Raw genomic sequence first — 70,709 nt, forward strand, 5'->3', positions numbered from 1 at the left:
GGGTGAAGCTTCTGAGGACCAAGACTCACCCATGACAACCAGTTATTAGATTAGAACTTCACCACACAGCGGGCATGCGTACTGGTGATGCCATTACCCACCCTTAACAAATGGGGAAACTAAGGCTTCCCTGACTGCCCAAGGCTACGTGGTTGGAGCTGCCTCTCACACGCGGAGAGTCTGACTCTATTGCCTGTACCTCTGGTTGTATGTAAGGGAGCAGAGCTTGGTCTGTGTGGGGACGTTTGGAGTTGGGGGTATCCTGGAGGTGCTGCAGAGCAGGGTCACGAGGGGGTCGGTTTGGATGAGATACCTGCCTCTTATAGTCCACGCTGTAGACCGTGTCCAGGGTGCTGTTGGGTCCACCCTCCCATATCAAGATGTTTTCAAAGTTGCTGGACTGGAATTTCACATTTTGAAGGAGACCAGACGTGTCCTCAGCAGTGTGAGCTGCAGGAGGCAGGAGCCGGGTGAGCCAGTGGGTTTGCAGACTGAGGACCCCTCCCCCCACCTTCATTCTCCAACGCTGCTCCCTGCTCCCATCCATTGCTCCCTGCTTTGTGAGCCATGGTTCGCCCTCCTCAACATCCGCCATTTAAGTGTTCAGGTCACTGTCTTCTAAGATCATTCTGCCCCGCGCAGCTGTCACGACTACCTAATTCTAGAACGTTTTTATTATCCACAAAAGAAACTACATCTTTGGTGGTCGCAGCCCATCCCCCCCCCCCCCCCAGTTCCTGGTAATCACAAATCTGCTTTATTTTTCTTAGGGCTTTCCAGTTCTGGATTTTCAAGTCCTTTATGCCCTGGCTTTTCCCCGTGTCTGACTTCTTTCCCTTAGCAGGGTTGTCAAGTTTCATCCACAGCATGCATTAGTATTTGTCTATTTTTTATGATTGAATAATATTCTGCTGTATGGAGATATCATATTTTGTTTATCTACCGCCGGTTGATGGACATTTGCATTTACAGTTTTTACATTTTTCCACTATTTTGAACAATGCTGATGTGACCATTTGTGAAAAAAAAATTAAGTGGACATGGGTTTCTAATTCCCTTGGGTGTGCATGTGGAGTGGATACAATTTCATATATAATTCTCTTGGGTACATGTCTTGGTAGCTCTATCTTTAACTCTATTGATCGATCGATTGATCGATCGACCTACCTACCTATTCATTTCTCTTCTGCAGTGCTGAGGATGGAACCCACACTCTCAGACGTTGATAGGAGAGCCCTCTGCCGCTGAGGCTCAGCCTTTATTCTTAGCCCTTGAGGGAATTACCACGAGGTTTCCTAAAGCAGCTACAGTGCATTGAATTCTACCCCCACTCCCAGCAGCAGCCGAGCAGTCAGACTTCCTTACACCTTGTGAATACTTCTTACTATCTCATTCACTATTCAACACCGAGGGTGGCATCCTTAACCTGACTTTAGAGTCCTCCAGGTAAAAGCCCCAAGACAACACGTGTCCCAAGTCAACCACTTCACACAGTGATGGAGAAGGTACTGTGAATTCTTTTCATGTCAGCCCCCGCCTACTAGCCAATGTTGCCTCCGTGGACAACAAAGATACCGTCTACACCGACACCTTACAGGGAGCAGGATGCTGACATACGGGCAGGTCACCATGGGGAAATTGTTTAAGCAATTTGATCTCGTTTCCTTAAGTCTAGAGCGGGGACAATTTGACTTACTTAGCAACAGACAAGGATGACAACAGCTGCAGCTGACGCTTGGGAAGGGCGTGCCAGCTGCTAGCCGCCGGCCCAAGCCTCTCCATGCACCGAACCCTACGAGACGGTGACTACTACTGTTCCCATTTCATGAATGAGAACAACCGAGGCTCATCTGGGGCTATAGACCGGTGTCTCAGCTACCATCTGACAGGGTCCCAGGGCTACGTGGTCTGTGAAGGTGACCAGCACTGCACAGGACTCTGCCTGGCCTGAGAGGAAGGGAGGGGCTGGGAAAGCAGGAATCTGTGTGGGGAGCAGTGTCCTCCTCCACCTCTGCGAAGTGGGGGCGTCAGAGTCCTGGGAGGAAACCAGTTCAAGGAAGATGGGAGGAGAGAGAAGGACAGAAGACAGTGTGAGGAATTTGCGACAGGTGCTAGGGGTGTAGCTCAGAGACAGAACAGGGCTGAACAGGCTTGAGGCCCTGGCTTCAACCCCTAGTCCCCTAAACCCCAATCCCAAACCCAAACAGAATCTGTCTGTCCATTATTGTTTCCAGCTCAGGCTTTTTGCTCAGCTTTAGGCAAGGAAAAGACCAGGCAGGCCTGGGTCCTCAGGGAGACCAGGGAGGGACTTGCTGCGTCAGAAGCGATGTTCCTGTCAGTAAAGAGCCTGGGGCTTACAGACCCTTCCCCTCAGTCCTGACCCCGCCTGTGGTGAGAAGAAGGGGCAGATGGTGGTAGCAGAGTCACTTTAGCTCTGACACATCAGAACAGCCTGGTTGGCGAGGGTGGGAAAGGGACAGGTGCGGAGTTTGAGTGGAGGCCTTGAGGACATATATCTTTGACGTGTCTAGGCCTTCCTCCCCCACACCTGACTACAGGCAGAGGGCTTGAAGGGAGGATTCCTGTAGCCCAAGTTTACAGAGTTCTTTCGAGAGACATCTATGCACTGCAGGGGTGAGGGTGGGCAGACCCACAGGAACAGCCCGTCCCTGTTACTGCAGGTCCCCTGGTTACACCTCCCTGCATCTGGGTCAGCCTGGGTCAGCAGCTGTGGCAATCTTTGTTTTCCAGGCTTCTCGAAAGCCCAGACAGTGGGACCTTGGGGACAGTGTTCAAGTGTTCCCAGTGTGGTGGCTGTGCTGCTGAGCCCCAAGATATGACTAACAGTCTGATTGCCTCCTGGGCTGGGTACATTCGAGGCCAGTTCTAGAGTTCTCTGTTAGAGCTGGGTTGGAGGCTGGGACGAGAGACCAGCAGAAGTATTACAGACTTAAGCAGTGGCTTCTGGGGGGACATGGGGTGAGCCCCATCATGGAGAGAGGGTAGATATGAGAGAAGGCTGGGGTTTGTGGAGCAGGCAGCTACTGGGGACAGTCCTGGATGTCTGGGCTGGGAGAGGCTGGGAGCACCTCAATAAAAGAATTAAAGGGAAGCAGGGGTGGCAAGGACCTGAAGTGGGCTTTCTGACATGGGCAGAGCCCCCCCCAACTTAGGGGTCCAATGAGGCTTCTCTCTCTCCTCTTCTTTCCCCTTTAAATCCATCTGCTTCCCCCTCCCCCACCAGTGCCATTCCTAGACTTCCTGGTTGAAAGTCTACAATTGTGAAACCCGGGGAAAGGAGATGTATAGTGGGGAGTCTGGCTGTCTGGCCACTTTATAAAAGACAGGTTTCACATTTGTGTGGAAAAACAATGTATCAGTTGGCGCTTGGCAGGGGAGCTAAAGAAAAACGCACAGTGGACGTCCACAGTGACCTGGAGCCAGCCTGAGAGCTGGGGTAGGAGCCTGTGTCTGCGGCTAATGTTAGGCACCGGTCACCTCAGGCTTCTATTCGTTCCCCCACCGCCCCTTAAAGTGTCGGGAGAGCCACAGCTCCACACAATTTGTTGGATGTACGAGAACATGCTTTGGGGACTAGGGGGATGCTGCTTTGAATCTCCATAGCCCATCACAGGCAGGACTGTGGGGAAGTCCTGCTGCTGCTAAGGGACCATCTGTACTGTTTGGAGAGAGGAGCCAGAGCGTTTGTCTCTTTAGGGACCGAATTCTGCACTATGCTGGACCACTTCTTCCATCATGCCTGAGCTCCGACTTCTGAGAGAGAATTCTTGGGTTCCATTTCAGGAGAACAGACCAAGCCCACATCTCATGTGAAATTCTCACAGGTATGAACCCCAACACTCACTTTATCGGACTCCACAGTCATAGTCCACCCTGGCACATTAGTGCAGCCCACCTGAGCACTCTTGGGAGGAAAGTGCTTTTTCTGGTCCATCCAGAGTGGCCTGAGGGGACAAGGACAGAGACAGCGACCTAACTCCAGCTTTGTCTAGCCTGTTGTCCCCTCCTTGGTCAGAAACTGAACATGAAGTGTTAGCCACCCCCAGGCCAAGACTCTACCTACTGGGGGATGGGGGCTCAGCACCCCCGGTTCAGACAGCTGGCCAATGCCTGCATACTTGAAGGTCAATTGAGTCCCTTCGGGAAGCCAGGGTCTAGGGTACTCTACTGTCCTCTCCGGCTACCTGGAGTAGGCCATCTCTGTCTCCAGGAAATCCCAACCCCCAGCGAGGAAGAAAATGAAACTTGGGGCACGAGGAGGCCAGTGTGCGCCCTGGCTGTTGCCGTAGGGGGGTTTGAGGACAGGTTAGGAAGCACTCACCGGCTAGGGATCCCACAGCTAGGACGGTCATGGTCAGTAGTGTCTTCATTGGCTCCCGCCAATGGCCCCTTTGGGCCTCGGCTCTGGACCCTGCAAGGAGGCTGGGCTCTGTGTGTGTGTGTGTGTGTGTGAAGTCTTGCCGCTTTGGCAGCTGACTCCGCCTGGCAAAGGGCGGGGAGAGGAGAGCAGAGTGAGCTCTAGGCAGGGGTACAAAGGTGCCTAGCCTCGTGCTGAGGAATTCCAGGACCTGGGTGAGATCCAAGGGAGGTTCCCTTCTTGAGTGCAGAGGAGGCTCCGGCAGCAGAAGGGCTTGTTTATCTGGTCTGGTGACTGATTCATCCCAGGGCCCCTGGTGGTGTATGAGTGCGCTCAGAGGTGGGAAAGGCAAAGATGAAGTACGTTCTTATCAGACAGCAATCAAAGCCTGCCCCTGGTGCATATCACGGCCCTAATAATTCCATTACAAGAGGATTTATCCTGAGGAAAAGACCGGGACAAATGAGGGGCCAAACCAGGGCATTCTCCGGCAATGGCTCCTGGGCTGCGCTCTGACCAAAGAGGAAATGCAGGGAGCTTGATGCTCCTTTTCCTGCACCTATCCTGTCCCCTCAGGCTGAGCAGTGCACTTGGAACAGCCTCCTCCTGGCAGGGCTGCTGAGGTGGGAAGCCCAGGCAATCTTGAACTTGAATCTTGGATGAAGACTCTCTAAAAAGTAGGGGGAAATTGGAGTGGAGATGACTCAGTGGGCTGCGTGTTTTCAAGCAAGCAGAAAGACCTGCGTTCAGATCCCGCAACCTCAGTGACGCAGGATGGACATGGGTGGACATGAAGGTCCAGTGTCTGTGGTCCCTGCACTCCTCTGGGTGGATGGGAGGCAGAGACAGGAGGATGTCTGGACACTGGTGGCCCAGATAGCCTGCGAATGCAGCAGTGGGCAACAAGAGATGCTGTCTCAAAGAAAACTGAGTGCAGATGCCGAGGCTGTTCCCCAGCCGCCACACGTATGTGCGGGCTCCCACTTGCACAGACATGCACGTGGACGCTCAGAGAAAAAGCAATACTAGCACAGGGGATTCTTTCGGCTGCCTTGGAGAGGCCACGATATGGCAGGATATAGGCCTTTAGGTTGGGGCAGTGAACACTGCAACGCCTCCCCCAGCTCTGCCACCACGAGGAGCAGTCCTGGACAGCAGTGTCCGTGGAAATGAAGATGGATGTCGTGGTAACGAAGGTTTGCTCGAGTGGTTAGGAATGTTTGTCTCCTCTGGCTGGGCTCCAGTGATGACAGGAGATGTCTATTTGGACTACATTTAGGGTGCACACATGATAAAGGACCCTGCCCTGTAGCACATTTGCCTGGTCCCGTTATCAACTGCCGACCGAGCGGGTCAAACCCATCCACCTCACATGAAAATGCGGAAAATTACGTTGAACTGTGCCCTCAGCCCTGGAATTGGGGTTTTAGAGGGAATGGGCTCTCTTATATAGATTTGTGTTTCATTTTCTTTTCTTCTTTTCTTTTCCAAGACAGGGTTTCTCTGTGTATCTTTGAAGCCTGTCCTGGTACTTGCTCTGTAGACCAGACTGATTTTGGTCTCACAGAGATTCACCTGCCTCTGCCTCATGAGTACTGGGATTAAAGGTGTGTGCCACCACTGCCAGGCTAATTTTCTTTTCAGTGTTATAATTTAGCATTGAACCTCTGCTAAAGTTGTCTAACCCAAGAGCCAGATATCCATCATTTGTAGAAATTACGTTCCTCAGATTTGGCAGCTTCCTCCTGATAGGCGGAGTTCATGGGGGGAGCACAGGAGGAATCAGGAATGTCCCGCTCACTGGGACCCCATTTGGGTGGCACCTCATCAGTGATGGAGTCTCTTCTGGGGGCTTCCAACCTGGTTTTCCCAACTCTGTCATGTGACTAGCCCTGGTATTGTCTTAATTTATTTTTTATGCTGTGATAATGCCATGGCTAAAAGCACCTCTGGAAGGAAAGGATTTATTTAGCTTACAGATTACAATCCATCATTGAGGAAAGCTAAGGCAGGGATTCACACAGGCCAGGATTCTGGAGGCAGGAGCTGACAGAGGCCATGGAGGAGGGCTGCTTATTGGCTTGCCCTTCATGCCTGGCTCAGCCTGCTTTGCTATAGAACCCAGCACCACCCTGCTGTCCAGGAGTGGCACTGCCCACAGTGAGCGGGGCACTCTCCTACCAACTATTAATGAAGAATCTGTTCTTCAGGACAGTCTGATGGAGTTATTTCTCGCTTGAGGGTCCCTCTTCTCAAACGACCCTACTTTATGTCGAGTTGACAAAAACAAGTAATAGATACAAACCCAAAACCCCAAAACCAAAAAGCAGCTGAGCAGCCCAGGCACCACAGTCCCTGCCATCTTCCCTGTCCATGGAAGGCTAGAATAGCAGCACCCTTCTGTGGGGACGCTGGCTGCTTCCCAGTTATGACTGGGCCCACAGCCCCCTGCCCTTGAGTACCAAACCTTTTGTAGTAAAGTCCCTTGGAAATGGGCCCTGGTGGAGAAGGGGGCTCTAATGACTTTAGGGACAAGCTGGAGCAGGAAGACTGCATCCAGAGAGCTGGGTTACAAAGAACCAAGAAGAGGCACATGGTGAGAGGAGACAGTGGTGGAACAAGGTGACTGACCAAGAGGAGAAGCTGCAGCCACACCAGTTCTGTGGATAGGAAGACTTTCCTTGGGGTTCCTGGGCACAGGAAAGGAAGGAGCCTTGTGGTGGGCTATTTGTCCACTGTGTACAGATCTATTGCTGTGATTGGTGTAATAACCAGATGAATGGTCAATAGCTAGGCAGGAGGTATAAGCGGGACTTCCAGACAGAGAGAACTCTGGGAGAAGAAAGGCAGAGTTGCCAGTCAGATGCGAAGAAAGCTGAATGAACTATATGGTGATCAGGTAACAAGCCTCATGAAAGAACATAGATTTAACAACATGGGTTAACGTAAGTGGTAAGAACTAGTTAGGAACCAACGTAAGCTAAGGCCGAACTTCCATAATTAATAATAAGTCTCCATGTCATTATTTGTGGGCTGTCAGTTCTGACGAGAAAGTTCTACTGCAGAACCTGACCAGGTCCTCTAGCTGTGACTGTCTAGGTCCTCACAGGAATGGAGGGGACGCGTCCTAGTTAGCATCAGCTGTGGGCTTGTCACAGCCTAGAATCATCTGAGGGTGTTGACGTTGAAGGATGGCTCAGATCAGATTGGCCTGCAGCCATGTCTATGAGAGATTGTTTTGGTTGATGATTGATAGAGGAGAGCCCAGCCCACTGTGGGTGGTGCCTTCCTAGGCAGGTGGGCCTGGACTGCTCAAGAAGGCTCGCTGAGCAAGGTAGCACTTAGCACTCGGTAGGGACTTCAGTGATGGACTGGGACCTGGAAGTAAGCCGAAATAAGTGCTTTCTTTCCCAGGCTGTTTTTGGTCATCGTGTTCATCACAGCAGCAGAAGGCAAACTAGAACAGAAAATAAGATGCTTCGGAATCTGGGGGCTGCCACAATGACTCCGCAGGGAAAGGCACTTGCTGCCCAATTAAACACCCTGAATAGGATCCCTGGGACTTACAGGGTGGAAGGAAAGAACCAACCCTCAGAAGTTGTCTACTGAACTCCACACTCAGGTGCCACGCCACATACAGCCCCACAAACAAACAAACAAATAATGTAATTTAAAAATAAATTGGATACATTACTTTGTGTGTGTGTGTCAGAGAAAGAGATATAGGAAAAGACAGGGACAGAAACACACAGAGACGGGGAGAGAGAGAGAGAGAGAGAGAGAGAGAGAGAGAGAGAGAGAGAGAGAGAGAGAGAGAGAGAGAGAATCCCACAAGAGCAAGAGGATGCTCCTCCGGCTTTGGTTAAATGAATAACAATGTTTCCATCTAAAGTAAAACATGGTGATTAATCCTGAGCATCAGCTTCATTGGATTTAGACGCACTGTAATGGCTGAATAGGAATGGCCTCCACAGTCTCGTCTATTTGAATGCTTAGTCACTAGGGAGTGGAACTCTCTGATAGGATTAGAAGGTTAAGGAGGCGTGGCATTGTTGGAGGAAGTGTGCCACTGGAGGTGGTGGGTTTTGAGCTTTCAAAAACTCATGCCAGGCCCAGACCCCCTCCACATATTCATTCTTTCTCTTTCTCTCTCCCTCTCTCTCTTCCCTCTTTCCCTCTCTTTCTCCCCCTCTCTCCCCTCTCTCCCTCCTCTCTTTCCCTCTCTTTCCCTCTCTCCTCCTTCTCTCTCTCTCTCTCTCTCTCTCTCTCTCTCTCTCTCTCTCTCTCTCTCCCTCCCTCTCTCTCTCCCTTTCTCCCTCTCTTCCTCCCTCTCTCCCTCCCTCCCTTCCTCCCTCTCTCTCCCCTCCTCTCTTTCTCTCTCCCTTTCTTTCCCTCTCTCCTCCTTCTCTCTCTCTCTCTCTCTCTCTCTCTCTCTCTCTCCCTTTCTCCCTCTCTCTCTCCCTCCCTCCCTCTCTCTTTCCCTTCCCCCCCTCCCTTCCCCCACCAGCCTGGGCTGTAGCTCTCAGCTACTCTTCCATTGCCATACTTATCTCCATGCTCGCTGCCATGATGATCATGGACTAACCCTCTGAATTAGTCCAAGCTCCCAATTAAATGCTTTTATTTATAAAAGTTGCCTTGGTCTATAGAAAAAGCTTACCCTAGCTGGATGGCATTTGCTTATTATTTCAACCCTTGGGGGGCCAAGGCAACAGAGGATCTTGAATTTGAGACCAGTTTGGACTATCTAGCAAGTTCTAAGACAGAAGTGGCTATACAACAAAACCCTGTCTCAAAAACAAAACAACAAAGAGAAAATGTTTTAAAAATACTCTCTAAAAGTATAAATACTCAGAAATATGAGTTGTTTCTATTCGTTCCCTCAGCTCCCAGAGATATCAGAACTTCCTCATCTAAACCAAGACACCAGATGGAGTGGGGTGTTTGTGGTTGCCTTTGTGGGTAGATCTTGGGGTACTCCTTGAGAGGAGGGGCAGGCACGGAGCTTTGGTACTCTTCCCTGCTCTTCCTGGGGTATCCAGATGCTGTCGATTCTGACCCATGGCCATTTGAGCACAAGCCTGGACTGCACACACCAAAAGCATCCAAATTGACATCCCAGCTTAGAAGCCTGGGGCCAGTTCCTGCACCCACCTCGAGGTGTCTACATTTGGAGGGAAAGGCTTGGTCTAGAAGGCCTCAAAGGGCCCGGAGGGCTTGAATATCATCACTTCAGTGTTGCTCTGGGGTCAGAAACTATTTGAGGACCTGGAATTCTCTTCTTGACCGCTATCACTCATACACACTCACACGCATGTGTGTGCACACACACACTCAAACAAGATTTTTTCAAAGTTAAAACATACAAAAACATTAGACCACCTGTGTCTCATGCTCCATTCGGAAGGAAGAGCTCTATGGATGGGTAATGTGCCCCTGAGTGCAGGCGCCCATGCAGGTATACTGGGTTCAAGCCCTGGCTCTCCCATTTCTCCCTCCCACTCTGCTTTCTCAGCCGCAACACGAAAATGAGGCTCTCCCATCCTCTGCGGCTGCTCTCCCATCTTCTGCGGCTGCGTTGTTGCCTTGGGACAGTTTGCGAGGAGCAGGCTCATGTCCTGGCTAGTCTTACATCACCTTGACACACACTAGAGTCAGCTGAAAGGAGGGAACCTCAGTTGAGAAAGGCCTCCGTTAAGATACAACTGTAGGGCATTTTCTTAATTAGTGATTGATGGGGGAGGGCCCAGCCCACTGTGAGTGGTGTCTTCCCTGGGCTGGTGGGCCTGGGTTCTATAAGAGGGCAGGCTGAGTAAGCCATGGGGACCAAGCCAGGAAGCAGCCCCCCTCCGTGGCCTCTGTATCAGCTTCTGCATCCAGGTCCTGTCCTGTCTGAGTTTGTGCCCTGTCTTCCCTCAGTGATGGGCTATGACCTGGAAGTGTAAATGAAATAGACTCTTTCCTCCCCGAGTTGCTTTGGTCATGGTATTTCATCACAGCAATAGTAATGCTAGCTAGGTTACCCCTGTTACAAAACAAGGAAGCAAGGACTCAGTGGGGGTTGATTTTGTAAAAGCCCAGGTGAAGAGAGCATAGTGCCACATTTCACCCAGGAGGTCAGGTTGGTAGGTTTCTGAGGCCAAGTTCAGGGGGACACTCATACCAAGTCCTGCTGATCAGGACTCCAGGGGTTTCATTACTTCTTCAGTTTTTCCCACTTATGATACTTTGTGGTCAGACATTTCTCCCTTGCCAGCCAGTTTCTAAATAACCACTCAGAGGTTACTTACAAACGCTCCATGGATAGCTCAGGCTTATTACTTGCTAACTCTTAAACTTAAACTAACCCATATTTCTTACCTATGCTTTGCCATGTGGCTCATGGCTTGTTACCTCATTTTCTATACATCCTGCTTCCTTGGCAGCTGGCTGGCATCTCTTCTGACTCTGCCCTTCCTCATCCCATCATTCTCAGTTTGACTTTCCTGCCTAACTTCATCCTGTTCAGCTATTGGCCAATCAGCTTTTTATTAAACCAATCACAGTGACGATCATCATAGTGTACAAAACGATTATTTCACAGTAACCCTTCTCTCCTGAGAAATTTTTACATAACCCTGAGAATATGCATATAGAAAGTAACAAATTGAATGCTTACTGATAGAACATTTTTTGGCATTCGGACCTTTGCCATTCGTTAGTGTACAAAGGCAAATGTGTGCACTAGTGAGATGAATGTGCTTGCTTATTTTTATAGAAAGGATTAAATCTTGGCTGTTTGCTGCTGCAGGGACCAGAGCACCTTCAGTGTTTGTCAGGGTTGACTGCAATTTTATAATCATCAGTGCTGAGAATGTCGCCTTTCATAGTGAATAGGACAAAATGCCAGACCATTTTTAAGGGCCATTTTAGGAAGTTTTGGAAAGTGTGTCCTAATTCCAAGACAAAAGCTCTTTAACAATTTTTTAAAAAATGAATATCAGGTCATCTTATGCCTCTTCTGATCTCCCTGGACTTCTGCACACACACAGTGCACAGATACACATTCGGATACACACACGTAAAATAAATAACTTTATGTATTTATTTATTGGTAGTTTTGAGACAGAATTTCTCTGTGTAACAGCCCTGGCTGCCCTGGAATTCGCTTTGTAGACCAGGTTGGCCTCAAACTCACAGAGATCCTCCTGCCTCTGCCTCCAGGGTGCTGGGATTAGAGACGTGGGTCATCACATCCGGTTTTTTTAGTTATTTAAATTGTAAAATGACTAAGAAGATTAAAAAACATGGGGGAGGGAGGAGAAACTAAGGGGGAAATATTGTCAAATAAAAAATGTACATAAATAAAATTTGACGCAGTTACGAGGAGGAATAACAGTAAAAACATAACATTTCATTTTTATATATGCTAAGTCAAAGTCCTCCTAAACTGCCAGGGGAGAAAAAAGAATTACAAGAGGGAAATAAAGAATTAAAAAGATTTCGTGCTGGACCAGGATCATTGCTCGCATAACTATTGCTGTGATGAAACTCCATGACCAAGAGCAACTTGGGGAGAAGAGGGTTTATTTGATTTACATATCTGAAGTTATAGTCTATTGAGGGAAACCAAGGCAAGAACTCAAACAGGGCAGGATCCTGGAGGCAGGAGCTGATGTAGAGGCCATGGAGGGGTGCTGCTTACTGGCTTGCTCCTTCTGGTTTGCTCAGCCTGCTTTCTTATAGAACCCAGGACCACCAGCCCAGGGATGGCATCATCCATAATAGGCTGGGCCCTCCTCAATCAATCACTAAGGAAGAAAATGCCCCATAGCCAGACCTTATGGCCACATTTTCCCAGCTGAGGTTCCCTTCTTCCAGATGAATCTAATGTGTGTCAAGCTGACATAAAACCAGCCAGCTCAGTCAGTTTCTCTCTGAGTCTTCAAAGATCAGAAATGCCAGGGAGGGTCAGCTGAATTTTTGTACTTTCTCTTTTTGTTATTTGAAATCCCCCCCCTCTCATGCACACACACATGCACACACACACACACAGAGAATACTTTTTATTTATTCTTTGGCAATTTCACACATGTAAACAATGTGCTTTGATAATGTGCATCTCCCCACGTGTCCCTCAGACCCTCCCAGCCTTCCCTCTACCCCTTCATGCCCCTTCATGTCATCTCGTTTTTCTTCCTTTTTAAAGTAATTTATTTATTTTATGTGCACTGGCATGGGAGTGTCAGATCCCCTGGAACTGATTACAGACAGGTCTGAGCTGCCGCGCGAGTGCTGGGAATTGAACCCAGGTCCTCTGGAAGAGCAGCCAGAGCTCTTGATCACTGAGCCATCTCTCCAGCCTGGCATCTCCCTTTTCTATTAACAACTCAGTAGTAACTCACTGCCCGCTGGAGTGTCTCGCTGCCTTCATCTCGTGCAGGTCACCATAAATGCAGCGAGTTCGTGAGCACAATGGCCAGGCCATGTCCTAAAGACAGCATTCTGCAGCTCTCCTCTCCATCCTCCGGCTCTCGCGTTCTTCCCACCTCTTTGTAGATGGTCCCTGAGCCTTGGGCCCGGGCTTTCACGCAGGTGTCTCATTTAGGGCTGGGTGCTCCAGACACGTATTCTCAGCACTGTGACCAGTTAAGTGGACTTTTTCCTTATGGTTTATATTGTTGCCGAAGCTGACCCAGACTGAGGTTTATATGGTTGCCGAGGCTGACCCAGACTGAAGTTTATATGGTTACCGAGGCTGACCCAGACTGGGGTTTATATGGTTGCCGAGGCTGACCCAGATTAGGGTTTATATGGTTTCTGAGGCTGACCCAGACTGGGGTCCACTGGCGCTGTCCCCCTATCCCTGTGCCTCCTCCTCTGCACCCATGGGTTCGTGTTTTTTGCTGGAGCGTCTTCAAAGTGTGTCGGGAGCGTGAGAAGCTGAGGTTGGCCTGGGCAAAGGACCTGTCCTTGTATGTTCAAAGTTCTCCTTTGAACCACCCCATAGAAGAATGCTGCCTTGGACATCATGCACACCTCCGGGATTTCAGAGTGCTTGCGTTAGAGGAGGGAGAGACACATTAACACACCCGGGGCCCAGAATTCAATGCATCCACTGGTGTCAGTATCAGAGCTATCAAACTCTGGGTAATTCTCAGTTGATAAGATTTGTTCCAAGCTGCAGGGTGAGGCTCTCTCTCAGTATGTTTTTCCCAGTGTGAGCCCAGCTTCCTGCCATTCAGCCCAGTTAGCATTCGGGCCTTCTGCCTTCCACAGCTGTCTCTCCCCCAGGAACTACGGCAGGCCAAGTTGATGCTCTTGGACCTGTGGGTTATCTTAAATAGTAAAGATTCTTTCCAGGGTCAGCAGAGAGAAGAGCTAAGATGGGTTGCAAGTGGAATACCTTTCAGCAATGCCTCTGGGTAATCTGGGATAGGAGATTCAGCAGCAGCCCACAGAGCATGGGGCATCCCATAATTTTATAGGCTTGAGAGGGGAAGGGGTCTCTGAGTTTAGGTTTGGTGAAGGTACCAGATAGATAGGATAGAAGGCAGAAACTCAGGAGTTATGAACTGAGTAGCTTAGGGAAGGTACCAGATAGGATAGAAGGCAGAAACTCAGGAGTTATGAACTGAGTAGCTTAGGGAAGGTACCAGATAGGATAGAAGGCAGAAACTCAGGAGTTATGAACTGAGTAGCTTAGGGAAGGTACCAGATAGGATAGAAGGCAGAAACTCAGGAGTTATGAACTGAGTAGCTTAGGGAAGGTACCAGATAGGATAGAAGGCAGAAACTCAGGAGTTATGAACTGAGTAGCTTAGGGAAGGTACCAGATAGGATAGAAGGCAGAAACGCAGGAGTTATGAACTGAGTAGCTTAGGGAAGGTACCAGATAGGATAGAAGGCAGAAACTCAGGAGTTTATCCTATCGCTCTACCCCACCTTGGGCAGCTTAGGTTAGGAACTGAGCAGCTTAGGGAAGGACACAGGCTGATTCCTCTCCCAGGGTGGGGGTGGAGGCGGGAGTGGGGGTTGCTCTGTTCTCACAATAGATTCTCTCTGAGGATGGTGAGGCCAGTTGAGATTTCTTTCTACCATTGGTTCATAGGTGACATGAATCACTGTCTGCACTGGACATCGCTAAGCCAGTAGCTGGATCTGAGGCTAGTGACGGCTGTGGGCATGCCCACTTCTCCGGCAGCTTGCTTTCAGAAGTGGCTTGTCGCCCTCCTTTCCGTCCCCGCTGAGGACGGCATGGCCGAGGCTGTGTTCCACTCACTGCTACTCTTTTTTTTTTTTTGCCAGCTCTTTCCTGGTATCACTTCCTGTGACTTTCGGAAGCTCGTCCTCTATTTCTGTTTGGGATAAAGTCTCTTCTCTCTTATTCTGGCTCTCGTTCTCCCTCTAGTCAGCCATCTTACCTAGAGGTCTTATCATTTCTTTCATTTATTTATTCAGGGTCAAGTGTCCACCCTGGGCCTCAGTGTAATGTCCATTTCATCCCTTTGTCACAGCGGGGATGACAGTCCTGCCATCCCACCACTGTCCAGTAGGTGGCAGCACACAGGCCCAGGTGCTTCGAATGGATTCTGGCAGAGTTAGGGTGGGAAGCGGCTGAGGGTCATCAGAAAAGAACGATCTGCCCTGCTTTCTGGAAAGATCTCATTGCACATCAGTCAAGCGGGCCACAGGCGCCCGAGCCTGCCCACAAGCTGTGCTGTTCACTGCCTGCGCCGGCGAACTGGAAATCCATTGGTTAAAAGTGATGGTTGGCACTGGCTTAAAACTAGGATGTCGGGAGGTGGCTCAGGTTAAGAGCATCAGCTACTCTTCCAGAGGACCCCGGTTCAACTCCCAGCGCCCTCACAGCAGCTCCAGCTACAGGGGACTCTGACGCCCTCTCCTGGCCTCTGTGGCACCAGGCACCACTTCTCACCCCAGTGACCCTAGTCTTGCTGTGGACTGAGCTGCCCCACCCCTCAGAGCAGGACGCACATTCTCATTATAGAGGTGGGAGGGGTCGTAGCACCTGCTCCTGGCCTTGCTGGTCAGGACTGCAGGAGAGAGACTTGGATCAGCTCCTGCTGTGACTGAGGTCTGATCTGCAGCAGTCTATGGTGACACCTGCAGGCACAATGCTACATAATCACTGTGTGTCGCCGGAGTGTCCCTGGACGCTGGGCGCCCTCCCTGGGGGAGACCTGCTGCAGTGGGGTGAAGGTGGCAAGGCTGGCCTCCCCAAGACAAGCTCTAGCCCCTTGGTAGTAGGTGGCACCGGAGACCTGGTCCCACGACACTCAGCCGTCTCATGCCACATATGTGGAGCCCTATTGTGTGATGCTTTGTTCTTTTGACTTTTTCTGAGGGCCCATCACCCAGTTCCCAAAGAAATCACACACGGAGGCTGATTCTCAGGAATGCCTAGCCTTAGCTTGGCTTGTTTCTGGCCAGCTTGTCTTAAGTTAACCCGTCTACCTTTTCTGTGTGGGCTTTTATCTTTCTTAATTCCTTATATCTTTCTTTCCTTCTTACCCCGTGGCTGGCTGGGTGGCTGGCTCCTGATGTCCTTCTCTCCTTGTTTTCTCCCCAGTCTCAGCCTCCTTCCATTTACACTCTCTGCCTGCCAGCCCCGCCTATCCTTGTTTCTGCCTCGCTATTGGCTGTTCATTGTTATTAGGACCATCAGGTGTTTTAGACAGGCCCAGTAACACAGCTTCATAGGGTTAAACAAATGCAGCGTAAACAAAAGTCACACACCTGAAAATAATATTCCCCGACAGAGCCTGTGTGCGTGACAGGCTGGGCCTGATGGTACAGGCTTGTCACTCCAGCTACTGGGGAAGCCGAGGCAGAAAGCTACAAGTTCAAGAGCAGCCTGGGCAGTAGGGTGAGCTCAAGGTGAGCACGGGCCACTTAGAGAGACCCTGTCTCAAAAATAAGCAGGAGCCTGAAACATTCACTATGTAAACCCGCAGACCTGAGTTCAATCTCGGAGACCCTCATAGAGGAGCCCTTGTACCACACAGCTGGGGACACAGCTCAGTGGTATGGCACCTGCCTAGCATCTGGAAGACTCTAGGTTCCAAACCAAACAACACATAACCTCCACAACCTCCATGTAGCAAGAGCGCCACTTAGTGGCTGAGTCCTCCAGCGCCCATCCTTGGCGAGGATCAAATCTGGCGGGCCAGGCACTGACATCAGAAGCTCCCCAGGGGTGTGGAGGCCTCATCCCCAGGGACCTGTTTGATTCATTTTGTACCTCAACTGGCTGCCCTTCTCCCTGCCTCAATTTCCCCTTCCTTATGGAGTTATCTAGAATCTGTACGCCCCAGACTCCTTTCTCTGGGTCTCCTTTCGGGGACTCGCCCTGCATCCCGAACAGCATCCCAAAGTGTGTGTTAGTGTGCACCAATGACAGCTTTTCCTCTAAAAATAGATGTCTTTATTCAAGGGTCTTGGTATTATTCCAACAGATATTAAAGCATTCTTTAAATAGGATATAAAACAGTGCAAAATTCGACAGAAATACAAATATGTGTGCTGATGCCACACACCATTGTGACCCAAGGCAATCACTTTGACCTCGACGACCTTGCCGTCCCCAGATGCCATGCATAGACAAGGCTATTATGCAAGTCAAACGCTGAGCACACATTCTGAACATCTATGTGAATCCTCATGCCCTTTCTGTGGGCTTCCCACAGGCTTTTTGTCAATGACCTAATGGCTGAAAGGAACTGGAATTTAGGATGACTAAAAGGCTCAGGCTAGGCCAGAGAGTAAGCTTAGGGAAATTGTTCTTTGAAACAATGAGGTGGAAGATCAGAGAGCGAGCACGTAAGATGAGGACAGCACTGGACCGACAGTCACTTTGAAGGATTTCCGCCAGCACCTCCACGGAGCAGCTCAGCTGGGTCTCAGAAGGGACAGTGGCCTTGGTTGGGACATTTCCCGAGGCTGCTCCTGTGCTGTGCCCTCCTAGAGCATGCTCATTTGTTCTTCTTCTGGCCTCAGTGATGTGGCCAAGCTTCATTGCAGGGAAACCCCAGGGAGGTAGGTGTGGTGTGTGTGCATGTCCCTGTCCCAGAGGTGGTGGCAAAGGCCTCCTGTCAGTGCGACTGGAAACTCTTGGGACTACATGTATTACATTGTATTACATCGTTAGGACAGTTTTGCCAGGTAACTTCAAAAAGAGGATTGCCACGTTGTACCCCAGGCCCTCTGTTAGAAACAAGACAGTTACAAAGACAGAGCGTAGAGAACTTTTTGTGAACCCCCCAGCACACCTTCTATGCAAGGCCACTGTGTTTATATCGACTCAGTGAGGCATCGGAGGGAAAGAGCCTGGGCTCCTAGAGGTGTTGGGAATGAGTTGGAGAAACCCTGGCCCAGATGCCCTTAAGGGTTGACTTCACATGTGTTCTGTAAAGCTATGGCTTTATGCCAGCCTCAAAGCCACACAGCATCACGGGTAACGTGGTCGTGGGGTCTTTTTGGCATCATGCAGTAAGGTACTAGTTAAAGGGCACCCCAAAAAGGACAGTCACCTGTTCCCAAAAGACAATGATTTCTCAGACACTAAGACCTCATTATGACCACAAACAGTTAAAAAAAAATGTCACAAGGCCACCCAAAAGGGACATGAGGTCAGGAATGCAGTTTCTGCCCTGCCCCAACAAATCTGGCCCCTGGAAGGTGGCCTATGTCCAAGAAGGAAGTAAAGTTGGCTGGGCTCTGGTTTCAGGGAGCCCATGACTAGAAGGTATGAAGGTGACAAGGAAGGATGGGGTGACCTAGAGGGTAGCTATTCTTGTCACTTTTGGCTTAGGGGCCTCTGGTGAGAGATGCCTATGGTCTCCGGGGAGTCTGAACAGAGGGAGGCCTCTGGTGCTCAGACGGTACAAGTGACACAGGTGGCCCCAGCTACACATACCTGAAAACTCCTGAATCCTCACCATACCCACATGACAGCTGCAGAAGAGGAAACCGAGGCACAGAGATTGAGGAGGCTTGCTCAGGTTACTACTGGTAAATGGCAGAGCTGGGATTTGAACCGAGGTCTGTTGTGTGCAATGCTATACATGACTTATGATCTAGGGTCTATCCTTGGGGTCCACAGCCACCTGGCTTTACCTGTTTCACTTCATCCAAGGAAGATGTTCCACAAGGTCTGCCTTCCCCAGGACAATGGGGAGACTGGACATCAGCGAGTCTCTGCCCACAGCTGCATCCCTCTCATGGGCCACCTACAGCCAGTGGGTCACAGGAAATGGTGATATCTTACAGCTCAATCCAAATGACAGAGCCTGTGGGTGATCCACAAATAAGTGGCCAGGACCTTGAATATCCCAGGAAGGGACATGACTTGAGACCTGGAGGTGTCTCTGGGAAGTACAGTAGAGGTAGCAATACCAGGCTGGATGGGCCACCAGGGCCAGGTCACCTGGCCATATAATCTCCCAGCATCTCATCCCTGACCTCTGTCCTCTGCAGGCTTGAAGTGTTCCAGCAGCTGGTGATGCTGCCCTTGGGTTCTGATTCCCAGCCATCTTCCTCTTCCTCCTCCTCCGCTTCCTCCTCTTCTTCCTCCCCCTCCTCTTCCTCAGGGTGACTGCCCAAGGAGAAAGTCAGTGTCTGAAGAGAAACTGGGGGCTCCCCAAGAACCAGATCTCTCTTTGGGGATAAGGAATCCCAAATATTCCACCTGAAGAGTTCATCTTTTAGAAGCTCTTCTGCAGTGCCCAAGTCCTCAGAAAATGCCAGGCATGGAAGTGTCTCCTGGTGCCCATCCCCACCAGGCTCTTGGTCTGGCTCCTTCTTGTCCAAACAGCTGGAAGATCCAGCATCGTCCTTAAGTGAGGAGTTCACCGTGCTGGACCAGCTCCTGTCTGAAGAGTCCCAGGTTGACGTGTCTTCGCTCCTTCCTGAGTCTACCCCAGACTCATCTGCCTCCGAGTGCCCCATCATCTGGAGCTTCTCCCTCATGAAGAGGGGCTGTTCCAGATAGGGTTGGAGGCTGTCACTGTCATCTGTGTCCTCATCTTCATCCTCGGTGCTGTCATCTTCTGGTCCTTCCTGTAGTGTGCCTGGGTCTCTGACTGGAGGGATTGGTCTGGTCTTTATGGTCAGTTCTTTCTGGGGACAGAGGACCAGGTCATCCAGGAACTCAGGTTCACTGGGAAGAAAAGCTGCCGTTGGGTATCTGTATTCAGTAAAGTCCTGATGTAGGAAGAGAAGGGGGAGAGAAGGTGATTTGGGCTTCTTGAAAACAGGACTGGCTGAATCTGGGGCCCCCTGGTGATAGTCCAGATGGGTTAAAGTGGAAGTCATTCCTTTAGGAGGCATTCCCAGAAAACACCAGGGCCAAGCGCAGTGAGGGAGGGACCATTCTCTAGCAAAAGCTTTCATGGTTCTGAGGAGCCTTGCACACACGCCCCTCAGAGCTACCCCACTGATGCGGGGGGCACCTGGGCTATTATGGGAGCTACAGGCAGTGTGGGAAACTATCAGCAGAAGTGTGATGGTGTGGGAGATCCTGTTGATTGCCATGAATAGGGAGCCTCGAGGTCAAAGCACTGAGCAGCAGAAGTCACTGCAGGTGACCTCTCCAGGTCTTTGAAACTACTCTCTGCTATGACACAGGGGCACAGTGACACGGGGACATAGGGAGTTCTGCCCTCAAAGTTTGTCACTCCCTGAGGACTTCGCTCCACCTGGTCCAGCTCTCCTCTGACCTCTCCAGGGCTCTCCCTTCCCCCAGCTAGCTCCTGGATCCCGATAGAGGATCTAGCACCCCAATCTTGGCCCGGTGATGCTCAGCCTTGGTCAAGTTGTAAACTAAGCATTTAGAACCTTAAAAGATGCCTCCATCCATGCTTTCTCCCACCCCACATACTCCTGGCCCTCTCTCCTGGGTCTCAGGGCTGGGTGTTTCTCTTTGCACCCGACAAAGCCCTGGCAGAGGTGACGTGATTCCACGGGAAGGGACTTAGGCACGGCTCCCTGATGGGCAGATTTGCTGTTGGATTACACCTCCAGAGGTGGGAATTTAGACACCGAGACAAGCCAGTCAATGTTTCGGTCTGGGCCAGTTTGCTATTCTGTGTGAAGCATTGGAAACTCGGCCCCCCTGTTCAGATTCTCAACACCCCACTTCCACACACCCCTCCATGCCCTCTATATGCCCCAGACACGCCATACCAGTGCTTGAGGCCTCTTCACCCACTGAAACCAGGGGTCCCCTTCCAGTTTCTTCCAGATCACACCTGCTGCAGCAGCTGCTACCAGTAGAGGGAAGCCTAAGAGCAGTGTCAGGAGAGCCCAGATGGCCCCTAGGGGGAGAGGACACAGAAACTGCAGATGGAACCATGGTCCCAGTCCCCGGTGTGCCAGGTGCTTCCAGTGACCGTCCTACTAACTCCTCAGGAGAATAAGCTCATTCTGGCGGAAGCCGAGGCTCAGAGAGGTCATGTAAACTACCCAGAGATACACAGTCAGTGTGGTATAGCTATAATGGCCATAAGTGAGCACCTCTCAGTTTATACTTCAATAACTCTGTGATGAGACTTCCGAAGTCCCAGAGGGAAGTACAGTGTATTGGTATTTTGTCTGTGTTTTAACAAATAAAGCTTGCCTGAAGATCAGAATGCAGAGATACGGCACTAGAAGCCGGGCAGTGGTGGCACACACCTTTAATCTCAGGACTTGGGAGGCAGACAGATCTCTGTGAGTTCAAGGCCACCCTGAGTAAATGAGATTGAATCTGCCTAAAAGAGAAACAGAGCCCACACAAAGGAGACCCCAGCACTTGGGATCTCATGCCTTTAATCCCAGCACTAGGGAGGTGGAGGCAGGAGCGATATGGCTGGGTGGAGAGAGGAATATAACGTGGGAGGAGACAGGATCTCAGTGTAGTCTGAGGAGCAGTACAGTCTGAGACAGTCAGTCTGAGGACAGGATCACCCTTTTGGTCTGAGCACTGGTAGAGGTAAGAACTCTAATGGCTGACACTCTGCTTCTCTGATCCTTCAGCTTTCACGCCCTGGTAGCTGACTCTGAGTTTTTATTATTAATACCAATTAGAATCCGTGCTATGGTCCCCACGCCAGTGCCATTTTGCACTCACCTGGGTCTTCTAGAAAGGTGCAGCTGGGTTCAGAGAAAGGGCTGTACTTGACCTCAGTGTGGGGATAGTAGGTCCTGGCGCTGAGGCAGTGACGTCCGTTAGCACCTTTCGGGAGAGGGATCTTCACAGGTTGGTCATATGAATTGGCAGGATACAGGGTCTGTTTGGAGAAGCAAGCAACGGTGAGCATGCACTAGCCGATGGGGCCATGTGGTGGGGTGGCCGGGTGAGACAGAGTGGGACCCAGGAACTTTCCTACATTACAGTGCAAGCATCTGGGCTGGGGAGATGGCTCAGTGGTTAGAGTACTGGTTGCTCTTCGAGAGATCTCGAGTTCGATTCCCAACACCTACGTAGTGGCTCTCTACTGTCTATAACTGTAGTTCCACAGGATCAGGACCCCTCTTCTGGCATGCAAATGAGTATGTGGACAGAACACCCGTACACATAAATAAATATTTTTCTTTTGCGAACAGTGTGGATCAGGTAAAGGGATGCTGTTGCTCTAAACCCATCTTTATTAACACATAGGCAGAAGGTTCCTACAGAGACATTAATGAAGTCTCAGTTTCTCCGGTCTCTCATCAGCCTGGACATCTCTCTCTCTCTAAGGCTACAAAGGGTCGCAACAATGTATTCATGTGGTCCAATATTTTTGTAAATTTTCCAAACAATGTTTACGCTCCTGACATTAGGAAAGTGCTCCGCTCTCATTTCAAACCCCTGTCCATTCTGTGTCTCCTAACAGCAAAGGTATAGGATTTCTGGTAACCGAGTAAGGAGACGCCAAATGGGCAGGTATGTGGTTTCTATGCCTTTGCAGTTGCTTCTCGGTGTGAGTGAGTGCTGGAACTCCCTCTGGAAATGTCATTTCCAGGGATACATCTTCAGCAATGGCACCCACTTCCCACCACAGGTGACAGACAGGCCACACTGCCCAGGGGGTCCTTCAGTGGAGCAGAAGCAAAGTGTCCAGGAGATGCTGGAAGCTGGTCTGGGGTGTCTTCCTAACTGCTGAGAGCTCTCAGGTGTGAGCAGAGGATTTTGGTGCCCAATGAAACAAACGTTCATGTGTCAGAAAAAAGCACTCAATTAAATAGGATTGCACTTCTGAGAATATCTTTTTTGCAGGAAATCACACAAGGTAAAATTTGTCAAATTCTCTGGGTTTGTAGGACACAAACCCAGAGAATAACTCCAAACAGATCAGTCTGCGGTGGCGGTTTGATGATTTGTGCACACCATGTCCGAGGCATCTGATCCTCACAAAGGCTGAAGGTTCCAGACAAAAGCATGCAGAATTGCTACCAGTACCGCAAAGCAGCCTGGGAAAGACTGCTGGGGCAGACTCCTCCACAGCCCCCACTGACGGCGCAGCCCTCAGATTCAAAGGCCGGCTGGATTACAGACCTGCAGGGCTCTGCAGAAGCAGCAGCATGTCTATGAGCGCCGCACAGGCATTGCTCTGGAAAAGGCTTCACTGCAGATGAAGGGTCTGTATTTTTCTACAGCTACTGATCACTTTAATGACTGCCTTCGTTAGGGTTCTATTGCTGTGAAGATACCATGACCGCAGCAACTCTTACAAGGAAAACATTTAATTGGGGTGGCTCGCTTACAGTTTCAGAGGTTCAGTCTGTTATCACGGTGGGAAGCATGGCAGCATGCGGGCAGACGCGGTGCTGACTTTCTCTTGATATGCAGGCCTCGGGAAGGCAACTGAAACACTGGGCGGTGTCCTGAGCATAGGAAACTTCAGAGCCCACCCCCACAGTGACACACTTTCTCCAACAAGGCCATACCCACTCCAATAAAGCCACACCTCCTAACAGTGCCATGCCCTATGAAATTATGGGGGCCAATTACATTCAAACCACCACACTCCACTCCCTGGCCCCCATGAGCTTGTAACAATATCATAATGAAAATACATTTAGTCCAACTTCAAAAGTCCCCATAGTCTATCACAGTCTCAACAATGTTTTAAAATCCAAAGTTCAAAGTCCCTTCTAGATTCATGCAATCTCTTAACTGTAATCACATACAAAAATCAAAATAAAAAAGCAGATTACATACTTCCAACATATAATGGCATGTTACCATTCCAAACACAGGGAGGGGAGCATAGTGAGGAAATACTGGGCTAAAGCATGACCAAAAACCAGCTGGGCAAACTCCTAATTCTGCATCTCCATGTCTGATGTCAAATGCTCTGCAGATCTCCAACGCCTTTCAGCTTTGTTGACTACAGCACATCATCTCTCTCTTTGCCTGGTTCCACTCCCTGTTAGCAGCTCTCCTCGGCAGGTATCCTCACAGCTCCGGCATCTCTAATATCTTGGGTTCTCCAAGGCAACTCAGGCTTCAACTTCACAGCTTCACAAAATGACCTCTCTGGGCCTCCCTCTATTCAGAGACACCCCTGACATGTGCCTGGCCTCAGCAGCTTTCTTTAAGCACAAAGGGAAATTCCATAAACCATTTTTTTCCATCCTTAAATCTAAAGCCAGGACCATGTGGCCAAAGCTGCCAGATTCTGCAGCTTGCTGGAGCTGGAACATGGCCACCTCATTCAATTACATCTTCACGACTTTTTGTCCTTCATTTTTTGTGCTTGGCTGTCCTGGAACTGGATCTCTAGACCAGGCAGGTCTCTAACTCAGATATCCTCCCTAAATAAATAAATCTTAAAAAAGAAAGTCCAAGCACTGTGGACATTTTCTACGTCCTTGTTTCTTCTCAGCTGAATTTCCTTGTACAGACCATTGGGGTTCAAAAGCAGTCTGCTACTTGGGGTCACTCCCATGTAGCTCACCACGGCCTGGAGGGACCCCCATCTCCACTTGGGATAAGGGACATTCATCACTGTAGGTTTAGACGCTGCCCTAGCTGCCCAGTGCAGTTCAAGGCAGGGGCGGGTGACTAGTGAGAATGGAGATATGACCTGAATACAAAATGCTTATCAGTTTCCAAAGACAGAGGAGAAAAAGAAGGCAAAACAGCGATTGTATTAATTCTGTGTTGGCAAGGCAATATGCTATGGGATAAAAGGCAGGCAGATCTCTGTGAGTCTGAGGCCAGCCTGGTCTTCATCGTGCTCTCTTGGTTCCGGCTCTTGCTCTAGCGATTAGACTCCTTTCCTGGCTGTCGGTGTTCTGTAAGTTTCCCCTAAAATAAATACCCCTTTTGAATCCAAACTGGTGTGGGATTGTTTTGCACATTAATTTCTTATTCCTTTTGGAAGCTCCTTGATTGCACTTTCTGTTTACTCAAGTAATATTATTTCCCTTCTCAGGTCTTTGATGGGGTTGAAGACTAGATAGTCATAGTTACTTTCCTCTCATGACTTAGCCAAGCCATTTCTAACACAAGACTTAAGACACCTTAGGATAGGATTAACTACTGAAACATTTAGCATACATTTCTTGCTTGATGTTGTTCATATTGGTTGTAATTCTAATTTTTATACTTGATATTTGTTCTTATTGTATATAGATTTGTATTAGGTTTAGAACTCTTATTTAGACAAAAGGGGGAGGTGCTGTGGGAACTCCTTCAGCCAATAGCCTTTAAGATACTGGCCCACTTTGGGCATGATCACATACACTATATATGCATATGTAAAAGCACGGGGGGGGGGGCTTTTTTGGCTGCTGGATTTGGTTCCAGTTTCCCGCTCATACAGATGATTGCTGATCACTGCTTTTTCTGTGAGTTTACCCCTAAATAAAGAAATCTTTATTATACTCCATCCAGGGCAAGTGTGGGACTACTTTATTATGGTGTAATGGAGGAATGTTGGACCCCGCTTGGGACAGCACAGGGTTTCCTACCTTGTGTCCCTCGCCCTCCTTCCAGAATTCCACGTCATACTTCAGGTCCAGAGAAGGCACACAAGGTGGCAGCTGGTAGGTGGCATTGACCCATAGGATCTTCTCCATCCGGGTGAGCACAAGGGTGGGCGGGGCCAGCCCCACTGTCAGAAACAGAATAGATAGGACCTGTCAGTAACCTCTGGGGGCCCAGGTTCTATTCTCCTGTCTACCTGCCCAGAGAGCAGTCTCATTAGCATTTTTTCAAATATCTGCTAAGCTGCAAGCTCCTCACAGCCCTTTTACTTGCTCCTCACTGACCCTGGGAGGGAAGCGCCACAGCCCCACTGCGTGTGTGTTTGTGTGAGCACACCTGTGAGTGTGGAGGCCAGAGGCTCACGTGTGTCTTCCTCTGTTGAACTCCACCTTACCATTTGAGTCAGGGTCTCTCACTGAACCTGGGTCTCACTGAAGCATTTGACTGAGCTTTCTCCCCAGCCTTCACCAACTCAATTTTTTTTTTTTAAAAGAGCAAGACCCTAGAAGCTATAACTTGCCAGAATACACTACTAGTAGTGGGTAGGTACTGGATAGGCATCTGGATCCTTCTGACTTTAGACAAATCTGGGCGAGGAAGGGTGGTCATGGGGGTGGGGGGTGATGGCGATGAACACCAAATGGTAACTTCACAAATCTTAGCTGTCTCTTGCTGTCCCAAAGAGATGGATTAGTCCAGGGAAAGCAACCCAGCACACTGTGCCTAGGCATAACATTAGATGTCCCGTAGGGGTGACTCATCAAGCAGCTGCAGATCCAAGATTCTCGAGATTCTTATATCTACAGCAACACAGTCATCTGGTCTTTTATGTATGAAATCAAAGAAAACTGTTGATGTCATTTCTGCTGAAATATGGAGGCTGGCAAAACTCCTTGGTTGCACGTGCGCGTACTTGGGACCCATGTGAAGAAAGAAGCCTGCCTTGGAAGCCAGAGCTCAAAGGTCTCTGGGAGTCAAGGAGAATTTTCTCAGACTGTCAACCTGAATGACATTTGTTTGCCTGGCTGGATTTTAAAACTGCTTTGGACCAATGCCCCCATTTCCCTTGTTTCCTCTGTGTTTATTAGTGCTACCTTCTCCTCCCACGTCTTTTATAGGGAACAGAGATCACAGACTTCACCCTTTCCAGGTGGAGAGGACCTGTGCCCATAAGTTGTACTGAGTAGATGGCATCGGAGCCATCCTCGGACACTCTGGTTCAGACACTACCTGGGAGATCTTGGAATCTGAGTTGATGTTGTAATAATAGGCAACTTTGGGGGACCTTGTAATGGGATGAATGAATTCTGCATTTGCAAAATATGTGAATTTGGGGGTCAAGAGGAAAGCAGGCCCCTCCAAAGATGTTCCACTCTGATCCCTGGGTGCAGCCAAGCTGCTGTATTGTTGTTGAGTGGCAAAAGGAATTCCAGTTAAGGTTCAGAGCCATAAAGTGGTGAGTTCATTATTGGGCCATGCAGATAGGTCCAGAGCCTTTCTGCTGTTGGCAACAGAAAAGCCAGGGAAGAGGGAAAGGTGCTGAGATGCCAGCTATGACTGGGACACAGCTGTGCCATTTCCAGTTAGAAGAAGGGGCTGATGGGAGTGTGAGGAGAAACGCAAGCATCTTAGCAGTTTGGCGAGGCTCCTAGCTGGTAAACAGTGAGGGGTCAGGGACCTCAGCCTGGCAACTGGAATCAGCTCAGAAGTTCATTTTGCCCTGGGCTTCTAAGGTGAGGCCTAAACAGGAGGACAGTGAGAAGCAGAGGGGCCGTTGAGCTCCCTGGATCTCCGGCCCAGAGAAGCCAGTCTGGCTTATTTGGCTTATTCCAGTCACTATCTGGAAAACAAAGGAAGGATTGTGCCTGATGAATTGTGACATAAGAGGTTGCCCTATGCCCTACATGCACATATGCATACATGTACACACATGAATACATATTCACACATATTAACATACACACACATTTCTGCTCTTGATTAAGGTATTATGTTTGTGCAGTCCATTTAAAAATGTAATGTATAATTAAGAAATATAGATTAATAGAGACTCATCTGTGATAGTCAAGCTTTTAGTTATGTTAGTTAGGTTTTCTAGATTTTTGAGATATAGTTCAGTTAGACAGATAATTTTCAAACCTTTCAGAGACCTATGGAATATGACTTTTATAATGTTTTAAGAACTTAGGACTTTCATGACAATGAGACATATCTGCTCCTGCTTCAAGAGGATGATGGGCTTTGAAGAGGCTCCTTACAAAGTTTGTTAGCCACTTGGGCAAGAAACTGCTCTTGCCTAAACTGCTTGACTGAACTTTAAGACCCATAGAAGATAGTCCTTTGGGGTTCCTGCTTCATGAAAGAGTCTGTCAGACATTCTGCAGGACACAGAGGAAAGCAACTGATGGACATGGCCATCACAAGGCAGAACAGACCTTCAGATTTCCTGCTTCATGGAAAAGTCTGCTGGATACTATGGGCCTGTGGGCTGAAGATGGATGCCCCAACAGTACAGAAGAACTTTGGGTGACTGTCCAGGCAGCGAAATGTCTCTATCAATTCTATAGTTTTGGAAGTTGCTTACAATGCACTTCCTGTTAACTTAGGTAAGATTATATCCTTCTGGAGTCTTTGATAGAGTTGAAGAATAGATAGTTATAATTATAGTTTTCCTTAGTTATGACAAAAGATAAAGTAGATATAAATATTGTAACTGTAATTCTTGTTTGATACATGTTTTGTTATATGTAATTTTACTATGTTAAAGTTAAAACCTTCCTTTTTATTTCAACAGAAAAGGGGAAATGATGTGGGAAGTTCTTCTGTATATGTGTTGCATTTATTGATTAATGAATAAAGCTTTTTTGGCCAGTGGCTTAGCAGAAATAGAGCTAGGTGGGAAAACTAAACTGAATGTTGGCAGAAGGAAGGCGGAGTAAAAAAAAAAAAAAACCACAAAAATTCCATGGAGCTGCCAGAGGGGAAAGAGGCAAGCTGCCAGCTGGAACCTTGCTGGTAGGCCACGAGCCTCATGGTAAAATATAAAATAATAGAAATGGATTAACCAAAGATATAAGACATAGCTAGCAATATGCTTAAGCTATTGACTAAACAGTGTTGCAAATAATACAGTTTCTGAGTGACAATTTTGGGTCTAAGCAGCCGGGAATGAACAAGCAGCCTCCCCCAACACGTGTGTGTGCATGTGGCAGAGGCCAGAAGATGGCGTCAAATCCCCTAGAACTGGAGTTATAGTCTCTTGTGAGCTGCCTGTTGTGGGTACTGGGAACCAAACTGTTCTCTGCAAGAGCAGCGAGTGTTTCTTCAGCCTTGGGACTCACCTTGAAAAAAGTACTCCAGGTACGGGGACACCGCCCGTGGGGACCTGCCACGCGCAGACACCGCCCGCACTTGTCCCCTGAACTTTCTGTACAGATCCTGGTTCTTCAGGCACATCAGGGGACACACCAGAGCCGTGGTGCCTGCGCACTGCTCCACTTTTCGCCAAGGCTCGGAGCTGGGGTATCTGAGGGGAGACAGAAGAGGGTGGGCCGTGGACTCACCTCTGGGTTAGAGGACCTACCCAATATAGATCCCACCCTTCAGCCCGATGCCACTGGTGCATCTGCCTGTCCATCTGCTCAGCCGGGCAGCCACCGGCAGGCAAGTGTGCCTGGGAATCCCGTCCCTGCCTTGGCTATCTCTGGGTCCTTCCACAGGGCGCTACCCCTCAGTCCCAGTTTCCCGTTTGCAGGGCCACCTCACCAGGCAATGGTGGAACTGCTATCGCGAATCAGTGGATACTCTCCGTGTGCTATTTGCCCGGGGCAGGGCATCTGTAGGTCACCGGCTGAAGGTCAGGGACCATGTTGGGTGCTGAGTGAATGTCAGAGGGCTTCATATGACTGCCACATACTCAGAACATGGAGATCAAAAGGTGATTTATGCCCAGGCGTTATCCCAGGTACCAGTGACTCAGCAAAGCATGGCAGATGAGGTTCTGCCCCAGGAAGGTTCTCAGAGCTGATGGGAGGAGCAGGGAACAATCATCACACCCACAAGGCAAATCCAGGAGCTAGAAATTGCAGTGATAAAATGAGAAAAACAGAGTGACTGCTTTCAAAGCGCAGCTGAGAAGAGGTCAGGGAGATGGTGCTCCCCAGTGAGGAGGATGAAGAAACCAGGTGACGGGGTGAGAGAGCAAGAGGCAGAACAAAGGCCTGAGATGCTGTGCTGGGTAGCCCTTGCCAGCTCTACAAGGTAGGATCATCCAGGAAGAGGGAACTTGAATTGAGAGAAATGCCTCCATCAGACTGGCCTGTAGGCAAGTCCGTGGGGCATTTTCTTGACCAATGATTGATGTAGGAGTTCAAAGCCTACTGTGGGCAGTGCTGCTTTTGAGCGGGTGGTCCTGGGCTGTATAAGAAAGCAGACAGAGCAAACGTGAGGAGCAAGCCAGTCAGCAGCACTCCTCCATGGTCTCTGCTTCGGTTCTTGCCTCCAGGTTCTGTCCTGCTTTGAGTTCCTGCCCCAACTTCCCTCAGCGATCAACTGTGATCCGGACATGGAAGCCAAATAAATCCTTTCCTTCTCAAGTTGCTTTTGATCATGGTGTTCATTGCAGCAATGGCAAGCACACAGGGACATGTGGGAAGGAGTTTGGCATACCCAGAGAAACGCAAGGGAGGCAGGGAGGTGGCAGGTCAGGTGCCTTGCAGGTTTTGGTTAGGAGTGTGAATATATCTATATCTATCTATCTATCTATCTATCTATCTATCTATCTATCTATCTATCTATGCGACGGGAAGTCACTGACTGCTTACATGAGGTCTGCTGTGGTTTGAAGGCCTGTGTTCCTCCAAATGAATGCTGGAGTTCACATCCCGAAGTGATGCCTTCTGGGTATTAAATCATGAGGACAATATGGCTAGTAAGGATGACCTTCTACAGTGGCTTCAGACAGCTTTCTAGGCACCCTGTCTCTTTTCACATGAGGACACAGAGTTGGCATCTCTGCCATATAAGGATGCAGGAGAAGGCATGATCTCAGGAGTATCCCTCTCCTGATGCCTCTAGGTCCACTAGTGACTTGATCTTAGACTTCTCAGCCTCCAGAAACATGAGAAATAGTTACTGTCTTGAACGCACACAGACTAAGGTATTTTGGTAGAGCACAGTGAACAGCTGAAGTGATCTAACTTATATTTTTAAAAGGTCACTGTTGGAGCTGGCAAGACAGTCCCACAGGTAAAAGTGCTTGCCATGCCGCAGTGGCCACCCGAGTTTGATTCCTAGAACTCAAGTAAAGATGGAAGTAGAGGCCAGGTGTGGTGGTGCATGCCCTTGATCCCAACACACAGACACACAGGCCGTGAGTTCGAGGCTAACCTGGTCTACATAGAGAGTTTCAAGCCAGCAAAAGTCAAATAACAAATAAACAAATTAATATGTGAAACAAAACCCAGTGCACATATGTAGCAGCATGTGTATGAGTACGCACCCGTACCCACACGATTCCAGAGTTGTCCTCTGACCCCTACACATGCACTGTGACATGCACACATGTGCATAAGCACATAACAGCCATACATTAAAACGCCTTCTCAAAGACGCCTCAGAGCAGCGTCAGGGGCTGCAGCCGCGGCAGAGCAGGTGACAGAGAAGGTAATAAGAGGTAGATCCAGGATATGCTTTGGGAGGCATAGTCAGTCAAATGTGCTCAGAGCTTGAGTGTGGAGTTAGAGCGGTGGGAAGTGAAGCATGTTCCTGGGTTTGAGGAATGAGTCATGGGAGAATGGAGAAGCTGAGTTAGGATGCTAGAGGACAGTGACACCAATGGGGGACCAGATGTTCAAGACCTGAACCTATGGGGGACATTTCTCAAACTGCCACAGAGGGTGATTCTGGTGAGGTCCCAGACAGAAAGAAAACTGTTATGTTACTGTAATCCCAGCACTTGGGAAGTAGAGAACAGAGGATTGGGAGTTCAAGGCCATCCTCCACTACTCAGTGTGTTCAAGGCTAGGTTGGGCTACATCGAATCCTGTTTCAAGACACATGTTCTAGAGAGAACACCAACATTGTGGTGGGGAGATCCTTTAATAAAGAATTCATGGATTTTGGGGCTGGAGAGATGTCTCCGTGGTTACGAGCACTTGCTACTCTTGCAGAGGACCTGAGTTAGGTTCCCAGCACCCACATGGCAGCTCATAACCATCTGCAACTCCAGTTCCAGGGGATACAATGTCATTTTCTGGCCTCCAAGGGCACCACACTGAAGTTCTTACATACACGCAGCCAAAACACCTACACAAGAAATCTTTTTTTAAAAAGAATTCACGGGTGGAATTAATGGCTATGATAAGCTCCGTCGGCACAAACCAGAAGTAGACGTGGAATTTACTCCAGCAGAACCATTGCCAGCGTTGACTGACGGGGACAGAGACGGGAGAAAATGGAGTAAGCTGACCAGAGGGGACAAGGGAAGACGGGCCATGAAGATAATTGAGGGATCCACAGTGGGGTGAAGGCAAGGGTGTCTTCCCAACTGCTGGGACGCGACTCTCTTAGGGATTGGGCTGCTGGGCTGCTTTACAGGGAAAAGGGGAGAGTCCTCCAGGCTGCTGGGTTCAAAATTCACAGTTGCCACTCTAGTGGTCCCAGGGCCAGAACTCTGAGCTAAAAAGGATAGTTTCTGGGGTCTTAAGGAAACCAGGCACAGTGGAGCACACCTGTAATCACAACACATAGGAGGCAGAGACAGGAGGATCATGAGTCCCAGGCTAGCCTGGGCTACATCGCAAATTCTAAACCAGTCAGGGATACATAGGGAGATCCTGTCTAAAAATACCAACAAAGTTGGGCACGGTGGTAGATGCCTGTAATTCTAGTATTTGAGGGGTAGCACAAGTTTGAGGCCACCCTGAGCTACCTAGTAAAACCTTGTCTCAAGAATCAAACAAATGGGGTGGACTGGAGAGACGACTCAGCAATTCCGAGAGGACCTGAGTTCAGCTAACAGCTCCCCTATCAGACAGCTCACAATCATTTGTGACTCCATCTTCAGAGAATCCAATGCCCTCTTCCGGCCTCTGTGAGTACCTGCACCCACATGTACATATGCACATGTACACACGTATACACACATATATACACACACACACACTCTTTGTGTTGGTTTGGTTTTTTGAGATAGACTCTCACTACGTAGTCCTGGTTATCTTGGAGCCAACTGTGTAGACCAGGCTGGCCTTAAATTCATAGTGATCCACCTGCCTCTGCCTCCTGAGTGCTGGGATTAAAGGCATGTGTCACCACACCCAGCAATAAATCTTTTTAAAACAATCAAAGAAAAAAAAAAAGAAACCTTACCAGAGGTTGCCTCACCAGGTATGACTGGAGTCACCTTTCTGACCACCCCCCCAACTGCCGTGCTTACCTCACACCAGCTCCACCCCTTCACTTTAGAAGCGAGTGACTGCATCTGGTTTCTGAGGGCCACTGCCTCAGTGTGAGTCACATTCCAGGTCACACCCACACCTGACTGAGATACCGTGTAGGCAGAACTTTGGACTGATCGTGATGCCAGAGAGAGGTGAGACCTTTGGGGCTCTTGACACACAAGGGATCCGAGGAGAACGTGAGTTTGGGGAGTACCGACGATAGTACGCAACGGCCATAGCAAATGGACACCCCCCCCAACTGGTAACAACCCAAAAATCCAGTGAGGGGAAATGGAGACACAAGAACAAGTACAGCCAAGACTAGAAAACTACTCAGCGGTAAAAGAGAAATGAAGGATGCGTGTGTAACCACGCGGGAGAATTCCAGAATGGCGGTAAGAAAAGCCAGCCAGGCACAAAAGGGGACACACTACACAAACCCATTTTCTGTTTGGGGAATGGGATGTATACAGACAAAATATATATGCATAAATAAACAAATAGAATGTTCTAGAAGAAGACACCTAAGGTAGCAAAAGATCATCAAACATGGAAATGATAGGAGTCCCTGAAGAAGAAAAAATTAAAGCAAGAGAAAAGAATATGAATGACTAAAAAAAATTCCTGAAATAAAAAAGGAGTTGGAACCAGATATTACTAGAGATTTTGATCACCTAAAGACATCAGCTCAGAACCAGTGACAGGCATGAGCACGGTTCTACAAAATTAGCAGATTCTAGGGCAGGGGGTTTTCAACCTGTGGGTCTAAGACCATTGAAAACACAAGTATTTACATTATGACTCATAACAGTAGCAAAATTACAGTTAGGGAGTAGCAACAAAAATATAGGGTTGGGGTCGCCACTACCGTATGAAAGCATTAGGAAGCCTGAGCACTGCTGGTCTAAGTACAGGAGGCCGTACTACAGACTTCGGGATAAAGGAAACTGAGTAAGGAGTAAGGTTCTCTGAAAGCTTCCTCTCTCGTGACCATGACAAATAAGATTGTAGAAGAAAAGAAAGAAACGTGGTCAACAGGAGAAGTTAAGCAAAAACCCACAAAGAACCAAATCTAGGTGGAACGTGTCGGGGTGAAAGGATGCATCGGTCCTGCGCATGCGTGTGGAGAAATCCCCACTGCCTGTAACGTAGTGTTTATCTCACGGAAACATCCCGTTCTACCGGGCGTTTTTACCTGTGGATTATTATGAAGACGATTTCTTCCTAAATTGTACTGTCTAATTGATAATAGTAAATATTAGTTTAAATAGAGTTTTGGTTATTGAAAATAAATATAAGGGAATGTCATAAAGCTAGGGCACTGCATAGATCGCAGTCAGGTTAATGATGAAGGAAAACAGCTGAGTCCCAGGAGCCAGGCTGGCTCAAATTCTTTCAATCTTGATGTTGGAAGATGCATTCACAGGTTTCAGAAGGCATCACAGTTGAAGCAAAACCTTAGGATGACCTCAGGTTAGATTAAGATGTTTTGATAATAGCTTTGAGGTAAGGGATCAAAAAACAAAGCAGCCCAATTATTACTAGCTGACATACTTTCCTTTGGAGGGTTGATTAGTGATCAAAAATGATGATTAATCCTTTGTGCCTATTTCTGTCCTCAATATCCTGATATAAAATATCCGTTGATGAGTGGGTACGCACCCTGAAGATTTAAAGTAGAGCTGTTTTGCACGTCTGAAAGTTTAAGATTATGATTCCTTGAAGATTCCTTATAAGATTACCTTTCAAGGTAAATAATAGAGTGATTGCTTCTTTCTTTGTAACCATAGAAACTCAGCCTGCCAGTAAAAGAACTAGCTGAGAAAAATACCTTGCTTGCTTATACTCTGTTGATCTATAACAAGTTGCTTGGGTATAAATGGACGTGGGTTCTTGGGGATAATTTGCTTTTCATCTGTAATACGTAATACGTTTAATCATGTAAGGGAAATTAAAAACATGTTTCTTATTTATATTCACTGCAGACATTCACTAGAAAAACAGAAATGGGAGGTAACCACATTGTAATTTCTGTACTGCCTGAAAGAGTTTATGGGGGTAAACAAGCTTCAGAGGAAAAATAAAGAATTGGAATATAGAAGAATAAAGAAGGAAACCATCAAGAGAGTGTGAGCGTCTTTTCCCTTACCCCATCAGATAAAAAGGTCATAGTAAGCTGACTCCGTGGATTCCCTTTGAGCCCTGAGCTGCTGGAGGCTGGTCCCCCAGGCAGCAAAAGGAGATGTAATCTTTCAGGCCCTACTCTCGCTACCATGCCTCCTCCACCATCCTGGACTTCTCCTCTGGAACACTAAGCTGAAATAAACTCCTTCTTCCCTACGTTGCCTTGGCTGTGGTGTTTAACATGGCAACAGAAACATGGGTAAAACAAACCCCACGTGTTTCCGTCCCCTGGTGTCTCGACCCTCACAGCTCTACCCAAGCTGGACTCCACCCAGCAAGCCTATCAATGATCTCCCCTACCTCTGACCTGCAAGAGCCCCTCTCTAAGAACCTGCTACGTGCCATCTCCCAGAGACCCAGAGAACTTCCGAATGCTGACACCTGGAATGCAGAGAGCCCAGGGAAGCCCCTCCATCCCTCGCCCACTCTTCCACCTCCCCACCCATCAGCACAGAGGTGCCCCTATACCCTTGGTAGGTCACGAAATAGGTCACGTTCGGAGGGTTACCAAGCCCTGGAAGCCACGTCAGGTACACAGTGAAGTTCTCGGAGAGCAGCGTCACGTTTCTGGGTGGGGCTAGCCGGAACCTTCCTGTGGGAGAGAAAGAGGTCGTGAAGCCCGGAGCTCTTGGCTAAGCTGGGCATGTACGACAGGAGTTCAGTTCCTTGCCACCCGTAAGGGCCAGCATCTGCCAACTGCTGCATTGCAACCCTTCCTCTCCCCGGCCCTCAGTGTCCCCTCTGTCAAGAGAGCTGCCTGTGTACTCTGGTACTCAAGGGTGGGTTCCACTTAGTTGCCATGGGGCAGGAGCCAATGAATGGCCTCTTACCCCTCCTGGACACCGCAAGATTCTTGCAGCAAGCATTGTTTTTGATGTTATCTTTTTAAAACTTTTAATTTATTATTAGTATATGTGTATATGCATGTACGTGTGTTTGTGCATGTGTGACATGTATGTGTGAGTATGGGTGTGTGCATGCCGTGTCACATGTGTCGAGGTCAGAGGACAAATTTGGAGAGTTGGTTCTCCCCTCCTACCATGGGTCTTGAGGACTAAACTCAGGGCATCAGGCTTAGACGCTACTACCCACCAAATCGTCTCTGTTGTGTTCTCCCTGTGGCCCCAGAGCCTGTCTGGAATGGCCCCTGAGACACAGTGCACGTATGATACACGTGTGTTGGGTGAATGGATCTTACTATAATCTTAAAAGGCCCCTCGTGGGTCTGCCTGCTGATGGAGCAGGATGGATACAGTGAAACTTGCTGCCTCAGTGGTAGGCATAGAATTGTCATCCCAAGGGACCCAGGCAGAGCTGACCCTACTCAAACCTTTCCACCCTACCACCGCACCCCCCAGGGCTTGCTTATTTAAATGGACCACTCGGGTATTTGCCCACGAATGCAAGGTGGTCCCCAGACCTTATACAGTTCCCTTATACAGTGTATAAGCCGCTTCCCTGTCTGCGAGATCTGTTGTACTCCTGCTTCAGACAGAGGGGACAACCCTCCCACCTTATCACACCCTCCCCGCTCAGGACCCTCGGTCTTGTTTCCGCCTGCAGATACTGGGTTTGCACTTTTCATTGAAGAATTAGTCTTGGCTCTCCCTAGGGCACCACAGAGAACACAGGGCCAGCGCTCAGTGCCAAGGGGATGGTCTGGTGGGTCTAAAGTGGGCACCACAGGAGATTTGCCAGGATCAACGGATTTCTTCTGTGAGGGGCACCTGGCTGTTGCCTGGATAATGGGATCCTAGGCACTCTGCCAGGTACAAGAAGTGCCCTGTGTGTTCTGGTTTCAACAAGAAATGCTTCCCAGAGGCTTATATTTTCAACGTTTGATCTCCACCTCTTAGTGCCATTTTGAAAGCTGTAGCACCTATAGGAGGTGGAAGCTGCCTGGTGGGATAGGTGAGTGGGGGCGGCCCTTTGAGCAATATGCCCAGCCCTCGTTCCAGTCCGTTCTCTCTGATTTCGGTCCACATGAACAACCCTCACCGCATGCTCTGACGGCCACATATTAGAGCTGCTCTGCCATGCCTTCCTCATCATGATGGCCGTAGACGCTCTGAAACCCTGAGTCCCAACACACCCTTCCCCCTTTAAGTGGCTTCTTCTATCAGGTGTTTGGTCACAACCATGTAAAGGAACCAATTCACGGAGAAAGCCACACTGGAAACACCCTAGCCAGCTTCCTTGCAGTGTCTATGGATGGGGTGGTGATACTCCTTCCTGCTGGAATCCCCACTTCAGATCATCCGTGTCCTCTTCCGTCCACCCTCCGCGCACACACACAAGGGTTAAAATGAAAGTTACACCACGTCTGCCTCCTGCTTAATCCTCTCAAGGTTTCCATCTATTCTACTCCAAGGAAATGCCAAAGTCTTTACTGGAACCTCCAACGGACCCCCCAATATGACCTCCCCTTTTTTCCCCCTCTTCTTCCAGGAGCAGGCTGGCTTGTTTCCTGCTCTGAGCCTTTGCACATGGTGTTCCCAACATGCAGGCATCCCCTTGGCTTCTATCACATTCCTTTGATAACACTATCTCTCTGTGACGTGTTCCCAGGCCACCTTTTATTGAGCTCTGTCTCCTCTTTCACAGGTAAGTAGCTATGCTAATTAACATCAGCTGATTGTCAGGGCTTCCTGCCCTTGCCCTGCCTAGAATAAAGTCCATATTCCTCATCATCCGGGTGGCCTGGCTACCAGGCTGAAGTCTCCCAAAGCTGCAGGTCCCATGGTTTAGATGTCTTTGAACCTTGGGGTCTTGAGTTACCTGGAGCTCACCATCTACTCTTTGAAAGATTCTATTCAAATGTCACTTCCCCCAGGTAGCCTGCCTGGCCGTCTCTAAGAGGAGACAGGGTGATGACCACAGAGCAGCAACAGCCCCTCTCATATTAGGTTGTTGCTTCCAGTGAGCTGAGCTGAGCACTCTGTTCAGGAGCTTCAGGAGCTTCACAGTACAGGTGGGGGAACGAAGGCCCTCTCAGATACTCCAAGGTAGATCAAGTCAACTCAGCTCTGTGCTCTGGGCTTACTTCCTCCTCCACTATAGCCTGGGCTCAGTCGTATTTTTCTGTTGGTCACTTTTAACGTTCATTGTGTGTGCGCACATGCGTATGAGTGTGTCTCCTGTATCCCTGGCTCGATCAAATCTGTGGCAATCTTGACGCAGCCTAGAGTGTTAGGATTGCAAGCATGCGCAGTCACATCTGTTGATCACTTTAACTCAGTCTTCCTACGTGTGACAGGGAGCAAACAGAAGCAAAGCGGCTCCATCTCCTGCCCTGGGGGAGCTCCTGGTCCCAGGGAGAATTCGGGCAGGTGAGTCACCACGGAGACCCATACAAGGTAATCCCAGCTCTACCTGATGTCTCTCAGCTCAGCGCAAGCCTCAGCTGCCTCCTCACCTCAGGTATTTCACCGGATGTGGGTGCCTATTTCTATCCTGTCCAATGCCCTGCAGTCGGATCACTGAGACACAGCTACTGTCGTTAACCCGTGCTGGCATCTCGCAGGAGGCCAGTCTGTGCATGGGCTTATTTTTTAATGGCTTTAGTTTTAAGTCATTCATGAGCAGGACAGCAGCCCAGAGAGAAAGTTTGTGTTGGGGATAGCTGTGAGGGGGTTCAGGACATGAATAGCACTGATCACAGGTGCACCCAAGGCTCAGGCTAGTTCGACTCCCTTCAATTCACTCCTCTGTCCTGTGTCCCACCCCCCCTCTGGGGTACATCTAAGGCAACCTCTTAAGTGCTCTGAGACTCAACTTCCCCCACCTGAAAATGATGACTATCTGCCTCATAGGCCAACTGGACTGCAAACCTTAATAAGAACACAGTGCCCAGCATAAAGAAGCAACTAAAAATAACACGGACTGTTAGGATTGTTTGCTTAGTCTAAGAACCCTTCCAGTTCTTTCTATTGAGAGTCTAAGACTCTGAGGTACACACATGGCTACCGAGGGGGGTTATCTGGGGAGATCAGTGGATAGTTGGGGTCCTGGCCCGGATATTTTGTGCGCTGCCATCTTATTTACCAGCAGAGAGATCGAAAAAGGAAAAGCCCTGTAAAGAGTCTCATGGCACAGCCGGGCAGTGGTGGCGCACGCCTTTAATTCCAGCACTCGGGAGGCAGAGGCAGGCGGATCTCTGTGAGTTCGAGGCCAGCCTGGTCTACAGAGCTAGTTCCAGGACAGGCTCCAAAGCTACAGAGAAAGCCTGTCTCGAAAAATCCAAAAAAAAAAAAAAAGTCTCATGGCAGGAACCAGACCATCCACAGCAGGGTCCCCCAGGGGGGAGGGCTGGGGGGGGCGTTTGATCCGCATTCAGGGGAAGGTGAGGGCAGCTCCCGCACGTCCTATTTATAAGGGTCAATCAGGTACGCACTCTGGGATTCGGTGAACAAATCCAGTAAACGTTTTCAGATATCTCCCGTCTTGGCCTCCCGAAACCCAGCTCCTTTCTTCCCGGAAAGGCCGCTCAAGCTCAGGATTGTTTCATTTTGGAACCAAGCAAACCCGCGGCGCGAACATAAGGTCCCTGAGGTCCCGGGGTGGCCCAGCACCCACATCCCAGCTAGGGACCTCGGGTGGGTGGCCCGTGCTTACCTGGGACGCTCTGCAGCAGGCAGAAGAACAGGGGCGCCCACCGGCTGACACACCACATCTCGGTCGCGGGGGTCCCCGCGGCCCACCGCCCTCAGCCCGCGGCCCGCCGCCGGCCACCGGGCCCAGGGCGGCAGGTGACTAAGGCGGCGGCCCAGGGAGGCGGAGCCTCGGGCGGTGCCTGTGGCGGGGACGCACCTGGGGCCGCCCCGCCTCGCCGGCCTGAAGTCCTCGCCGTGGGTGGGGGCGGGAGTATTAGTTCATTTTCTGTAAATCAGGCAAGAAATCCAGTTCTGGGGTGGGGTTCCGAAGAGGACTAAGTAATCAGCACCCAGAACTGAGTTCGAGGTCACCGGCACTTCTCCTTTCCTGCAGGGGGAGCCGGGGAAGGCACCCAGCGCGTCCTGCTTTTCTTCCTGAGTTTCTGCAGGAATTCGAGGCCGGAGTGTTATTGGCATACTTCGCTCTAGGGACTTTGAAGAGGCTCTTCTTCCAAATCGGGACACAAGTCACAACGTAGGCCGTTCAGTCACTAACAGAAAGGACGTCGCTAAAAGCTTTGTTTTCTAGCCTAGAACAGGGGACACTTCATCCCATGACACAAACTGTTCTAATTGGCCAAGCGGAGGCTGTTCTTGCAAACAGAGAGCGGATGAAAACCGAGGAACCAGGAAAGGAAAAACCGGTAGCTCTTTCAGAGTGACTCGCCCTGATGGTGGAGTGTGGCAGGGTAGAAAAAGATCAGGGGTCCTTTTGTGTGTAAGGATTAAAGGTGTGCCAACTTCATTTTCTGCCTTTTGCTTGGAGTGTGGGGTGGGAATGGGAAGTTGGGGGGTGGATACCACCAAGATACATTGTTGTGTGGAAATGTTGGAGAATAAATACAAGATAGAAAAGCAACAAAAGCTGGCCTTGGGGAGGCAAGCCATAAGCTCAGGTTTCACGTGATTTCCTGGAAGGTCAATAAACAGCTTAGTTTCCTTCAGGGTTTTTAGGGCTCCTCAGAGGTGAGGAGGGGGCACCAGGCCCCTATGTCCTTTGCCTGGCAGCTTATCTAGACATCCCTAGTGTGTTCTAGGGTTAAAAAGTTATGGGTAGTCTGTCCTCATGACTGAGCCCAGATTCCAGAAAAGCGTTGTATCCAGAACGGTTAAGGTGAGGGCTTGGCAAGGGGACCATACTAGACAATAGGAAGATTGTAACTCCCAGAAGAGTTCAGCCAAAGAGAACTAAAGAGGGAAGAGAAATACAATTCGAAGCATAAAAACCAGTTTTGTGTCAAATTTGGGGCACCAAACATCTTTGCCTTTTCTCTGAACTGACACCGACCCTTAAAGTTCATAAAACAAACTGGTTGCTGCTGAGACTCCAGCTTCTGCCTCTCCCCACTTCTCCCCTTCCTCTCTCTCTCTCTCTCTCTCTCTCTCTCTCTCTCTCTCTCTCTCTCTCTCTCTTTCTCTCTCTCTCTCTCTCTCTCTCTCTCTCTCTCTCTCTCTTCTCGCCTTCTCCCTCTTCCCCTCTATAACCCACTGAATAAATATCCAATCTCACTCTGCATGGCCTCCTGGGATCAGCTGCCTTCGGAGACCTGTGGCGTGGGAACTGCACATCCCTACCTGGGACTGGCTGCTCTGGGGTCTGCTGCCTGCTCCTGTTCGGAGACCTGTGGCGTGGTCTCCTGGCGTGCCCGTCTGTCTGTCTCTCCTCGTGGCTTGCTGCAGCCACTCAGGGAACTATGCCATCCCTACCTGGGACTGGCTGCTCTCGGGACACACTGCCTGCCACAACATGGCCTGCTGCCACCGCCAGAGGACCTGCAGCATTTCTGCCACTGCAGCCACCGGGGATCCCGCAACATTTTAATTTTCCCATTACGGTTGGTCTGTGTCACCACCCCAGGCAGGGTTTTCTAAAAGACCTGGATAAATCCAGACCCCCAGCAGAAAAAAATAGAGCCAAAAATCTAAGCAGGGAGAGAAGAATCAGAAATCTAGATTAACTGGTTCAGCGACTCTGTTTCAGGAACTAGCTGAAGATAAAGTTAGATTATAATCCTGAGAATAATCTTGAGAAACAGGGGTTACCCCCTTGTGATTATCACTGGTGTTTTCGAAATTTTCAATAATCACTGGTATTTTCAGAATTTTCCAATGACACCCTCCCTACCCCCTTTGGATTATTGGGTTATGGTTTCTTCCCTTAAATACCCCTTCTCCCAGCTACTTGACGTCAAACTCTCTACCCCGCGTGGGAAATGAGTTTTGGCCCCAGTGCACTGGTCCCTGTCCTGTCAATAAACCTCGTGTGATTGCAGCAAGGACGGTCTCTCGTGAGTTCCTGGGGGGGTCGGTTATCCAGAGACTTGAGTGAGAGTCTCCCTGCTCCGGAGATCTTTCACTTCTTTTAAAAGCCTCTTCTCTCTTCTCCCAGCCTGGTCTACAAGAGCTAGTTCCGGGACAGGCATCAAAGCTACAGAGAAACCCTGTCTCAAAAAACCAAAAAAAAAAAAAAAAAAAAAAAAAGCCTCTTCTCTCTGATCTCTCTGATCATGTTTTTTTTAAGTTTTAATTAGAAAAATCAAATTAGTATAGAAAGTGCCAGCTCCGACTTTCTAACAAGAACAGTCATTTTTATTCTAAAATTAATCCCAGCTGTGTTCATCCCAAAACTTCTGTGGTGAAGGGATTTCTCAAATAAAGGGGTTTGTCACTGAGCCCCACTGGGGTCATCTGAACCCGAGCTGGAGAGGAGCAGGAAGCCTTGGGATGGGACAGCGCAGAATAGTGCTTCTTCTGTAGGATATAGGGTTGAGTCTAGAAAAGTCCCGAGTGAACACATCTTAGTTCTCTTGAGATGCGGAACGGACATCTGCATTGAATTTTGCCTGAAGATGTTCTGATTCACTTCCTTCTACTCCATGATCACAATGTCGGATCCAGAAATTTCTCTTCCTTTCCCTACCGAATCTCCTTCCCCACTTCTTCCCTCGCTTTCCCTCCCCCTTACCCACTTCCTCCTCCCTCTTCCCTTCCTTTCATTTTCTCTCCCCCAACAGATACGGACATTCTCTTCTGAGTGCCCAGTGAGCTGATGCCGCTGGAGGGCGCAAGATTTAAATTCAGTTCCATTCAGAACCTGACCTGTCTGACTCCATAGTCACACTGCCCCTGTGGCGCTACTCTGTTCCCTGCCTGGGTATTGGTGACAGCTGGTCAGGTGAGAAGGAACCCATGAAAGTGGATCAGGAAAAGCAGAGGACCGCAGAGCCGGCCCTCCGTCTGGGTCTCGCCCACCTGGCTCAGCCCAGGTCCCACCAGCTCCTGGGAGAGAGGCGTCTTCACGGAATTGGCTGGATCCAAAAGTTGCCCTGAGTTTGGCCCTGCAGACATTTGGAAGGTCCAGACTGTTGTGGAATTTGTGCCTTCCGCTCCAGCAGCCGGTCTTGGTAGGGCCTCGTGGGCGAGATGAGGCCGTGGTGGGGAGATTTCGGTGTTTTACTCCTCTGATGATCTGGCCTCGTTGCCATTCTAAAGAACAGGAAGCCCACTGAGTGAAGAGATGGTGGCAGTAGGGACAGGGATGTCTTCATTCACTACTTTGAGTGCCTCCGTCCCTGCCTCTGGCTCATTTCCCCAAAAAATGTCCTTGTGTGTCCTGCCATGATCCCCTGCCCTCAAATTCATCATTTAAATTAGGAAACTGTGTCCAGAAAGGGCATTTATGACCACAGTTGGGATAAATTAAGAGTTCTCAGATTTTTTTTGTTTAGAGGGTGACCTTGAACCCTCAATCCTCCTTCCTCCACCTCTGGAATGTTGGGATGACAAGCGTGGGCTAGCTACCACTCTACCAACTGAGCCACATTCCCAGTCCCTCTACTGATGTCATTTTATTGATAAGCACTGGTGACACTTTTTTTTTTTTTTTTTTTTTGGTCCTTCTTGCCCCGAGACACTGCAGAATGCCACAGGACAAATGTTCTACCACTTGCTCCTGTGGCCCCACGCAGAGTAGTGTTAATATTTTCCTTTAGCCAGCGAAACTCACGGCTTGTATGTAACACAGGTAATTATAGTGACAGCTGTCTGTCCTCAAAACCTGTGGTTTTTAGACTTCTGCTATTCATTCTCTAGATGGTAAGGGCAAGCGAGAAGGAAGACACCCCACCCCTATCTCATCCTCTTCCTGATGGGCAATGATTGCAGTGCCCTGGCTGTGACTAGTGGCCTCATGGGTACCAACACCAGCCCTCTGATAGCGCTGGGCTATTAGGTGGAAGCTCCTGGGTTGAGAAGTCACAGTGTCTGGAGCAGAGGTAGGGGCTGGAGTAGGACTTAGGTGACTGGGGCAGAAGTCTCAGGGTAGGAATGGTCACTTTGTGGCTTCCTCGCAGCACTAGGTCAGTGGGCACAAGCTGCTTCTGCGTGTGTGAGAGCCGCCCACACAGATCCCTGGGTCACGGGAGCACTTCCCTCTGAGCCTCCGTGGAAAATTCAAGGTCACTTCCCAGTAGCCAAAGGTTTCAGCCTACCCCACAAGTTCAACTCTGGGTCACAGTTACAAGGGTACCTTTGTCTGTCATGGCTTTGTCCTTGTCTAATACTAGTCTCTATGCCCAGCGTTCTCTCCCTGGCTTACCTTCCCCTTTGCCCACAGCTGATGCTGCTCTTCCTCCAGGTGTCAAATTCTGCAGCATGTCCTTGAGGAGCCTTCCCTGACCTTGACTTTGGTTTGTGCTCTGTTGTCCTCCTTTGCAGAGTGAGAGCAGACTCCCACAAATCAGGGGTGTTGCTTTCCTAATCCCCACAACAAAATACCTTGCAGAAGCGGCCTAAGGGGGTATCGGTGGCCATGTCAGAAGAGTAGCAGGTGCCAATTGAAGTTCAAGAGTTCAGCCCAGGAAGCAAAGTTCTGACGGGTGAATCTTGGGTAGGCAAGGCTCCGAGGCTTCAGCCCCAGAATGTCTCTTGCTACTGCTGTGGCTTTGAGTGTTTGCCGCTGCCATTTTTCTCTGGTCTTGGGCATGATGTGAATGGGTGTGTGTGGGGGATCCCCACTGTCTTTAATGTAGTGTGATTATCTCATGGAAAGATCTCGTTCCGCTGGGCATTTTTACCTGTGGATTATTATGAAGATGATTTCCTCAAGATATACTGTTTAATTGAAGCGATGATTTTATACAATAATAGTTTAAGTAGGATTTGGATGATGAAGAGTTTTTTTTTTTAACAAATGTAGGGAAGGATTATGATGGAGATTAGTTTAGTGGAAAAATTAATAAAGATAAAGGTAGGATAGAGTGTTGTCCCCGTCCCTGATAAAGCAGGGGCTGCAGAGGATAGGAAAGAAGAACAGGAAAGTGCCACGCGGCTAGGACTTAGGAGTTTCTCTTGAGGAGCTCCATAGACTCAGGTTAATGATTAAGGAAAACAACCAAGTCCCAGAAGCTAGGCGACCTCAAGTTCTTTTAATCTTAATGCTGCGAGATGTGTTCATGGGTTTCGGTGTGCATCATAGCCAACACAAAGCTTTACATAATGACTTAAGGTTAGGTTAAGATGGTTTTTATTAATAACTTTGAGGTAGAAACTCTTGGGGAACAATTTAGGGTTTAGAAAGCCACACTCTTAATAGTTGAGCAAGGGACTTGTTGAGGACAGAGAACAAAAACAACGGCAGCCTGGGCTATTGCTGCTCGATAGAATGGGTTGGTGGTCAAGGGTGATGATGATTAATTCCTTGTCCCCATCTCTGCCATCGGCTTCCTGATATGATTTAATAATAAAAAAAATACTGTTGATGACTGGGGGTGCACCCAAAGGACTTAAAGTAGAAATGACAATTGTTTTTCCTATATAAAAGTTTAGATTTGTGATTCTTTTAAGATTTCTTCGTAAGATTACCTTTTGAGATAAGTAATAAAATGACTGGTCCTTTCTTTGTAACCACAAAAATTCAGCCTGCCAGCAAAAGAACTGGCTGAGAAAAATACCTTGCTTGCTTACACTTTGTTGACTTATAACAAGTGGCTTGGGTATGAATGCATGCCGGTTCTTGGGGATAATTTGATTTTCACCTGTAATATATAAAATGTTTAATCATGTAAGGAGATGGGACGCATGCTGTTTTTCACTTGTATTCATTGTGATAATTCACTTAAAAAATGGAATGTAACCACATTGTAATTTTTATATTGCTTGGAAGATTTTGCTGGGGTATAAGCTGTAAGGGGGGGAGTAGGTAGGAGGAAAATACCAGGGAAGATGGAGAAGGAAGACATCAAGAAAGAGGAAGGGGAACATCCGGATAGAACAGACCAGAAAAAGAACAGAGTAGAACAAACAACAGAAAGAATAATAAAATGGCTGGGCAATGGTGGTGGCGCATGCCTTTAATCCCAGCACCCGGAAGACAGAGGCAGGTGGATCTTTGTAAGTTCAAGGCCAGCCTGGTCTACAGAACCAGTTCCAGGACTGGCTCCTTAGGTACTGAGAAACCCTGCTTTATAACAACAACAACAACAACAACAACAATAACTAAGCTTATATCTCTCAGAGAAGAAGTCTGTTTTTCTCGCCGACTCTGCGTCACGTTCCTAGTCTCTCTGACCTGCAGAAGGCTGGACCTCTGTAAGGGGGATGATTTGTCTGGGTTTCTGAGGCGCTTCATTCCAGCTTAGGGGAAGATGTGGCGGAACAGCTCTGTCTGTGCCAGCAGGATTGTGACAAGGTGTCTGCTCATGGCAGTGAGAGCATGGCCAGGAACAAGAGGCTGTTCCCACGGTGGCATCCCAGGGAGCAGAGAGAATGGGTATCCCTTTCAAAGGCCCATGTCCAGTGACCTTTCTCTTCCAGCCAGGCCTCACCTCCCAAAGGCTCCACCGCCTCCAGAATGGCACTGCAAACTGGGAGCCGAACATTCAAAAACAGGAACCTGAAGCCTGGGACTGGGGCTCAGGCAGTGGAGCTCTGGTCCAGCATGCATGAAACGTTGGACTCAATTCCCAGCATGCCACGAGACAAGCGCGGAGGCTTCTTCATGTCTATAACCCCAGACACCAAGAGGTGAAGGCAGAAGGATCAAGAGTTTAAGGTTATCTGTAGCTACATAGTGAGTTAGAGGCCAGCCTGGGCTACATGAAACCATATCTTAAAACAACTGCTGCCCTCCCAGACCAGACGAAAAAAACCCAAAACCAACCCAAACCAAAACCCAAAACCCAAAACCCAAACCAGACTAAAAAACCATGGAGCTGAGGGCTCAGGGATATTTCAGACTCCAACTATAACAGTTGGCATCTTCTAAATAACAGAGATTTGTTCCTCAGTTCTGGGAAGTCCAAGATCCATATGCCAGCATCTTGCTTTAAGGCACACCCTGTTCTTACATGGAGAAGAGCAGGGACGAGCCTTCCTCGTGAAAGCCGTTTTTATAATGATATGAACCTCATTTGTGAAGGTGGAGCCCACACAATCCGAACACTCCCACCCCCATTCAGCCTCGTCCCCAAAGCTGTTGCATTCATGGTTATGTGGATTTGGGGGAGAATTTCTAAGAGTCTCTTTGACGACACTTAGTCACAATTTGTAGAAATTACTTTTGCTTGTGCTTCCTTGATGCAGCTTCAGGTGACCAGGCCCCGCACATAGCAGCAGCCCAACGGGCAGTGAGTAAGCAAACTTTCGATGTCCGGGGCTCGGTCAAGAACATTCCATACGCCCCCAAATGAGGCAACTGTCCTCGTGGCTTCTAGCTCGCTCACTCACCGCCACCCAATGTTTACTGAGCTGAATTTGGTCTATGACTCACCCGCATCTGCACGTATGCCTTCTCTACCTGTTTCCTTCAACGGCTCTCTCTAGGTGTCAGGAGATTGCCTCTGGGTCAGAGGGCCCCTTAGTGGATAAGTATCTGTGAAGCTGCAGTTCGGTTGCCCTTGATATATCAGAAACTACGGCACCAGCCCTTGCCCTGCAGTCAACACGGACTGAGTCAGTTTCTCCGTTTCTTTCCCTGTTTCTGTGATACAGGCCCCTGACACAGAGAAAGGGCTTGCTTTGGCGAGCGGTCCCAGGTGAGTCCATGTGGCGGGAAAGGCGGCTGGAGCTAAAAGCCAAGGCTCACACGGCATCCGGCATCCGCAGTCAGGAAGCAGAGGGACAGAGGCACCCACGGTTCCCTTTCTCCATTTCATACAATCCAGGATTCCCTGTCGAGGTGCTGGTCCACATACAATAAAGGGGTGGGGCTTCCCAACATCAATTGCTGTAGCCAAAATAATCCTCTAGAGGAGTGCTCAGAGCTACCGAAATCTGGGTGATTTTAGGTTCTGTCAAGTTGACATTTAGCCGCCCCTCCCCCAACCCCTCCTCTCCACCCCCTCACCCCCCACAGTCTGTGTCCTCAAAAGACCTTGGCTTCCTGATAGTAACACTTTCGTTGTTGCCCCTCCCACCTGTGCGCTCTTCTAGAGGATCGTGGGAAGACATACTCTAACAGGAAGATCGGGTCCAGTATGATTTAGGAGGGAAGGGGGCGTCACTCTGCCCCGTGAAATACCTCCCACCTCATAATCAGTCACAGACACTTCTTTACTTAAGCTATCTCTGTCTCTTGGCCAGTCCAGTCAGCCGGTGAGCCCCAGGTGCAATGAGAGACCGTCTCTAAAATAAAGTGGAGAACAACTGGGGGCGACGCTGGACCTCCATCCGCACCCACTGTCACCAGCACTCACACCAGTACACACATGAACACCTACACCACACCCCCTAACACACACATGCAAACGGCTTTGGGTTTTGGAGGAGAACAAGTTTTAGGGGTCAGCTTCTGAAGTACAAACGAGGTGGGACAAAGTATAAATTCTCTTGTCCACCACTTGGGAATTTCAAAGTTGGATGTGGCTGGGGTGGGGGTGAGGGTGTTCTAGCAGAAAAAATTCTGATTGGCTGTCTTTGATCAAGTGCCTGTGACCGAGCTTGTGGGCAGAAGAATGGGCTGTCCTCATTGGTCAGTCTGGGTAGTAGCCATTGCGGGATGGAGGGTCCTGTGTGGGCCAACAGCAGCTGTTAGCCGAGACCTCAGAGACTGCCCACAGTCTCCGCCGGTGACCTGCTGCCCACCAGTTCTCTCCAGAACTTTCCTTAGGAACTCACCCTTGTCAGCTTGAGGCTAGACCAGCCCACACTCTGAGAACACTTAGTATTTGATTCTGAACTGTGTATCCCTGTTCTCCTGTACCGCGCCCGATTGTGTGTGTAGTTTTTGTTGTTGCTTTTGTGTGTGTGTACTTTATTCCAAAAGTAAACAACAGTCTAGAGAAATTCAAGTTTAGGCAAATAAACAAAAACCACAAAGAGCGGGTGTCTGTTCAGACAGTGAAGGAGTGGACAAGAAGAGGAGGGGTGTCCTAGAGACCTAGTGATCCTAATGCCTGCCTCCGCTTCCTGAGCAACTCCTGAACACCCGCTGCTACCCCACATTCTCTGTTCACTGTACACAGCCAGGCTGAAGGTAAATCTGCACACCGAGGCCTTGCCAAGGGGCAGCTGAGGCTCAGAGAGGCGTGAGGTGTGTCCGGCCACTCCTCTGAAAACCCAACAGAGTCACCACCCAACCTGGCCATTGTGTCTTCGTGCGATCCGTTCCAGAGATTGAAAGTCAGGCATGAACGCTCATCACCTCATTGTTCAAGGGAAGGCAAGGGAAGCAACCGACCACCTTCTGACTAATGAGGGGGTAAGCAAGTTGTGGTATACCCAGCCAATGGAATCCTATTCAACAGTAAACAGAATGGCGTCCTGACATGAGCCACACTGGGCGAGCTGTGAGGGCCCTGTGCTAAGGGAACAAAGCCAGTGCAGAAGGTTGTGTGGTGCACACTCCCGGTTATGCATGGCTTGTGGAGAACGGGGATCCCAAGAATGTCATCATCGGTGGCTAGGGGCTGGGGGCAGGGACAGGACCCTGCCTGTGGCCTTCCTTGGGTACACAGTTTCCTTCCTGGTCGAGGAAAGTTGAATTATTGAATTCACTACCTATTGAATTGGATGGTTAGCGATGGATTGATATGCAATATCAATGTATGCAATATGAAACTGTACCTGTTAAAAAGGTGACTTACGGGGCAGAGAGATGGCTCAGCAGTTAAGAGCACTGACTGTTCTCCCATCACTCACATGGAGCTACAACCACCCGAAATGAAGTAACGCCAGTTCCTGGGGACCTGACCCCTGGCTCCTCAGGCACCACAGCACACATATGATACAGGTAGACACATGCATACACATACTATACATTATAACACTCATACGCATACAAATAAATAAAATTTTAAGGGTGACTTATTTGGTGTATAAATTCTCTCAGTTAAAGAGGGGCCCTGTAGGCAGACAGTTTGGGGTTGTTGGAAGTGGGATCCAAATGTTAGGGTACATGGGTGCTTGGGAAAGAGCCTGACGTGTCTTACCTTGTCTCTGATATAACCTTGTGCCAACATCTGGCCTCAGCCTGCTGTGCAGTGGGGTGGGGTGGGCTATTCTAGGTCCTGGGGTGTGGAGGACTCTGTGATGCTGAAACAGAGATGATAGGAGAGGAGGGGAGCCCATTCTTACCAGAAACTCCCTCTTCTCTCTTTCCTGTAAGAGCAGTCAGGCCCTTCCAAACCTTATCTGTGCCTTCCCGGTCCTTGACAGAGCTCCCAGGTGTGCAGGTGGCGGAACATGCATGCAGGGGCAGACACCCACATGCCAAGACCTAGGCTAAGGCTCAGAGGCCTGCCAGAACCTTCTGGAAAAGCAGAGCCCGTTCGAGAACCTGGTTCTCATGACCTATGTTTTGGACCTATTACATGCCGCAGCCCCCCTGAGGACCTCCTCCTCGCTCCCCTTTGTCCTTCCTTCTCCACCTCTTAGTCCTACCTTCCCGGAATGAAGTCAGTGCACCAATTCAATTTCTTTGAGACTCATTAAAACACCTGACTCACTGTTTTCCTCTCCTCACGGCAAGAAGGCTCTTTCCTGCCCGAGCTCTTCCCGGTTCCTGGGTGCCATAGCTGAACCATCCCTATTGTTGAATAGTTAAATGTATCCAGCTTTTTTCACTGTGCCCAACACCCCAGTGATTTTTCTACTCAGCCCTGTGTACCTGGTCACATATTTCTCCAGGACAAATAACGCCACCCAGATATTGATCTGCTAGGTGTGGATATTTAAAATTCCAACGAACACAGCCAACTGCTCTCCACTGTGACTAAACCAACTTAATTCCCACCAGTAGAGCACAGGAGACCCTTTCCCCAACTTCAAGGTCGATTTGAAATTCATCAGAGTTAAAATGTCTTGTCAATAGGCATGCCTCAAGATTTTGTTAATTTATATTTCCATTGGTATTTTGTAGTAGTTCTAGGTTGCTGGTATTAGAGGAGAACCCAGAAATTGAGCTTTAATGACCTGAACACTAAATCCAACTATATTACCATCTGCTGTGTGACGTGGGCCGCATCCAGTGACCTCTCTGATCCTGGGCACGTTCTTGCATATAATCTCTCAGTGTCCTCTATATTAGTCTAAGAGACTTGGTCACGAGCATTCTTTTGACTTCTGTTCAGTTCCTTTGTCTTGCTCCTCCTGCCCCCCGTGACTGTAGAATACCTGGGTAAAGTGGCGCTCTCAGCAGCACACACACACCCACACACCCACACCCCCACACACACCGTGCCCCGCCCCCCCACAAAGATACTAAAAAATAAACCTAAAAACAGCAACAACAAAGACGTCCTGGGGCACGTTGGCACAGCCTGCCACCCTAGCCCTTGTGCGGCGGAGCAAACGCGATGACAAACCCATTCTGCAGAGATGCTACCGTTTGTGGGCGTATTCTTCAAAGACACGTGACATGGACAATACATACATCTTGTATGAAACGTTCACTGAGCCAATAGCATTGAGATACAACTCAAACCTTTTTAAATACACTTTTCATTTCTAAAGACAGCTTTCAAAGTCAACCTCAATTTGGGATCCCAGTAGAAGGGACAGGGGTCTTACGCCGGAGAAGCCTGCCCCTCACATGCCTGGGCGCTTGCTTTCTTTACGGAGGGCGCAACCCGAAAAGTGTGATTAGACTAGGTTCCTGGTCTTCTGAGCCCACTCCTCGACCAGCAGCATCTTAAATAATCACATGCACTTCCTAATATGAACACCAGGGGGCACCATACACCGGAGGAAAGCGACCCAAGTGGCAAGCCTGTTGGATCACAAGGCCAGTTTTTGAGGATCCTAATAAGACCAACGGAGCCGGGCGGTGGTGGCGCAAGCCTTTAATTCCAGCACTCGGGAGGCAGAGGCAGGCGGATCTACAAGAGCTAGTTCCGGGACAGGCACCAAAGCTACAGAGAAACCCTGTCTCAAAAAACAAAAAAAACAACATCATCAACAACAACAACAACAAAAAAAAACAAAAACAAAACAATAAGACCAATGGAGCATCTTACTACTACCTTGACATCCTTTCTATCTGACCTGAAACTTTTGCGTGTGCCTATAGGAAGGCTCTGGGAGCCAGAGGGACACGCTAGGGAGGGCGACAGCAGGCGACAGCATTGCCGTAAGAGCTGGGTCTGGCAGTTTCACTGGTGTGTGCGTTGAGTGTGCGTGTGTATGTGAGTGTGTGTTCTTTGATCCAACAATACTGTTATTCTGGGCTTCAATTCTTCTCGCCTGTCAGATAGGAGTGACAATTCCTTTATCTTCCCTTCCCTATCCGTGTCCCCCCCACCTCCCCATGTTTATTTATGTAAAAGTACCCAAAACCATGAGGAGGCTTCAGATTGAGACGAGTCTTTGAGCAGCAGGCCAGGCTGTAACTGGCTCCAAGTGATAGCAATTCTGGAGGCAGAACAAAGCAGATCTTACTTCAAAAGTAGAGCCCGTGAGAGTGATTTGGCGGTGGTGGTGCACACCTTTAATCCTAGCACCCAGGAGGCAGAGGCAGGTGGATCTCTGTGAGTTCAAGGCCAGCCTGGTCTACAAAATGAGTTCCAGGACAGTCAGGGCTGTTACACAGATGTGGAATTCGAGAAAAGAGCATCAAAGACAATACCAAAGCGTTTGTCTTCAGTGGACAGAGACCTTCTATTGAGTGGGGAAGATGGGTTTGCGGATGCAGATGAAGAGTTCATATTTAAAGAGAATAAATTTGAGGTGCCTTTGAGGTTGTTCAGCAGATGAAGGAAGAGAAGAGGAACGGACACTGAGCCCAATCGCTTTCTCAGGTTCTCAGGAGATAGCAAGGCTCAGGAAGTTGGCCCAGGTGAGATGTTAGGGAAATTCTGGCGTTCCTGGCTGAATCCATTCCAGCACTCCTGGAAGACAGCACCAATTCATCACCGCACACGGGATTCTCCTCAATTTAGCGCTCTAGTCCGCTGCTACAAGATTTGAGGCAAGGATGAAGCTTTCTGTCTACCTTGGACTTGACAGAGGTCTAAGAATGTGCTTTAACACGGTCTTTTGAGTCCGACAGGTGTTGGCTAGAGGCTAACATTGCTACCAAATAATTTGAAAGCTCAGAAAGAGTTGTTTGTATCTCTGCCTCACTTTCTTCTGAATTAATGGTTTATCTTCCAGGCCATTGGGAAGATCAAGCGTGATCAAGAAAAATGCTAAGCACAACGCTGAGGTCACTGCGAGCGCCTAATCAATGAAAGAAACTGCAATGGCAAGGCCCTGAACTGCTTGCTGTTTCTGACCTTTCCAATATAGTTAGTGTAATTCCAGGAGTGTCCTGAAGGAGGCGATCTTGGCATTTATGTTTTTGCCCACAGAGATTCCAAAAGTAGGCAGTGATTTTTTTTCCCTGGAGCTGTTGATGGTTCTGGCTAAGGCTTCAACCCTTCTGGGTACAGTGAGCAGCTCTTCTGGCTCCCCCCCAAATGGGTCTGGTCCTCTCTTCTTAGACACTATTCTTGGTCTCCTTTTGCTAATAGATTCAGACAAAGCCTTCCAGTTGTCCCAAGGTGTCCGTCCCACCCAGTCTTCCTGTCCAACCTCCCAACCTTGGTGATCTGACATAGCACTTACAGGCCACCTCCCAGTGCAGACTGGCTTTTCCTCCTTTCTGGCTCCCCAGCTTTCCTGGGTCCTCCTGTATGCACTTGGGATACAGGCAAGCTGGGAGGAACCCAGCCGTTGGGACCCTAAGCACTGGCTTCTGTCACCTACAGTCGCTGACAGTTACCATCCCCCCTCTGCCTGTCAGGGCTTTGCCCAGTGCCGGGCTAGACAATAATAAGAGGGAGGCAGGGATGCTGGGCCTTGGGACTCTGTAATCTACCCCGACACAGAGGACATCCAGACGGCCCGCGTTGTGGTGACCCAGGAGACCACAGCCTCAACAAAACGCAAGCCTTTTGTTTATTCACTTATTTTGAGACAGAGTCTGGCCGTGAACTCGCCTCCAAATGCTCGAACCACAGGTGTGCACCACCAGGCTAAGAGCACACATGTTTATTTGTGTGCGTGCATGCTTGGATGGGGCCTATGTTCACAGGCAGGCCGGAAGAAAGCATCGGGCAGCCTGCTCTCTCTCCACCGTATTCCTCTGAGACAAGGTCTCTCACTGACCCTGCAGCGAGACTAGTGGCCTGTGAGCTCCAGTCATCCTCCTGTCCCCACCTCCAGAGCGCTGGGGTGCCAAAGACATGTGTGTGGCCATGGCGGGCTTTTTGATGTGAGCACTGGGATCCAGACTCAGGTCCTCGTGCTTACGCAGCAAGTGCTGATACCTACTGAGCCATCTCCTCACCCCGGTCTCTAGAGGGGATAGCTCGGATCCACCATTCTCCACCAATCAACATTCCCTGTGGACGCCCTGGCTGTTAACTGATATTCAAGCATGGCTTTCTTAGTCAAATATCACTGTTCCTGCCCGCAGCATTAGCCTGACATGCACGTGCACACATGTACGTACGCACACGCTCCTGATATTTGGGATATGACCTCATGGGAAAGCCCTGGCAAAGGGCCAGTCACCTGGGTACACAGCTCTGATTCCTCCTTCTGTTCCCATCTCCTCCCAACACCCCACACTCTCGACCCCCTTTTGGCTTCGTGCAAGTCTCAGCCTTGCCTGGAGTTCTGCAGTACCCTCCTGGGTTGTACAGAATCCCTCCCTCCCGCGGCTTCCCTCCCGCAGCCTCCCTCCCGTGGCCTCCCTCCCATGGCCTCCTATGGGCGGGAGCTGCGCCCTTTGGCATGTGTTTCTGACAGAGTAATGCCACCAGTAGGTCATCTGCCACCAACGTGAACAAAGAAGGGGAAAATGAAAAGCAGCCCCAAACCACAGAGGCACACCTGATGGTTTGAGAGGAGGCGGCCTGGCGTCAGCCCACGCGATGGCCTGAGGATGTCACATGAGTCAGCCAAGGTGGGTAGTGGCTCCTATTAAATGTTGATACAAATGTCTCTTCTCCCTGAGAGCAACACATTTAGGGACAGGACGATCAGAGCAAGAAGCAAGGGCGTGTCTCTGTCACCCACCACCCGGAAGTCATTATTGGGGACGCCTTGTGGGGGCACAAAAACCAGCCATATGGGCCCTTGAAAATGTGTGCATATACAAAATGAGCTTTAATGTGCATACTAGTTTCGTAACCTGCCACAGCCTTTTTTGTGGTGCTGAGGCACAAACCTCAGCCCTCCAGCATGCTAGGTAAAGACTCAGCCACTGAGTCAGTCACCTGCCAGCCCCTTGCAACCTGCCTCTAAAATTTAAAATTTTAAATTACCTCAAAGTGTCACTCTGTAGTCCAGGCTAGACTCAAATTTAGGAATCCTCCTGCCTCAAACTCACAACTATTGAGATTACAAGGGTGAGCCATGACACCCGAGCAACCACCTTTTCTTCCCCCCTCCTCCTCCCAAGGTTTCACATAGGCTGTGCTGGCCTCAAACCAGCACATCCGTAGCCAAAGATGACCTTGAACTCCTTATCCTCCCAAAAGCAGGGATTGTAGTCTCGAATCACCACAGCTGTTTTCTATGGTGCTGCGAACGGAACCCCAGGGCTTGATGCAGGTCAGGCAAACACTTCGCCAACCCAACTGGGCCCGGTTTCAAAGGGAACAAAACAAGACAAAACCAAAGCAAAAGAATACGAAAGAGCAACAACCAGAGTCCACGAAAACCCCACAGGTCTTGCAACACGAGGTGCTTTCCAATACTGTTTTCTCCCGGTTATTAAAACAACATTCTGGCCAGGTGGTGGTGGCGCACGCCTTTAATCCCAGCAACTTGGGAGGCAAAGGCAGGCGGATCTCTGTGAATTTGAGGCCAGCCAGATCTATAGAGTGAGTTCCAGGCCAACAAAGGCTATGTAGAGAAACCCTGTCTCGAAAAACAAAACAAAAAAAAACAAAACACCCAAACCAAAACAAAAACGTTTTGGGGCCTGGAGAGATGGCTGGGTGGTTAAGCACACCGGCTGCTTTTGCAAAGACCCTGAGCGCAGCCCTGTGTCCACTGACACCTCACAACTGCCTGCAGCTCTATTTTCAGGGCCTCTGGTGCCATCTCCCGGTCTGTGTGGGCACCAGGCATGCACAGACATCCAGGCTCTCACACGTACACATACAATAAAGCAAATGATCTTTAGAAGAAAAGAAAAGAATTCCGGCAGGGAGAGGCTCGGTTGTCAAGCCATTGCCCAGCAAGCGTTAGGACACCAGGTTGGATTCCCAGGACCCATGTAAGAAAAATCCCAGCCTGGTATCTGTGTGGGTGCAATGAGGTGGCTCAGCATGAAATGGCATTGGCTGTGCAAACCTGGCAGCTAGAGTTTGAGCCTCAGCACCCGTGTAAAGATGGAAGGAGAGAACTGACACCAGAGCTGGCCTGTGATGCCCGTCCCACATGTGCACGCACACGCACACACATGCACGCGCACACACACACACACACACACATACTGCTGCGCCAGTGAAAAGTCACGTGTTTGCAATCCTGGTGCTGGCCAATGGTGAGAGGAGAGGTGGAGGAGGATGGAGCCATGGAAGGTCTAGAGCCAGCTAGCGTGAGGTCAGCGAGAGACACAGTCTAAGAAAAGGTGGAAGGCCCTGAAGACAGATGCCCCAGGCTGTGCTCTGACCTCTGTACTCACTGTTTGCAGGCATGCACCCTCTGCCAATAGACAGAAATAGAAGATTCGTCTGGCCGCCGCCACCGCTCTACCTCTAGGACTCTACCATGCTGGGGATGCTTGTTTAGCGTGCAGAAGGTCCTGGGTTCCATTTCTAGTACCAGATGTGGATGGGTGGGAAAGGTTCATGATGGTTTGTGACCAGAAGTTTGAAAACCAAACCAAACCAAAAATCAGTGTCCGTGCCCCACTTTGCCCCAGTGATCTCCCATCCTTTCGCCTGTGCTAGAAATTGAACCCAGGCGGGTGTGAATGTAAAATGTGTTGATCACAGAACTTTGCCTCAGCCCTGAGTCGCGACCTTTGTAGTGGGCCCAAGGTCTGTTTTATTTGATCCTACGCATTTGCCAGCTCTGGAGCTGGAAGCCCATTTGACGGGGAGAAAAGGGAAGCTGGGTTAGCCATGCACACAGAGACTAAGACGTGAAGCAGGCTCAGAGTCCCTGCACTGGAACCTCACAGAGCAGCTACTGCCCCTTTGGGGACCGTGGCAAATGTGCACCTGTTCCTTGTCAGGTGCCCCATCCCCTCAGCCAAGGCTTCGTCAGTTTATCCTCAAAGAACCAGGTGGCAGAGAGGGAGGAGCCCTCTGTCCCAAGGGAGACCGCAGAGGCTCACAGCGGCGGGGGTGCTCTGCCAAGGCCCCATGGTCATAAAGAAGTCAAATCTAGCTTGGGTCTCTGCTGTGATCTTTAGAACTAAGTTGAGACACCGAAAGAGATAAACATTCTCAGTAAACATTCTCTGGCTGTCCCCATGGTCTTTTGTGTTTGTGTGTGCGTGTGTGTGTGTGTGTGTGTGTGTCATTGCTCCATGAGCTAGATACTGGGATATCGGTCCATTTTCTGGAGACCGAGTCCTGGGTGGGGCAGGCTCTGGGGCTGTCTGGCGTCCCCGCCTGGGCAAGGGTCCCTGGTGAGCACACTGCTTGGTTTCGGTCCCAGGTCCCTGCACGCTCCTTAGCCCTGCCCTGTCAACCGAGAGGGAGGGAGCCAGGCACCTGCCACTCCCCGCTCTGGGCTGGGCCCGGGAGCTGGCCAGCACCTGCTTGGGCCTCTCCCACCTCTGGTAGCACCCTCTCCTTCCCCTCTTATGCCTCTGATTGGCCAAGAGGATCTCTAGAGGAACCTGAGAAAGCCTGAGTCAGGTCCCTGCCCTGGGGGTCCCCTCCTCTTCCTTGTGTTCCTGGTTCTCTGACTTTTTCTTCAGGGAAGTGGCTGTAGGTGACAGTCCTTGGTAACTCTGTGCCACTGGGCTGGCTGGGTGCTGTCTCCCATACTGCGATCCCTACCCCAGAGGAGGAGAGGAGGTCCCTGCAACCCTGAAGATAGCCCTGGTCTCTAAGCAGGGAAGGGCCTGACTCTTCCCCAAGGGGAAGGCAGAGCTGACTCAGGAGAAGGCTATAGACCCAGAAGCCAGGGTGGAGGGCCAACAGCTGGCTTTGACAGTGTGCAGAGAGACAAGTGTCCTAAGGGTGTGGCATTTTCGCCTCCACCCTCTTCCCTGCCACAGGGTGCTCTTCCTCTTTAGGCAGCTCCACACTCCCTCCAGGAAGCCCTCCCAGCTTCATCCCATCACCCTGCTTTCCCCACCCTCTGAGAGGGAAAGAGGACCCTGAGAGGAGACGAGCAAGATGAAGACTTACTTCTAGGTCCCAGTGCGATGCAGAAGGGTTCTCAAGTCCTTGCTCACAGTTTCTGGCTCCTCCTTGTGGGTAACACACACACACACACACACACACACACACACCCCCCACACCTCTATCACGACTTCTTAGTCCTATTTTAGATTTGAGAAGATGTTTCCAAAGTAACTTTTGGAGGCTCCCCACCGGCGTTTACCCAGCTGCATAACAACTCACCAGAGCCAAGAGAGTCCTGTGGTCACCTAGCTTTGGCAGCATAGGGGGCTCAGTGGGTGCAAATCCAATTCCTATGCTGCAGGCCTTCTCAGGACCTTGGCTATTAAATATCCGCGTCTCTCTCTCAGCACCTATAGTTCCCAAATGTACTTGACCTTATTTGTTTATTTATTTATCAATTGAGATGATCTTGTTATTTAGCCCAGGCTAGCTTCAAACTCGGGATCCTCCAGCCCCCACTCACCAAGCGCTGGCATTTTAGACACTCACCACAAACACCTGGCAGATTTGTTTTGTCTTTCATAGTAGCTGTCTCAAGGGAGGGCCTAGGGTGTAACTGAGAAGGCTTTGAAAAATGCTGGAATACAGAATATTCTAGAAAGGGCAGAGCCACCTTAGTGTTGACTTTATAACAACGGAGAGCTTACTCTCGGAACAGTGGGTGAGATGGGTATTATTCTGGAAGGTACGGAGAGCACTCGGGTCAGAGTTCACCAAGCTGTTGTTCTCACCAACCTGTGAACCCTGCCAAGCTGTGGACCCCGCAAACTGTGGATCCTGCCCTTATGGGACTGGGCTGGGGGGGAGGGGGTCCTGTGGCTTCTTGTGTTCTCAAAGGAAAGAATTCAGTCAAAGGATGCAGAGATTGGAGTTAGTCTGTCCCTGAAAGTCAGGACAACCTGGCAGGTTCTGCCTTTTGGATTTTAAACAAGTTTCTGTGAATATTTATTTGACAGGTGCCATCTTCTTGGGGTAAGGTGGTTTATAAATTTCCAAGTCACGGAGGTCTAGACTTCATCCTTTAAGGTGTTACTTCCCTGATCCTCTAGAAAACCCTGCAGAGGGTAAGGTGGGTGACAAAGCCACAACGCAAATGATATTAGAGCCCAGTGTCCTTAGTGCTGGGGTCCTAGATTCTGATAGACCGGAACAACCCAAGTGGTTTAACCACCAAGGAAAGTTCTGGCCGTCAGGAGACTCAGCTGCCAAGATCCGGCTACAGCCTCTCTTGGCCACCTCATGTGTATCTCCTGCTTCCCCCAGAACTACCCTCAAATTCTTATTGGCCCCCATGGCATAGGTAGTGCCCTTGGATTCACACTCAGGGTCCTGGGACTCCCACTGGGCTCGTCAGGGGCTCTTTACTCACACAGAGGGAAGGCTGGGAGACATCAGTCACAACTGGGGATGGAACCAGGGTGTGAAGGAGGCTGGTATGTGATCCCCAGAAGGTTTGGCTGGGTTCTCAGATGCAGAGTGCCAGCCAGGTTTGACTACATATGGCCTCCGTTCTGCCTACAGAAAGAAGTAGGGCCTGGCTACAGCCCAGAGGATGCCACAAATTTCCAAGTAAAGATCAGAACGCAGACTTGGGATTTAGGCAGATCTGAGCGCAGAGCTCAGCTTGGGCTGTCTCTCAGTCAGGGGAGCCTGTGGGAACTAGACTGGTCAACGCCGATGGGCTCTAGGCAGACGGCCCTCAAACCACAGCCGGTGTTTATCAGAGCAAGATCCTGAGTTATTTCCAGGCTCCATTTGAGGACAGTACAGCCTTGTCACCTGCCAAGGCCATTTTTCTAGATATTAGCTGACACTGACTGGAACAATGAAGCTAGATCACATCGCGAGAACAGAACTAGGAGCAGCTTCAATGGCTGTCAATCTATTTCTGCTCCAGGCCCCCCGGAGCGGCACGGCACACGTACAGAAGTATAGTCAGCCAATCAGAACTCAGCAGTGGACTTGTCGCAGCTGGTCATCCGGGAAAAGTTCAGCAGTACCCTGACCCGCTCATCAACCAATCAGAACCGGCAGTTTCCTAACCCTTCGGCTACTACTCAGTAAGAAGTGGTCTCTCCGACCCCTACTGTTGTCCTGCTGGGACTCAGCGGTGCTCTGATTGGGTGCAAGCTGTTCTGAAAAAATTGGGATGTGTCTTGCACTGGCCTGACACGGGTCACTCTGCGTTATTAGGCGTTATTATGTGTTAAAATCTGTGTGAGTGTGTGTGCAAGCACCTGTATGTGTGCATGTCATGAGTGCATGCTTGCAGGCGGTGACCTGAAGACAAGTTCAGGTGTTATTTCCAGAAATGTCGCTCACTTTCTCTGAGAGGAATCTTTCATTGGGAGAAGAGCTTACCAATTAGGCTGAGCTGGCTGCTCAGCAAGTCCCAAAGGTCTTCCATTGGGACTACAAGCACGTACACCTGCCTCTCTCCATGTGACTTCTGGGGACTGAGCTCAGGTCGCTGGAGCAGTCTTCCCGGGGCTGAAGAGAGACTGTGGCAAGAGGGACCACACAGGCCAACTGAGTGCATCCTTACCCAGTCCAGAGACAATACCAAGTGGGATATGGTAGCACCTGCTTAGAACCCCTGCTCTTGAGAGACTAAGGCAGGAGGATTATGGGTTCAGAGCTAATTTAGGAGACATAGAATGAATAAGAATATCTTTCATGTTTATTACAAATACTATTATTTTATTATTTCGTTAACAAAAATCCCATTTTATTTTTATGATAACTTCCTTCAGTAATTTTTATTACATTTTATTTATGTGTGTGTGCGCACACACACACACACACGCATGGGGGAGGGTTGTGTGAGCGCCATGATACGTGTGTGGAGATCAGAGGACAACCTGCAGGAGTTTCGTCTACTGGGTGGGTCTTCAGGCTTGTCAGCAGGGGCATTGCCCATTAAGCTGTCGTTCTAGTCCTCAGGCCTTCATTTGAGAAGGTTGACAAGGGAAACACAGTGAATGAATTCAATAATTTCAGAATAGGAGCTGTGTTATGGGAAAAATAATTTTGACCCGAGACACGAATGACGAGCAGGGGGCAGGCGTGGAGCATTCTGGAAGGAGGGCATTCCAGAGAAAGGTCAGGACTCACACAGAAGGCCCAGGGATCTAGGCGCCCAGTGGGCAAGGCTAACCATGGTGGTAGTGCAGGGGGTGGGGGCGGGGAGTGGGGGGCAGAACAGACAGAGCTGCAAGGAAGCTGGCAGAAACTGCTGAGCAAGCAGGGCCGTCCTGAGATCAGATCTGGCATTCTTGGAATGCCGCTCTGCCATATGTAGAAGGGCTGCACGGGGCAAGGGTGGACAGGACAGTAGGGTAGAAGTGACCGGTGACATAGATGGGCGGGTAGAAGGGGAAAGGTGGTTAAACCTAGGAGGTGTGACAGCAGTCCTCAGAGGCTACTGAGGGGCAGGCTAGGCGGCCTGAGGGGAGGAAATGGCTCAGGAGGCATTTTAGGCTCCACATCGCATCATCTGGAAGCCCCAGGTGAAGCCACCTTGACAGGGCTGGGAAGGCTGGGGGACCAGGAGGGGGAGGGGTGATGATCAGAGCTGGAATTGGTGACTGATTAGTTTTAAGACATTGGTGAGGCATCTAAGCCGCTGGAGAGTGGGCGGGTGGGCAGGGAACGCCAGTCTGGGGCAGGTGGATCCCAGCAGGAGTTACCAGGTTGGGAATGGGGCCCAGGCTCTTCCTGCCTAGGGTTCTGGACCGGCCTTCCAGGAACAGGTTGTTGAGGTGGAGGGTGGGGGAGGGGGACTCCAGACAGTGGTGCAGAGCCTCAGCCTCCGTCTCCCAGCATGCCTGGCTCTGCTTTGGCAGCCAGCTGACAAGCCATCAGGGGGCGGGGTGAACCTGGCAGCCCTGGCTCAGGAAAGTGTTTGACCTGGTTCAGCAAACAGTGAGAAGAGCAGCACCCCGTAAAGCAGCACCCCCCGACTACAGCATTTTATCCTTCACAGATGTGCACAGATGGCCTCACGCCAAGAATGTGTCCTCCGTTTTCTTCTTTTGTCCCTCCCTGGTGCCCACCCCTCCCTGGAGTCTGAGATCTCCATGCTCGTACTCTCTGGGAGTGAGAGCCCAGCCACACTGGGAAACCTGTGAGGGGTTATGAGATCAGCTGACCTGGTGGCCGCATAGCGGTTTGACGCCAGCCTGGGACGTATGGGACTGCCTCTGTTCTGACTAGAGGCTGGAGGGATGGCTCAGTGATTAAGAGCACCGACTGCTCTTCCGGAGGACCAGGGCTTGAGTCCCGGCGCCCACCTGGCGGCTCACAGCTTGCTGTAACTCCAGTCCCAGATCTGATGACATACCTCTTCTGGTCTCTGAGGGTACCAGGCGTGCGAGGTATGCATAGACACACATGTAGGCAAAACGCCCACTTACTAAAATGTAAAATAAAGTTCTGGCTAAGTAAGTACAGATGGGGGTGCAGTGCCTGGGCATGGGGGAGGTCCCTACAGCAGATGACGATTGTTGGAAGGGAACACATACTTCATATTGGCATGGACTGAGCCTGCGGTTGCTTTGGCCAAGCATCTACGACAGAGGAGTCCCAGGCACCTTCTGGTCCCACTACAGATGGAAATTCCTCCGCTTATCCCCCAGGCCTTCAGCTCTGGCGTGAGAAGATGACTCCCAGTTGGTGGAGACCATAGATAGAGAGGGGCCCAGCTGACCCGGTCTCATAGCCCCCCATCAAATTGCCAGGGATGTGTGCCAATAAACCCTTCAAGTGAGCCTGTTGCTAGCCCAGTGCCCCTCGGTAACCCCCACCACCACCCCATGCCAGGTAGAGTCAAAGACCTACCCGGTTGACCTGGCCTGAATTCCTGACCTGTCAAACCAAGATATGCGATAAAATGCTTGTTTTAAACCAGTCTCTCATGGGTTATTGGAATCCCTGTCAACTCTCATCTTCTGGGGGTGGCTACCTGGAACAACACCTTGGGCCAGGTCTCTGAAACTGTGCATGGGGAGGGGGGGCATTTGGCAGGAAAGGATTCTGTGATCTATTAGAAATGTCTGCTATGGGCACAGATGGAAAGCTGTCTGTGCTTTTCATTTTCTGGGAAATTGTGTGGGGTGCATCACCTTCACAGGCGGGGCGTGTACACACACACACCATCTTGTAAATCAGAAGACGGGAATAGAGAGGAGTTCTAAGGGTCACACTTTTCCCATGAGAGCTCTCAAGACTCCATGTGTGTCTCCAGAGACAAAGCATCCCATCTGTCACGGGCCTCCATGTCCTGACTGCTTGTCGCCACCTCTCCTCCCCTTCCACCTGTGCCAGCTCAGTCCTTAGGATCAGGCTGGGCTGTGCTACTCTGGGACTGGGGACAGCTGGCACCGGGCCAGAGTCACCGGAGCCCTGGAACTGCCAGGCTTCCCCTCTGTCATGGGAGGTTAGTTCTTTGGTATCTCTCAAGGGTGGAGCCACACAGACTTGCAGGGCTTAATGAAATACAAGCGGTGGCTTCCAGAGCCCGGCCGTGCTCGCACCCAGTATAGAGTTCTTAAAGAACGGTCACGGAGGCTTTCAGGAGTGGGAGTGAGGTGGTTAGAAGCCTGGGAGTGGGGTGGGGGGTAAGGGCTCAGACCCTGCCCCACCCTTCCTAAAGGCGTGACCTCGAACAAGTGACTACATCCTTCTGACTCCTGGTTTTGTCATCTGTCAAGTGAGCATAAATGACCCAGCCTTACGTGGAGGCTGTGAGGAGGAGCCATGGGTTTTAATGCGTGTGCGTGTGTGTGTGTGTGTGTCGGGGGGAGGGGTCAGAACAATGCTGACCACATACTCACTAAAAGCTTCTTAGCTGGATCTGGTGGTACAGGCCTGGAATCTCATCCACTCAGAAGACAGAGTCAGGATAGCAAATTCAAGGTCTGCCTGGGCTACTGAGTAAGTTCAAGGCTAACCCGGGCAACTTAGTGAGACCCTATTTAAAAACAAAGCAAAACAAAACCAAAACAGAAAAACACAAAAGTGCTACACTCCCAAGGTGGGGAGTGTAGCAATAATGAGATGGTCTTCCTGCGTAAGGCCCCAAGTTTCATACCCAGCACACCCCACTCCCAAAATCTTGCTGAATGAATGAATGATTGATTAGATAGCCATCAACCATGCTGATCTGTAGTCTCACATCTAATCCCGAGGGGCTTGATCAAATTCCTGTTCCCACAATGCCTGTCATGAACTGGTCACCTGCTGTGTAGTAGTTGAAAAAAATTCTTTCAAATCTAATTCCTCAAGAAGTTGTTTTTAGGCTCAATAGAAATGATCACAGGATGCATTCCAAAGCAGGTAGACTTACCCAGGGGAGATCCGTGGCCAGCTCAGCAGACCCAGGATCAAATGGCCCCATCTTTGAACCAGGAAGTGGGACAAAGGCCTCTGCGTACAGGGAACAGGGCACAGAGTTCCCTGACCAATAGCAACAGCTGTTTTCCTAGAGGTGCCCTCCGACCCTCATTTCTAACCGAGTCACTTTTGGTTTATAGGCAAGTACAGCAGGCCTCACATGCCAACACGCCAGCCCTCCGATGCCAGCAAGGCAGCTCTCAGACCCGCCTCCTTTTAGAAGCAGCGAGCTGGACACAAAACCCTCAGAGAGGGAGGAGCACTCTGTCATGTTTTACTTTTTTTTTTATTTTATTTTTATTTTTTATTTTTTTATTTTTTGGTTTTTCGAGACAGGGTTTCTCTGTGGCTTTGGAGCCTGTCTTGGAACTAGCTCCATAGACCAGGCTGGTCTCGAACTCACAGAGATCCGCCTGCCTCTGCCTCCCGAGTGCTGGGATTAAAGGCGTGCACCACCATCGCCCATGTTTTACTTTTTTAACATAGGCTCTCTCTATGTAGCCCAGGCTAGCCTAAAACTCATAACCCTCTTGCCTCAGTCGCCCACATCCGGGGATTATAGGTGTATGCCACTACACCTGGCTCTGAAGAGGTGTCAGGAAGAAACGCCTTTAGAAGGAAGTTGGGTCTCACGTCTGTAAGACAGGAAGAGGGTTTTGTTTTTGTTTTCTTTTTAGATTCGTTTATTTTTATTTTATGTGTATGGGTGTTTTGCCTGCATATAGGTCTGTATACTACATATGTGCCATTATCATGTATGCAGTTATCATGTGTGCCAGAAGAGGGCCTCAAATCCCCTGGTACTGGAGTTTGGTTGTGAGCTGCAATGTGGGTACTGGGAATCCGACCTGGGTCCTCTGGGAGAACAGCCTGTGCTCTTAACTGCTGAGCCACCTCTCCAGCCCCAGGAAGAGGCTTCTTGTCAGATCAAAGGCACACAAGCTGCCATTGGCTCTTGGCTCTGATGTCCACCAAGTGGCGGCCTGTGAGCAATGCAGGCAGCGATTGTTTTGTGGTCACACAAGCTTGCAGCCTAGGTTATACCTAAGTCACCTCCCCAGAGACTGCTGGGGGCTCAGTGGGACCACAGTCAGAAGTGGTCGCCCTGAGCATCAGTCGCTGAGATGGGCCCATAGGGCGATCTCGGTGTTTGGAGACATGCCCCACACCCCAATCTCCTTAACTTGCTCCTTGTCTGTTTCCACAATGGCCTCCTTGGTTTTGCCTTCACAGACTGGGGCAGCAAGGAGAGGACATATAGAAATGCTGCCCCCCCACCCCCGTTTTTGCTAGGCAACTGGTCTCTTTAAAGATGGTTTCTGGCCAGATGGTGATGGCACACTCCTTTAATCCCAGCACTCAGGAGGCAGAGGCAGGCGGATCTCTGTGAGTTCGAGACCAGCCTGGTCTACAAGAGCTAGTTCCAGGACAGGCTCCAAAACCACAGAGAAACCCTGTCTCGGAAAAAAAAAAAAAGGGGGAAACTTCACTCCTCTCTGGGGTTGCAGTTCTCTGGGACCCCCCAGGATTCCCCATGTCTTGGAGATGGAGCATACGGTCGGTCCCTCTGATGATCTGCTTAAAGCAGGGGTCACAGCTCCCACCTGCCCTCCCAAGAGCACAGCTGGGAACCTTCAAATAAGAGTCTGCTCAGACCCGGAAATCATGGGAAAGGTCGACTCAGAACACCAGGAAGCTCATGGGGTCACAAGGCACAACCGGTGACATCTGGCTCCATACCGACACATAACCGATGGCTAGTTCTGTGGCTGAGAGTCCCCCTCGCTCCCAAAAGAACCTTGACCAAGGTCGCCCTGACTACTCTAGGCCTGGACTGCAGAGAGCAAGGCCCCGAGGGACGCAGAGGCTTGTCCTCTGAAGGACTAAGGCCACCTCTAGACTTGCCTGGGGAAGGGACTCCTGGTTACTGAAGGACACCGTCCTGCCTCCTTCACTCATACCCAGTGCCACAGATTGTCACAACTCTTTCCCCACCAGCCCGTGTTCAGAATCTCCCCCCACAAGGTCCAGCAGTTTGATAGGATCTTTGGGTTCCATTAAACCTCGCTGCTTTTGCCTGACTTGTGCCTCAGGTGGGGTAACCCACATATAAATAGTAGGCTGAGGGTGGGGGACATGGAGCCAACAAGGAGATGATAAATGGCATTTGGGAGATGGATGGGACTGAAGGGCTGGGTTTCCAGTGGCTTCAGAGACAGCAGTGCAGGCACCTGCTGAGGAAGAGGTGGGGGTGGCAATCAAAGAAGCCTTCAGAATTTGGGACCTGAGCTGGCCAGGTCTCAGGGAGAACCGCTTTTTGACTGAGCTATGGTAATGGAGAAAGGAAAAGACCCAGCGCTACCTCTCCGTTACCCACGGAGACACAGTGGCCAGCGGATCCAGAGGAAGTAGCATGCTCCCAAAAGAAGTGCGGTTCAGATTCTGGGACTAAGAGGTTGGAGAGAAATCTGAACCAGTTCTACCAGGGCCCAGAGCATGACTCTGTGCGCATGTCAAGGGCCATTGGGAAAGCTTTTCACCCCTGCTCCTGGGTTGGGCGATGACAGCTTGCTGGGTTTTCGAGGCAATTGCTTTCAGGTAGTCCGCTCAGTGTTTCATTCCATGCTGTCATACAATAGAGGTTTTTCCAAACACCACGTGGCACAAGCAACCTCTGGGCTGTGTCACTCACTGAGTGGAACACACCTTTGTGCCACGAGTGGCGTCAAGCAAGGCAGAAAGCAGAATTGATGAAACTTCCCATTCTTGGACTGGGGCCCGTCTGGGGCTGGTGTGGGACTGGAGGCCAGGTGCTGGGACCGGGTGTTGGGGGCCCGAGTGCGAGGACCGGGGGCTGGGGGGCTGGGGCTGCGGGCTGGGACTAGGGTTGGGGTTGGGGCTGCAGGCAGGGACTGGGGCTGGTGTTGGACTGGAGGCCAGGTGCTGGGACGGGGTGTTGGGGTCCCGAGTGCGAGGACCGGGGGCTGGAGGGCTGGGACTGCGGGCTGGGACTAGGGTTGGGGTTGGGGCTGCAGGCCGGGACTGGGGCTGGTGTGGGACTGGAGGCCAGGTGCTGGGACCTGGTGTTGGGAGCCGGGTCCGGGGGCTTGGGGGTCGGGACTGGGGTGGGTGTGGGGCTGGAGGCCGGGACTGGGGCTGGGGCTAGCTCACTCTGTGAAGAGCAACCATGAGGATCTGGACTCGATCCTTAGAACCTACGTAAGGCAAGCCGGACATGACGGTGCAGTTATAACCCCCACACTGGAGGGAGCGGAGTAGACAAGCCAATGCTGGGAGCTTCCTGGCCAGCCAGGCTAGCCTACTTGGTGAGCTCTATACTAAGATATCTTGTCTCAAAAACAAGCAACACAGCACAGGAGGACACCTGGGTCCTATTGACAACTTTCACTTAAGGGCAGAGGCTGATTTCTCAACTGCCCCAGGCTCCATTTTCTTTAAACTCATCTCTAAGGGCAAAGGTAGAATGGGCACAATGCTAGCTGGGGAAACTGAGGCCCTTGCAGGCATGTTAATGCGGGGACTTATGCTTTTATGAAATCGTTGCAAGGACTGAGGGCATGCTTGCAAGTCCAAAAACCAAACCCAGAGTTTGTCCCTTGTTGAGGCTACCAATGCTCAACAGACTCACACTCCTGTCAACTGGGAACCAGAGGACGGCTTCCTGCTGTCACTCCTCTGGCCTCTCTGCATCTGGGCACATGGGGCACTGAAGGAAAAGCTCCCTTGCTGTGGAATGTTCCTTTACGCTGTGTGAAGATGTGCCACTGTGATAGGTTTAATAAAAAAGCTAAACATTCAATAGCTAGGCAGGATTTTTGAGGCAGAGAGAAGGCTGGGAAAAAGAAGGGCAGAGATGCAAGGAGTCACCAGTGGACAAGAGGGAACAGATATGCAGGAGGAGAGGTAAACCCACACGTCACGTGGCAACATGTAGACGAATATAAATGGGTTAATTTAAGTTGTAAGAGCTAGTTAGAAACAAGCCTAAGCTATTGGCCCACCTTTCACAATTAATAATAAGTCTCTATGTTTTTTGTTTTTTGGTTTTTGGAGACAGGGTTTCTCTGTGGTTTTGGAGCCTGTCCTGGAACTAGCTCTTGTAGACCAGGCTGGTCTCGAACTCACAGAGATCCGCCTGCCTCTGCCTCCCAAGTGCTGGGATTAAAGGCGTGCGCCACCACTACCCGGCTCCATGTTGTTTTTATGAGCTAGCAGCTCAAAGAAAAGTCTGACTAAAAATGATATCCAGCGTCTGGCCATATATTTCCATGTACAACCTGAGAAAGCATCAGAATATATGTTATTTAAGAGAAAAAATCTGCCATCTATCCCAGAATGTGGCAAGGGGCCTCCTTTAGCTGCCATGGAAACCTCTGGAATGGGAAGTCTCTGTCTAGGTCTCAAACCCAGGATGCCCACATGCCTGGTGTGTGGCTGGAGTGTTGGCTTCCAGATTGTTCCATTTCCAGATGCTTCCCATCCCTAAAACCTACAGGGTTCGGTGGTTCAGACACATCTCTAATTGACACATTTTTTCCTCACATTTGGGTGGGGCTAAAGCTTTAGCAGGTGGAAACACCTTTCAGTGCCCGGGACAATCCCAATCGATGGATTTTTCCAGCCCAATGTGTCACCTGAATCAAGGCTGAGAAACCTTGGAAAGATAACAAACTCACCTAACATTAATGCACAAACACTTTTTGTTTGTTTGTTTGTTTTTGTTTTTGTTTTTCGAGACAGGGTTTCTCTGTAGCTTTGGTGCCTTGTCCCGGAACTAGCTCTTGTAGACCAGGCTGGCCTCGAACTCCCAGAGATCCGCCTGCCTCTGCCTCCCGAGTGCTGAGATTAAAGGTGTGTGCCACCACAGCCCAGCACACAAACACCTTTTATAAGACTGTCCTGGCTAGCCTTGACGGTCAGCTTGACACAGCCTGGAGTCATCTGAGAGGAGAAGCCTCAAATGAGGAGCTGCCCAGACCGCACTGGCCTGTAGGCATGTCTAGATTAGCAATTGATTCAGGAGGTCCATGCTCACCGTGGGCAGCGCTAACCCTAAGCAGGTGGACCTTGCTGGTATTGAAAAGTCCATCAAGAGCGAGTGAGCCAGAGAGTGAGCCAGCAAGCATCGTTCTTTCGTGGTTTCTGCTTCAAGCACCTGCCATTCCCCTCGGTGATGCACTGTAATCTGGCGGCATAAGTCAAATCAACCCTTCCCTCCCAAGTTGCTTTGGGTGAATGTTTTACCATGGCAGCGAAAAGCAAACTAGAGCGCACACCATGCTTCCCAAAGACATGAAGCCAGAGCTTGGGTGGCTGGATTCTCTGCATTTCCACTGTTGCAACACCCCTGTCAGGGAGCGTCTGGAAAACTCCACCTTGTGATCAGGAATGAAGGATAGCAATGAAGACGAATAACACCTAAAGATGACTATGGCTTCCTGACCTTCCCCAAAGCTCTCTGGCATACCCAAGGAACTTTCTGAGAACTTCTGGGATGCTGCCAGGAGGATGCTTCCAAGCAGCAGGCACGATGAAGTGGCCAGGAATATCTGCCTCCTCTGTCGTCCGTGCATTGTGGGACGGATGGGCCAAATGCCAGCTGCGGTAGGCAGCCTAGCCCAGCCCCAGGCGTCTTCCCTTGCCCTCTTCCCGGCATTCTACTGTCAGGTTGGCCATGCTGATATTTGCTGTGCCTGAGCTCATGCTTCACTGCAGAGAGACAACTGGCGGGACCAGTGGGAATAATAGAAAGAGTGTGGGGGTTGGGGAGAGGGAGGAAAGGGCGATTACTCTCCACTGCCTTGGGGTCCCGTGGGTGAGGGTGTGTGGGTATGGCCCACACCTCAGCCTTGCCCCTGAGCCCAGCCCTAGGAACAACGATCA

The 70,709-nt window shown here is 50.0% G+C and overlaps 2 protein-coding genes across 3 annotated transcripts in view; both read right to left on the reverse strand.

The window, feature by feature from the left end:
* Positions 1 to 4,391, reverse strand: part of Il22ra1 (interleukin 22 receptor subunit alpha 1) — a 20,055-nt gene extending 15,664 nt beyond the window's left edge. The window contains exons 1-2 of the mRNA XM_057785522.1: positions 4,343 to 4,391; positions 318 to 450 (exon numbers count right to left, since the gene is read on the reverse strand). Of these exons, the coding sequence (XP_057641505.1) occupies positions 318 to 450; positions 4,343 to 4,391 (182 nt within the window). The remainder of the gene's footprint in view (positions 1 to 317; positions 451 to 4,342) is intronic.
* Positions 4,392 to 16,867: 12,476 nt separating this feature from the next.
* On the reverse strand, positions 16,868 to 39,757 carry Ifnlr1 (interferon lambda receptor 1). Of its 2 annotated transcripts, XM_057784549.1 has the most exons (7): positions 39,578 to 39,757; positions 35,432 to 35,555; positions 28,679 to 28,863; positions 25,322 to 25,464; positions 21,489 to 21,648; positions 20,564 to 20,694; positions 16,868 to 19,582 (listed from the first exon to the last, which is right to left on the reverse strand). In XM_057784549.1, the coding sequence occupies exons 1-7, from the start codon at positions 39,633 to 39,635 to the stop codon at positions 18,803 to 18,805; spliced, it is 1,581 nt and encodes a 526-aa protein (XP_057640532.1). In that variant the 5' UTR covers positions 39,636 to 39,757; the 3' UTR covers positions 16,868 to 18,802. The 2 variants fall into 2 exon arrangements, with proteins under 2 accessions (XP_057640532.1, XP_057640533.1); XM_057784550.1 differs by lacking the exon at positions 39,578 to 39,757 and having other exon boundaries at positions 35,472 to 35,547.
* Positions 39,758 to 70,709: the final 30,952 nt, after the last annotated feature.

The sequence above is a fragment of the Chionomys nivalis genome, chromosome 11 (genome assembly GCF_950005125.1).
Source record: "Chionomys nivalis chromosome 11, mChiNiv1.1, whole genome shotgun sequence".
Taxonomy (NCBI): domain Eukaryota; kingdom Metazoa; phylum Chordata; class Mammalia; order Rodentia; family Cricetidae; genus Chionomys; species Chionomys nivalis.

Bases quoted from the DNA above. Each gene is read 5' to 3' on its own strand.
- Ifnlr1 (XM_057784549.1), bottom strand. From the start codon at position 39,635: ATGTGGTGTGTCAGCCGGTGGGCGCCCCTGTTCTTCTGCCTGCTGCAG. The intron at 25,465-28,678 runs GTGAGTCCCAAG...TGTTTCTGACAG, and splicing joins CCTGGAGTACTTTTTTCAAG to TGGGGCTGGCCCCGCCCACC. The intron at 19,583-20,563 runs GTATGGCGTGTC...TTCCTACATCAG, and splicing joins TGAAGAGGCCTCAAGCACTG to GACTTTACTGAATACAGATA.